At 44.2% G+C, this 72,089-nt stretch overlaps 1 protein-coding gene across 1 annotated transcript; it reads left to right on the forward strand.

The window, feature by feature from the left end:
• The first annotated feature begins 1,835 nt into the window (after positions 1 to 1,835).
• NPLOC4 (NPL4 homolog, ubiquitin recognition factor) lies at positions 1,836 to 52,451 on the forward strand. Its single transcript, XM_030188897.1, has 17 exons — positions 1,836 to 2,062; positions 8,390 to 8,470; positions 17,143 to 17,255; positions 19,479 to 19,661; positions 21,451 to 21,499; positions 25,290 to 25,384; positions 26,671 to 26,794; positions 27,439 to 27,618; positions 29,179 to 29,265; positions 35,146 to 35,217; positions 35,889 to 36,015; positions 40,383 to 40,543; positions 42,281 to 42,352; positions 43,003 to 43,098; positions 45,059 to 45,175; positions 48,628 to 48,730; positions 51,619 to 52,451. Exons 1-17 carry the CDS (start codon positions 2,048 to 2,050, stop codon positions 51,774 to 51,776), a joined length of 1,833 nt encoding a protein of 610 aa, XP_030044757.1. The 5' UTR covers positions 1,836 to 2,047; the 3' UTR covers positions 51,777 to 52,451.
• Positions 52,452 to 72,089: the final 19,638 nt, after the last annotated feature.

Consider the following 72,089-nt stretch of genomic DNA (forward strand, 5'->3'; position numbering starts at 1 on the left):
AAAGAAATGCTCTTTTCAATGCATCACACATGGGAATTCCAGAAAGTTCTAGCTTTTGAAATGAAGACATAAGATGCATAATGTGATCATTACATTTACTTTTATCCCTTAATTTGGTTTCATTCAACTCTGCCAACCAAATTGGTTGCTGCTTTGCATATGTAGTTGCATACATAGTTCTCAGTTTATATAAAATGTCCTTTGGTGTATCTTTTCCCTCCACTAATATGGCTTGTTTTCTCTGAGAGAGCTTCCAAAAGCATGCACTTCACATAATAGTTTGCATTGTCCCATTCAGCCATATTTTCAGCTGTTCTGTCTTGGTCTAAGCATATATTCAATCTTTTTGCTCGAAGGAGACATATGAATCTTAGTTCCCACTGCTGATAATTAAACTCAGTTAATTTAGGCACCTTGAGAGAATAGAACAATAGTGAATTTCTTCCCTCAGCCATTTTCTTAGCCTTCTGTCTGCTGTGTGGGGGAGAGAGAGACAGACTGAATCTTTCCTTTAAAACTTAAGAGAAAAATGTGGCCTTTTTTTCTGCCTGGTAATATTTCTCTTCTTTTTCAATTCCTGAGCCCTGGGCCCTTAACCCTTTTGTTGGATTATTTGTAGTAAATAATTAGCAGATTTTAGTACACACAGCTTCAGCTTTAGAAATGTTAATTTCTTTCTTCATCTCTCTCTCATTCACCCCTGAATAATTCACTGCTGAGTCACTTTAAAGTTGAAGTAACAAAACATCTGTTTACTCACAGTTTGTAGTTAGATTATAATCAGACAGGCTTTTATATACATATTACTATACATTTGTATTATCAGCTCCTTCCATGTGCTTAGATGGTAATGGATGCTCACACCACCATAGATCCTCTCAGGTTAGGAGAGATCATGAGCTCCATGTGCTCCATGTGCTGCATCTATCCCCCACAGGAAGTTACATAGCTGTGTGACCTCTCTAAGTAATTCACATCAGAGGTCACAGAGTAATCACAGAGAAATAATAGGTGACAGGCAATGCATGTAAAAATACAATTACATTCCAACAGAACCGACCACCTCTGGATTGTAAGACCGGTGCTCTAACCACTAGGCCACTCCACCCAGAAAAGACATCTTGATACTCTTTTGGGGGAGGGGGGGGGGTTGTACATGGAATGTTGCTACACTTTGAAATTCTGCATGGAATCTTGTTATAATTCTAGAATCTTTATTTTATTTATTTATGTAGATTTTACTCACACCTTTTTCATAGTAGCTCAAGGTGACTTACAGTCAGGTACTCTGGATATTTCTCTGTCCCAGGAGGGCTCACAATCTAAGTTTGTACCTGAGGCAATGGAGGGTTAAGTGACTTGCCCAAGGTCACAAGGAGCAGCAGTGGGATTTGAACCGGCCACCTCTGGATTGTAAGACCGGTGCTCTAACCACTAGGCCACTCTTTAAGTACAAAGAAGCAGGAGGTTCGATTGGGGGGAAAAAAACCAAAACCATCTATTAAACTACATTTTAGCATGCTTAATAAACGCCACAGAGAGAAATTTATTTGCATAGGAAAGGCAAAGGGCATGACATGTAGCTGCTTATGCTGTCATCTGGCAGAGGGTTTGTGCCTGTGACGTCAGCGATCAGCAGAACGCAGCGCTCATAGCATGCTCGTAGCCTGAGCAGCGGGCAAAGGCTATGACGTCAGACGGCGGGCAGGGCAAGTGCGGTTGTGACGTCAGATCGCAGCAGCGCCCTGGCCTCGCCTCGGCGCAGGCGCGGTGGCGGCAGCTCCAGGGAACGTCCCGCACGCGACAAGACGGAGGGCGGAACCTTGTGTGCGGCGGCGCTGACTGCTGCGTGGTTGCACGGAGCGGATAGACGGGAGCACACTCGCGCGCACGCACACGCCTGAGTCCTGACCCATTTTTCGGCAGTGGAGAAGACTTTAGTGGCCACAGAGAGCGGCGGGAGTGGCAGGGTGGGGGAGGACAGCGGCGCCGAGCGAAGGAGGAGGCGGGGGACAGAGAGACAGAGGGAGGGACAAGCGGTGGCGGCATGGCCGAGAGCATGGTGAGCAGCGCCGGGCCCGGTGGGTGGGGGGTGGGGATCATGAGACAGCACTTTTTTCACCGGTGACAGTTGGGCTCGCGCTGCTTCCGGCCCTGTCCCGGAGCAGAAGGGTGGGTGGGTGAAATTGGGGAGGGGGCGGCCTGAGAAGGGAATGCCGGCTCGCCCCACCCCATCCCGACAGGCAGATCCAGTCCCGGGCTTGGCCCGCTGCATGCTGGGATTTGTAGTTCCGTTTCTTTGGGGGAAGTGGAGGCAGTTAATTAACAGGTTGCATTTTCTGTCTGTTTGCATTCTTTTTTTTTCTTTCTTTATATTTCCTGTTTTAAATACATAGAACCAGAGCTACTAATTCAGGCATGTAGAGGGCCAAATTGAGGATTTTACTGGACCTTACTGGAGGGGCAAGATGGGACAGGGGAGGGGGGAGGAAACAAGTTTGAGAATTTCTTTCTTAAAAACGGTTATGGACATCTAGTATGCCCAGTTCTATTTATTTATTTATTTGTAGCGTTTGTATCCCACATTTTTCCACCAATTTGCAGGCTCAATGTGGCTTACATTTGCCATAGTGGCGATTGCCATTTCCGGGCCATAGAATTGTAAATGATGTTGACATCAGGTGCGTGCATACATGGTAGAAGAATACATCAGCATTATCTTATTGCATAGGTATTGATTTTAGGTTAGACGTGATTGTGTTTGTTCATTAAAAGCCATGGGTTAGTCGGTCATGTAATGAGAGATCGGTTCTGTCTTGTTCATGTTCAGTCTTATTGTTTAATAATTAGGATGGTTGTTTATGATATGCTTTCTTGAATAAATCGGTTTTCAGTAGCCTTTGGAAGATGGTTAGATCTTGTGTTGTTTTTATGGCCTTCGGAAGTGCGTTCCATAGTTGCGCACAGATGTAGGAGAAGCCATCAATGGTCTCCAGCTTCCACCTGTGCAATCAGGGAGCCTCTTGCTTTCCCTGAGCTTTCTGGAGGTGTCAGAGATTTAAAAAAAAAAAAAAAAACCTTACTCAATTGGGAGGTCATCCATTCATTTGCCACTTTTTCAGTGAGGAAATATTTTTAGCTAATACTGTGACATTTAGTTCCTCTAGCATTCTTTCTTCTGACCAAAGTTCTCCTTATATCTTGTATGTGTTTTTCTCTTATAGTTTTTGGTTGTATAGGTCGTATGTATTTAGATCCTTGAGTCTCATACCATGTGCTGTGGAGGAGTAGCCTAGTGGTTACCTGAGAACCAGGTTGAGTGGGTTCAGTTTCTAGTGCAGTGTCTTTTGACCCTGGGCAAGTCACAAAACCCTCCACTGCCCCAGATACAAAATAAGTACTTGTGTATTATGTGAACCGCTTTGATTGTAACCACAGAAAGGAGGTATATCAAAATCTCACTTTGTCATGTAGACCCTACACCATACAGTAGTCATTTTCAGGTCGGTTACTATGTACCTGTTTGAGGTGGGGGAAAGCCTCCTGTAAGTAGATTAAGGTTAAGTTGAAGAAAACTCATTTTTTTCTGGAAAGCATATGGGGCTGTACATCTGGATGCCAGTATACCATGACGGTGCCTGGTTTTGTGTGACTCTGTCCTTTAGATCGTATGTTTTTCCTGGCCTATAACTTAATGAAGTTCCTTTCATTATGATTTGATTTTTTTGGTAAACCACTTAGAACTTTTTTAAATGCGCAATATATCAAATTCTATTAAATTTAAACTTTTAAACAAGCATTTTGTCCAGGTGACTCCTAAAGTTACCTGAACAAAGTGCTTTGATATTGACCTTTATGAGATTATGAAACGCTGTTCCTCCCCCCCCCCCCCCCCTCTCCCATCTCTTGCATCATGGACATCAGTACCTATCCCCTAGTCTTGCATTTAGCTCACACCTTTTTCAGTAGTAGCTCAAGGTGAGTTACATTCAGTTATACTAGGTATTTCCCTTTCCCAAGAAACAGTCTAAGGGACTGATGCAGAAAATTACTGCAAGTAACAGCACACGTTTACCTGTTCCCAGGAAGGCCAATACTTGGCATTCTGTGAGCAGCAGTCACAGCCATTGTGCAACATCAATCTAGGTACATTGTTGTACCAAGCTGTGGATGGAACTGCAGTCCCTGCATCTCAGCCAGATAGTTATCACTGCAGTGGCTGTGAAATGGGAAAATCCTAAGCAGCTGTACAGAATGGCTTATGGCACAGCAACTTCTGTAAGTGCTAATAGTGGTTAAAATAGAGAGGGAAAAGTTACTGCTTAGTACCTCAGCAGTGCTGTTTGTAGACACAGTGGGGTCAGGCTGGTGCATCCACATTAATGTAGTTTCCTGTAGCTGTGGAACAGTTATGCTAGTTACGTAATTTTCCTGCAAGCCTGTCTGAGCTTGTGGGAGCAATTTAAAAAGCTGAGTCTTCAGTTCTGTAGTGTCATTATTTTTCCTTGCATCTAGTTGTTAGAGTGAAAGGGGCAAGCAGGAAGTAAGTCATATGTTTCAGGGCCACCACGTACCTCTGTGTGAGTTTGGTCCCTCATTGAAATTGTTGGAAAAGTGTAGAATTGGTTTGACTTTTTTGATTCGCTCTTATACAGTCAAAACAAAGGATGACCTATCTTCTGTGGAGTCCCTCAAGGCTCTCCACTATCCACGCTGCTTTTCGATATTTTTTTATGATCTTTGTTTCTTGTTACATAACAAATTGTTCACTGTATTTATGCAGATGACATCTCAGTTTTGATACCTTTTGATTCTATTTCTGTAATATATTCTAATCTAATTCAACAATGCATGTTATTAATAAACAGTTGGATGTTTGATCATAAGTTAAAATTGAACACTGAGAAAACAAAATTTATTTTTGACATGCATCCAGAAAATATTCCAAAATCCATCACTATTAACCAAGCTACTTTTGAATTTTCTACAGTCATTAAATTGTTAGGAGTATTTAATGATAGAAAAACAGGTCTCCTCATTGACAAAGAAATGTTGCTTCATGATGAAAAAATTGAGATGTGGGTGAAACTATTTCGAACAAGATTTTAGAATACTGGTTCAGTCTCTCTTACTTTCTCAGTTGGATTATTATAATCTGGTTTATTTAGGGTGTAATAAAAGTTTGATGAGCAGACTGCAAACGATACAAAATGCAGCAGTTTGAATGATTTTTGGATTGTCTAAATATGATAGGATTACTCCCAGTTATTCATTACACTGGTTACCTATTGAAGCTAGAATCTATTTAAATCAGCGTGTTTTCTCTTTAAACTTTTACATGGCTTGACACCAGACTATCAATATTCATTTATGCTTTGAGAACAAGACGTACTGGTACTGTAGGTTATTCTTTTCCATCATCAAAAGGTAAAAAGAGATGACATTTCTTTGAATTAGGGTTGGCATTTCAAGCAGCGAGATTCATCTATGTTTAAATCTTCTCAGTCCTATATTCTTTTTAGGAAAAGTTTGAAAACCCTTCTGTTTCAGAAATATGTATCCCACGCTAACTACTGATTTACAATTTATTCTTAATCACTAAATTTACTATTATGGCTCCTTTTAAATAGTTGTAACCCGCTTAGAACTGTGAGGTAATAGCGGGATAGAAATCTAATTTACCGTTACCATGAGTCTTGGCAAGTTCTCTGTAAGATCTAAATTTTGGCACTTGGAAGGCAGCACACTACTGAAATCGGAGTGCTGGTTTGAATGTGGATGATGGTCTGTTACCAGATCCAGTCGTGTTTCTTAGCATTTTATTGGGCCCTTCAGTGGTAACTGTCAGCTGCTTATTAATGTCCTAGTCCTATGAGGGATTTTGCATTTCATTGGTGTTCTATGAATTTTACAGTTATTTCTAGTTGTTTCTTGACATGCTTAGAACTTTGCCCATAGTCATGTGTTTTTACCAGCTTTTCTTATGTTTAATACTGTGTGTGTCTACCTCTATCTAATCTTTTCCTCTTCATCCTTCCTGCGCCTTACCCTCCCCTAATTCTTCTCCTTTACATATCTTTGTTTACCTCTCCATGTTCAATTTATATAGCTTTACCCTACTACTACTATGTTTGCTACAAATTGTAGTAATTTCCTTCAAGATTTTTTGTTATTCTATTTACTTTTTACTACGTAAGCCGCATTGAGCCTGCTCTGTGTGGGAAAGCACGGGGGTACAAATGTAATAAATAAATATATATTTAAATCTCTCTGTATATCACACACTCACACACACACAGGTAGTGGAGAGGCTTCATAGGCTGGCACAAAAGATTTGATTTTAAATGCACACACGTTTTCCCTCCCCCCCCCCCCATTTTTTAATGGTTAAATGCTGGATGTTAATTTATGATGAATTGGAATGACAGCATGCTGTGTTGCTAATTATCTGGGGTCTGCCAGCAGGTTGGCTTAATGCTAGCCACTTCTTTAGCGATGCCCAGGAAACATTTCTGGTTTTGCATAAATGTGTTCCAGGAAATAGATAAAGATATTCTGCGTAAGACATGCTTGACAAGAAAGTAATTAGGGAGTTTTTGTCTAAAGCCTCAGTGTGATAGAAGGTCTACATGGTGTAATGTTTTCTTCTGTGATTGTATAACTGTGGCATTCCCGGCTTATAGCTTTACATTATGAGGGCTTACAGGCATATTTATTTGGTAATGTTTTTAAAAAGATTTATTTTTATATTGTGTGCTATGTTTTTTTTAACTATAAGGATATTAGCTGTGTGACAGTAGGTGGCATAGAGGCATATTTTCAAAGCACTTTGGGAGGCTAAGTTCCATAGGTTTCTATGGAACTTTGGGAGGCTAAGTGCTTTGAAAATGAGCTTGATAGTACTATAGTTTTTTTTTTTGTTGTTGATTGAATTTTTAAATAACAGCAAAAGAAATACAACAAAACTCTCATGCATTGGAATACCCATATGAAAAAAAACAAATTCATGATCAGAAAAATAAGAAGCCAATTTGGCCCCAAAATTCTGACATGTGGTATTACTTATCCATTGCAACATTTTAATGTCTGTGGTAAAGACAGTATTCCACCATTGGTGCATATCCAAAATGGAGGTATCCTTCCAGTGAGCGAGGATTAACTTCACCACAACTGATGATAACAACAACAACAAAAAAAATCAATCTCTTGTCATCCTGAGCAATAGTTATCTGATCCCATGGAATTCTAAAACCATAGAAATTTGAGTGTCCATGGCATCCAGGTGGTCCTACGCCCCCCCCCCCCTCGGGCACTCCGTTCTGTAGATACATCTCTCTTGTCTGCCCCCTTCTCCACTACTGCTAATTCCAGACTCTGTTCCTTTTACCTCGCTGCACCTCACGCCTGGAATAGACTTCCCGAACATGTACGTCTAGCCCCATACTTGCCCATTTTCAAATCCAGGCTAAAAGCCCACCTCTTTAACGCTGCTTTTGACTCCTAATCACTGCTCACTTGCCTGTACCTTTTATCCCCACCTCTTTAATTCCCTTACCTCTTGGTATCCTATTTAGATTGTCAGCTCTCTGAGCAGGGACTGTCTTTTAATGTATGATGTACAGCGCTGCGTATGCCTTGTAGCGCTATAGAAGTGATAAGTAGTAGTAGTAGTCCTATTGGCTTTTTCTGATACCAGAGAAATTATCCCCACTGAAGATAGTGTCGGGGGAAAAGGCTTTAGTAAATCAGCCCTGAATAAGGATACCACTTGAATTGGGTGATCTAAAACAAAAGAAACTGTTAACACTGAATGTCTGGTGGTAAAGGGCCTGTTTCACCCTTGCAATGGTGTGTGTGTACGCCTGTCGGAAAAGTAACTCCGGATCATAAGGGACATTAATAACCTGTCTTACCTTTTTTTTTTATTTGTACCCCGCGCTTTCCCACTCATGGCAGGCTCAATGCGGCTTAGGTACTTATTTGTACCTGGGGCAATGGAGGGTTAAGTGACTTGCCCAGAGTCACAAGGAGCTGCCTGTGCCTGCAGTGGGAATCAAACCCAGTTCCCCAGGACCAAAGTCCACCACTCTAACCACTAGGCCACTCCTCCACTTACCTTGAAGTAAGCAGTGCTTCTCAGTCCAGTCCTCATGCATATTCATTGTGGATATCCTGAAAACGTGACTGGCTGGGTGTGCCCCAAGGACTGGGTTGAGACCACTGTATTAGAGGGAGAGATGTGAAGGTAAAGAGGAACAAGAATATTTGGGAGTGAAAATATACATCTTCAATGTTTTCTTTTAGGCATGCTACAATATTAGTATTTTTAGACCAACCTTTTGAGCTGTGTGTCCGTTTAAAGAGTGCTGCTTGCTTTGTCCCACGATAGATCATTCGAATCCAGTCACCGGAGGGTGTGAAGCGCGTTACAGCCAGTAAACGGGAGACAGCTGCAACGTTTCTTAAAAAGGTAAATCTCTACTTTCCTCCAATTTCATAAGGGAACTTTATCCCTCCTCATGCACAGCTAGTCCAGGACAGCAATTTTGTTACAGGGTAACATAGATGATGTCAGATAAAGACCTGCACAGTCCATTTAGTCTGCCCAACAAGCCTCACTCATTTTTAGTCCTCTATGCTACAATCTGAATGAATCACTTCACAGCGCTAAACAACTAACCTGCAATGTTGTTCAGCGCTGTGAATTGTTGTTCCTTAAAAGTATTGCCGGAGTATTACTCCCCCCCCCCCCCCCCTCACTTCAAAGTAATTGTAATCAGCACTACAAAGAGCTAATCCTGTTCTGTGTGATATTAATCCCAGTGACTGACTAGCAGGGGAATTTTCGAAAGAGATGGGTGTCCTCTCAGGGTCGCCCAAATCCTGTCCCAGGCATCCCAGAATAATGCCGGCGTATGTGCTACTGATTCTAGTCAAACCACGCTCCCTGAGATGAATGGGGGGATTTAAATCCACATCAGCCGGTCAATTTCTTTGTTCAGAGCCCTAGGGGTCACAGTTCCTTAAAAGTATTGCAGGTCCCTGGAGCAGTTTTTAGTGGGTGCAGTGCACTTCAGGCAGGCGGACCCAGGTCCATCCCCCCCCCCCCCCTTACCTGTTACACTTGTGTAAATGTGAGCCCTTCAAAACCCACCACAAACCCACTGTACCCATATGCAGGTGCCCCCCTTCACCCCTTAGGGTGTACAGTTGTGGGGAGTAGGTTTTGGGGGGGCTCTGCACCAAAGGTAAGGGAGCTATGCACCTGGGAGCAATTTGTGAAGTCCACTGCAATGCCCCCTAGGGTGCCCAGTTGGTGTCCTGACATGTGAGGGGGATCAGTGCAGTACGAATGCTGGCTTCTCCCACGACCAAATGCCTTGGATTTGGTTGTTTTGAGATGGGCATCCTCAGATTCCATTATGGCCGAAAACCAGGGACGACCATCTCTAAGGTCGACCTAAATGTTGAGATTTGGGCGTCCCCGACCATATTATCGAAACGAAAGATGGACACCCATCTTGTTTTGATAATACGAGTTTCCCCGCCCCTTCGCCGGGACGTCCTTAGAGATGGGCGCCCTTAGAGATGGTCGTCCCCGTTCAAAAATGCCCCTCCACTGGAGCTTCTGATTTATGAGTCTGTAAATTACTCAGATGCTCTGCATTTTGTATGCCCTGTGCACCGTTTACCACATGGACAATATACCATATACAACCTGAGAAGTATTACAGTCAGTATATGCTTTTAACTGGAACATCCACCCCGTAACTGGATTTATGACTTCTTTTGTAACCCGTGCATGTTTTCAATATACACAATTTCCGCATATGGTGTGCCTTCTATCTTGATCCTCTAAAATGTTTTAACAACATCTCTCCTACATTACTTGCTCTTGTGAAAGCAAACCGTGGAGCTGTATTAAATCCATGCAAAAGATAAAAGGGGCCAATGTTTATGTATGACATTCTTGATGTGTGTAGACTGCGGAGAATAAGGCAAAACGCAGGCTATTCTATCTTCTTGCTCCCCCCTCCCCGATGTATTGCTAAGAAACCAGTGCCAATGCGTATCGGCGGCCCTTTTGTATGCTACTTGAACTACTTTACTGGGGTAATCCCTTTGAATAATCCTTTCTTTGAGATCTGTAGAATGGAATTCGAAGCGGTCTCGTGTCCCACACAACGTTTTTATCCTTAGGAACTGTCCTATAGGTATGCCATTCTTCAAACCTTTCATGTTGAATCTCTTATAATGCATCACAGGTATTTAAATAACCAATAAATTGTTGTAATGTTTCCTCGTTACCCACCCATACTAGAAAAACATCGATGAACCGCTTCCATAAAAAATATGTGCTCTGAATCGTGAGCTAAGTACATATCTCTATATATAAAACGCACCTCCAACATTCTGAAGCCTCCACAAGTCCCAACGTTCTAAATGCATGGTGGTGAAACCAAGAATTCGCCTATGAGTGGTGGCCCCGCCCCCCACATCAGACGTCATGACGTCGAGGGCGGACCAATGACACTCAACCAATCGCATCGCGAACCCGTTACTAAGCGACGGAACGTGACATAAGACACGTCGCGGAACAATGAAAACCAGCAGCACACAGTTGCTACGCGACGTCAACAGCAACGCTAAAAGGACCATATAGATCTCTGCTCTCCACACAAACAACGGACACGGAGGGCATAGGAGGGAAGGAAAAAAACCAGCACATACACACACACACACTCTCACTCTTAACTGGCTATAATGAGCAACTGACCTGCCACTATCACAGGGACTGCTAGCACCTCTTTCTCTCTCTCACACACATACAGACGGGACACAGAGGGGATGGAAGACAAGGAACAAATTGTTGGGTATGGAGGGGGCGACAGGGGAGATAAGGCAAGAACTGCCTCAAATGTTTGTGCTGTGCTATGTACAATTATAATGCTGTCTCTTCATTTTGACCCTACCCTTTCACACTCACTTTCACACAGATGCACACACACACACTTACACTGTCTCTATCTCACACACACACGCACCCACACACATATACACACTCTCTCACACAGACACACACACGCCTCAAATGGTTCAGCTGTCCTATGTGAAATTTCACTGCTGTCTCTTCATTTTCACCCTACCTGTGCACACTCTTTTTCACACACACACACACACACACACTTTCTCTGTGTCACATACACACAGACACACATACATATACACACTCTCACTCTCTCTATAGCCTTGCTAGCGCCCGTTTCATTTGTTTACGAAACGGGCCTTTTTTACTAGTCTCTATATAATGGTCAATCTGCCTCCCTGGATGGCTGGCTGGCTGGGTTCATAACCGTATGCTAATGGACTTACGTCAACTTGTCTCCAGTGTTTCCTTCCTCTCTCAGAGTCCCGCCCTTGCAGAAAGACGAAATGATGTCAGAGGAGGGCGGGACACTGAGAGGGAAGGCAAGGGAAGGCTGGAGGTGATGAGCCGAGCCTGCTGCCGCTGCGACCCTAAGGTAACATGAAGAGGGCTGTTGTGGGAGACGACGGCGGGCAGGTGAGGGCTGGGGTTCAACTTGACCTTGGATGCTTAAAACAGAGGCAGATGGGGGCTGGGGCACCTCACTGGACATGGATTGGATGGGAGGGGAGGGGAGAATCGCTGGACATGGATGAGATGGGAAGGCAGGGCACAGGAGAATCGCTGGACATGGATGGGATGGGAGGGCAGAGGATGTGAGAATCGCTGGACATGGAGGGGAGGGCAGGGGAGAGAGGAGAAATCGGTTAGATGATAGCCTTGCTAGGGCCCGTTTCATTCTTCACGAAACGGGCTTTGTTGCTTGTTTATCTTAATGCTCTGCCATATATAAGGATGCCACTGTTGGTGCCACCGTGGCTCCCATGGCTGTGCCATGTGTTTGTTTTCAGTTTGAAGATAACATATTATTTACAATTTTGTGTAATGACCAATTTCACCATCTGATTCAAAAGATCTGCTTTCTCACTAGATATATGTAGATGTTGCAAATACATATCTATCAATCTTAATGCTTCATGTTGTGGAATCCTCGTGTACAGTGAGGCTACATCTAAAGTCACTAATGTGACTGGATTTTGTCCTATATCTGTCTCTTGTAACATATGAATCAAATGGCTTGAGTCCAAAACAAAAGAGGGAATAAGGGGCACCCTAGGTTGTAAACAGAGATCTAAATATTGAGACAAAGGCTCATTCAAGGAATTTTTTCCTGACACTATAGGTCTTCCGGGGGGGGGGGGGGGGATTTATTAAACTTTAGATACAAAATAGATGGAAGGAACTACTGGAAACTGTTTAGCCAAGTAATGGCTGTGTTGCTTCACGCAAAATACGTTTGACTTTCCCCTGAAAAACTGGCGTAGGATCCTGCTCTAAAGGAGTGTAGAAAACCCTATCATTCAATTGTTGTCTTGCTTCATTCCTGTATTGTTCCACATCCTTAATTACTCCACCCTCTCCCTTATCTGCTCTCTCTATAATAATTGTCATCTCTATGGCTTGTTGTTGTGCTCCGTTCAAATTGCTAGGTGTATTTTCAAGACGTGTTTCCATGTGCTCAATATCAATACTAGCTTCTGAAAGGTTTCTAATAATGTGTCGGGTGGACCCGGTGGCATCCAAACCGATGGCAATCATGTTTAGACATAAAGGACTGGGTACCCCCTTCCTCTGATGTCAAAGCAGCTTGACCAAAATATAATTTCAATTTTAGCTTCCTAAAAAAAACCCGATATGATTGTTGACGATTGGAGAAGGAATCCTACCATGTCATAGGGACAAAAGACAACCCCAATTCCAAAACTTCGTAATGATGCTGTGTTAAAATTTTAGAAGAGAGACTGTACACTCTTCTTTTTGACCACACTGCTGCTGTTGATTTCTGATTGGCCTGGACTGGAGTTGTGTCGGGGCTCCCTGCTGAGTATTGCCCGCTGTTAGTAAAAAAAAAACTGATGCTGTTGACGTCATGCTGGTAGAATTAGAAGAACCTATTTCCAGAGCTCCAGTTTCAACTTCTCTGATGTCCTCACCCGATGAATTGCTGGATGTATTCACAAAGCCTACCCTCTTCAATTTTCGATATCTTTTTTTAGATTTTCTATTGATGCCCTTCAACGGGTAAATGAACCCTTTGGTGTAATCAGCCTCATCCTTCTTATATTTAGCATTTGGACCATCACTGTAGTCCAGAGGAAAGTGGCTTGCTGGCTTCTCAGAAAATTATTGTGCCAACCAAGACTCAAGAATATTCATCTCAACAGCATTGGATATATTTCCTTTAGTAGGCAGCAAAAGATTACAGCCTTAAAGCTTGCAGAGAGGGTTCATAGAAATATAGAAAATGACGACAGATAAAGAACATATATATGGCCTATCTAGTCTGCCCATCCACACCATCTAGTATCTCGTCCTCTCAGGGATCTTATGTGCTTATCCCATGCTTTCTTGAATTCAAATACGTCTTTGTCTCCACCACCTCCACGGAAAGGCCATTCCAATCATCTACACCTTTTCCATATAGAACTGTTTTCTTAGGTGTCTCCTGAGTGTCCCATTTTACCTTTATCCTTTGTACCTTCATTCCAGAACTTGCTTTCAATCAAAATATTTATTTATTTATTTTAGTGCATTTGTATCCCACATTTTCCCACCTTTTTGCGGGCTCAGTGTGGCTTGCTTCCTGTGCATGTATGCCACAGAAGTATTTGAATGTCTCTTTCATATCTCCCCTCTCCTGCCTTTTATCCAAAGTATACATCTTCAGATCTTTAAGTCTGTCCCCATATGCTCTGTGACGAAGTCCTCTAACCATTTTAGTAGCCGCCCTCTGGACCGACTCCTTCCTGTTTATATCTTTTTCAAGGTACAGTCTAGAACTGTACGTAGTACTCTAAATAAAGTCTTGCTAGAGTTTTATATAGAGGCAGTATCACCTCCTTTTTCCTGTTGGCCATGTCCTCTCCTTGGGAACCTAAGAATTTTTCTGGCCTTTGCAGTCACTTTTTCGGCCTGTTTGGCCACCTTCACATATGATCACACCCAAGTCCAGTGAGTGCACAGAGCAGCGCTTCTTTCTCTTGCACCAGGAAAAGCAGAGGACATTCCATGTTTCGCATTATCCTTTCTAATGCACTGGCCCTGCCTGTACTACAGAGATGTTTCTTAGTAACAAACTCTACCCGGACAGCAGTGTGAGGGTGAGGACTCCATTTCTCCAGTTACAGTTCACATTGTCGCAGCCTGGCTTTGAAGGAAGTTGAGTTTCCAGGTTACCTTCTGAGTTTTTCATTTATCCTTACTCACTTTTTATTTGAGTCCTTTGGGGGGTTTTTGCTTGTTTGTTTTTTTAAATCTTGAAATGTTTAGGTTTCACGTTTCAGTCTGCTTTTATTTGATACTAGTAACGAAGGCCCGTTTCAAATCACAATGAAACGGGTGCTAGCAAGGCTCCCCTCCGTCCCTTTGTGTCTCCGTGTGTCGCCGGCCCCCCTGCAGCCTCCGTGCGAGAGCTACAGTGCAGTACAACGTTGGAGCTGAGAATGTGCTCCGCCCTCAACGTCATAACGTTTGATGCGAGGGCGGGGCTCACAGACTGTGATTTTGTGTGGCTTCAGAGCTTCGAACTTACGAACCTGGCTTTAGTGACGTCAGTGCAAATAGAACGTTGAGGGTGAGTTTTATATATATAGATACTGCTAAAGGAAAAATATAGCGATGTACAAAGTCAAAATAAGAGAAATGTAGGAAAAGAGCCACAATTATTGAACAGGAACTGGGGGGGGGGGGGGGGGGGGGGGTTATAAAACTGAAGCTGATTTGTTTACATTTGGGTTGGCTATTGCATAACCTTTCTTGAACATTTTGTTTGGGGGCGTGGCTTAAATTTAACCTGATATTCAGCTGCTGTCTGGTTATAAGAGTTCCTTTGTAAGTAGGATTGTAAATTGGTGCCATAAGCTAAATGGATAACTTATTCAGTATTTTCAGCAGGCCTAACTAGTACCAAAGCTGTAATTCCACTTATCTTTGTGCAGAGACCGGCCTTCTCAATGTCAGCCTCACCATATCTACCATTGCATCACAGTATCCATTTTAGCAGTGGCGTAAAGTGGTGCTGAAAATTTTTGGCTCCTCTTCTGGGTGGTGTTATTTTTATTGGGCCTGATATATTTGGCAGGCCAGGAGCCAGGTAGATAATCTGGCTGTTCAGTGTAGCTAACAGGCTAGACCAGTATGACAGCTGATAACTAAGTCAGAGCTGTATATCTGTGTTGTCTGGTTAAAAGCAGAACAGTCCAACAGCAAACTTCAGCTAATGGGGTACAGTTTGTCTAGCCAGCAAGCTGGCAGAAAAGAATTGATCAGGAGGTGAGAGGGAAGTTTTAGACTCAGATTTGGTTAACTCCTGAATTTACCTGGACAAATCTGTATTCTCACTGATATACCTATCACATGGACCAGCTGTGCATAGTGCGTTACAGAGACACAGTACAGTTCTGCTGGGGGGGGGGGGGGGGGGGTTTCTCCTAGCTTGCTGGGCATTTTTTTTTTAAGTAGTAGATATGAAAGAGATTTCTTTGTTTATTGTTTATCACAATATTTTCTACACTGCCAAATCTAACAGGTCAAGGCAGTTTACAATCAATAGGTGAAAAAGAGCTAGAAAAGAACTCCATAGTCCAGAGAGGAAAGTCAGACTACACGTACACACCTCAGAGGGCACACCCAGGACTATAATTCTTGGCAAAAATACATAAACATAATCAGGCAATACATTTTTTATTTATTTATTGCATTTGCATCCCACATTTTCCCACCTTTTTGCGGGTTCAGTGTGGCTTACAATAAGAAATGAATGATGGAAGTACAATTTGTTACAGATTGGTTATGGATTACATTGTGCAGAATTATGCGAGACAATCGAAGTGTCGTTAAGGAGTGCAACAATGGAACACAAACATTGAACATTAGAAGGAGACAATGGGAGCTTGAAGGGCAATATTAAGGCATAAAGACATATGGTATACATATTTCTGTGAGTAAAGGTATGAGTGATGTGGGATTACGGGGATGAGAGTTCAGAAGTGGATTTATAGTGCATTACTAAACAGTGAGTCTGGATTTTATGTGTTTTGGCTCTTTAATTACATCTGTAATTAAATATCTAGTACCATCTGCACTGTCTCAAGAGGAATCCACCACGGGACCAGTGACAAAATTGAGCCTTCTAGTGCACCCAAAATTTCTTTTGTTGTTACATTTGTACCCCGCTCTTTCCCACTCATGGCAGGCTCAATGCGGCTTACATGGGGCAATGGAGGGTTAAGTGACTTGCCCAGAGTCACAAGGAGCTGCCTGTGCCTGAAGTGGGAATCAAACTCAGTTCCTCAGTCCACCACCCTAACCACTAGGCCACTCCTCCACTGTTGCTACTATTTGAGATTCTACATGGAATGTTGCTATTCCACTAGCAACATTCCATGTAGAAGTCGGCCCTTGCAGATCAGCAATGTGGCCGCGCAGGCTTCTGCATCTGTGAGTCTGACGTTCTGCACGTACGTGCAGGACGTCAGACTCACAGAAACAGAAGCCTGCGCAGCCTTCTACATGGAATGTTGCTAGTAGAATAACATTCCATGTAGAATCTCCAATAGTAGCAACATTCCATGTAGAATCTCCAATAGTATCTATTTTATTTTTGTTACATTTGTACCCTGCGCTTTCCCACTCATGGCAGGCTCAATGCGGCTTACATGGGGCAATGGAGGGTTAAGTGACTTGCCCAGAGTCACAAGGAGCTGCCTGAAGTGGGAATCAAACTCAGTTCCCCAGGACCAAAGTCCACCACCCTAACCACTGGGCCACTCCACTCCCTTTTGTGGTAGTTCAGCCCTCAAAACCTTCAGTTTTCAGTATCCCCTGATGCAGAACTTGGTGCTGTTTGAGAATCTTCAGATTGATTTGCATGTAAGTTAGCTGGGAGCTTTTGCAGCCAGAAGCCCCCTCCATTCCCAGCACCACTGTCGCTGCTGCTGCTCTCAGCTGCTGTTGTCTGTGCTGTGTTATTTTCTTACGTTTCATCTTTGTTCTAGGTTGCCAAGGAGTTCGGCTTCCGCAACAATGGGTTTTCTGTCTATTTGAATAGGAACAAAACAGGAGAGATCACGGCCACGCAAAACAAGTCACTCAATGTACTGAAAATCAAGTAAGTAGTTAATCCTATTTTGCACAGAGTACTTCTCCTGTTACTTGTTGACCAACAAAAATATTCACAACCTGCATTTCGTACTGGAATTTCAATGTGTTGTTACGACCACTCGAACATTTTTCTGCCTGACAGGGCATTAATGACCTGTCTTTGGGGATGGATTTCAGAGGCAGTGACGAGGTAAAAGGGAGAAATATTCAGCAGTGACAATATGAAATCATTTTCATGTCTTCTGAGGTGCGTTTCTAACTTTACCTCGGTGTTTTAACATACCACACTCCAGCTAGCACTGTAAAGATAAGTGGGTTATAAATAAAATTAACTATTTAATACAACTTATTTCCCCCATCCATCATTTGGCTTCTGAGCAGATCACAAACCTAAATCTTTAGAACACCGTTCTGAGGTTTCATATTTGAATTGCCTGGTGTTGGTCCAGAAACTGCAGTAGCAGGATGCTTTTTGTGATCTCTGGGGGCTGGAGGAATTTTATTTGTTACATTTGTATCCCACATTTTCCCACCTATTTGCAGGCTCAATGTGACTTACATAGTACCGTAAAGGCATTCGCCAAGTCCGGTAGAGACCCTTCTGTAACACCTAATGTCTATGTTCTAATATATTTCTACCTTTCCATGATGTATTGTAAGCCACATTGAGGTGGAAAAATGTGGGATACAAATGCAATAAACAAATAAATAAAATACAAAGGTGATATTGTGGTCAAATAAAGGTACATGTATTTCAAGTATAGTGGGGGTTGAGGAGAGGAAAGGTTATGTAGTGTCCATTACCAGCTTTGGGTTTGCTGTGTTGCAGAGTGTAGGCATTTACGTTGGGTCGGTAGAGTATTCCTTTTTGAACAGGTTGGTTTTTAGTGGTCATAGGTCGTTTTCACAGCTTTTGGCAATACGTTCCATAGTTGGGGGCTGCATTCTCACAAAGCTTGTGTCTGTAGAACTTGAGCGGAGGAGTAGCCTAGTGGTTAGTGCAGCAGGCTTTGATCCTGGGGAACTGGGTTCAATTCCCACTACAGCTCCTTGTAAATCTGGGCAAGTCACTTAACCTTCCATTGCCCTAGGTACAAATAAGGACCTGTATATACTATGTAAACCCCACAGAAAGGCGGTATATCAAGTCCCATTCCCTTTCCCTATTTGAGATTCTACATGAAATGTTGCTATTCCACTAGCAACATTCCATGTAGAAGCCTGCCCTTGCAGATCAGCAACACGGCCGCACAGGCTTCTGTTTCTGTGAGTCTGATGTCCTGCATATACGTGCAGGACGTCAGTCTCACAGAAACAGAAGCCTGCGCGGCCGCATTGCTGATCTGCAAGGGCAGGCTTCTACATGGAATGTTGCTAGTGGAGGAGTAGCCTACTGGTTAGTGCAGTGGACTTTGATCCTGGGGAACTGATTCCCACTGCAGCTCCTTGTGACTCTGAGCAAGTCACTTAACCCTCCATTGCCCCAGGTACAAAATAAGTACCTGTATATACGTAAACCGCTTTGAATGTAGTTGCAAAAACCTCAGAAAGACGGCAGATCAAGTCCCATTTCCCTTCCCTTATGACATCACAATATCAGAAGAGAGCCAAGTATCGGCCAGTCAAGCCATTGTGACATCACTGATGAGGTTGGCTCTTATTGGTGGAATGAGAGGAGGAGTAGCCTAGTGGTTACTGCAGTGGACTTTGATCCTGAGGAATTGGGTTCAATTCCCACTACAGGTCCTTGTGACCCTGGGCAAGTTACTTAATCCTCCATTGCCCTAGGTACAAAATAAGTGCCTGTATATAATATGTAAACCACTTTGATTGTAACCACGGAAAGGCAGTATATCAAGTCTCATCCCCTTTCTTTCCATTTTTCCACCTTTTGGTTTGAAATTAGTTCAGTTTTCCTGGTGGTAGGCGTGGGGAGTTAGGACAAGTTCAAGTTCTGAATCCTTTCATTTTCTGTAGTAAGACTGGGGAGAAGGTTTTCGGAGCCAATATACTTACAACTTAGACTGAAAAGCCAAGAAGATAATTAAAACATATTTTCCTGTTTGACAGAACATTTATTTTCCAGTGTCCTAGGAATCATTTAGAAACGTGCATTGCAATTATTCCCTTCCACCCATTTGTCACCTCATATCACCGAGGTAACATCTCTCCCTGTCTCCTGTTTTATTCCTAGGAATAATTTGAATGTGCTTTTTTTTCTCCCCCACAGACATGGCGACATGTTGTTCTTGTTCCCCTCCAGTCCTGCTGGGTCATCTTCAGAGATCATGGACACCTCATCAGTGATCCAGGGGTTACGACCGTCAAGTGCCCCCCAAGTGGTGGAAGATGACATCGATCAATTCTTGATCAAGCAGGACGGGAAGATTTACCGTAGTCGTGATGCACAGTTGTGAGTTGGCTAATTCGTTTTTCAGAGATACAGAAATGAGTTGTTCAGATCTTTAGCAGGTTGGTTTAGGTGGGGAGAGAAGACTGTCAGTAATTTTGTTCTGCTAAATGTTAAAAAATATAAATTGTGGGGATTAGAAGAATCTGTCCAGATAAAGCAGACTGAGGGAGGAAGTGGGTTGGCTGTTGGTGGGGGCTGGGGGGGAGTGTGCTTGAGAGACCTTTTCAGTAGGTCTGTAGGAACTGTGGGAGAGTGAGTCCATCCATGGCTCCCTCGGGGGGGTGATACCCCGCGTGTGGCTGACTCATCCTGTTTGTCCACGGAGAACAAAGCTTGCTATCCGGAAGAAAAATGTGGGGCCTATCTGGATTACACATCATTTGATCAACCCATTGAGTGGTTACTGTGCAAATGTTAAATAAATGTTGACTTTTAAATAAAGTGAGATCAGATTCTCAGCTTTAATTGAGAACAAAGCAGGTATTAGTGTCCCCTTTCATTATCTTTTATTTATAAACTACAGTTTTACTTGTAAAGACCCATAGCAGTAGATAGATGCAGACTAAAAAAAACACAGTATAAAACCATATCAGCAGTAAGGGGTTAATTTTATGACAGGGTGACTAAAAGTGAGCAGGAAGACACCTATTGTGGTGTTTTTATAAAAACTCTTGGGTGCCTCTGTGACCTTATAAAATACTAGTATGGAAATTACACCTGCTGGAGAGTGGCTGTAAGTGTGTGTGTGTGTGTGTGTGTGTGTGTGTGTGTGTGTATGGAAATTACACCTGCTGGAGAGTGGCTGTAAGTGTGTGTGTGTGTGTGTGTGTGTGTGTGTGTGTGTGTGTGTTTGCTGCATTTGTATCCCACATTTTCCCACCCATTTGCAGGCTCAATGTGGCTTACAAAATGTTACAAGGACACTCACATTAATGGAATAAGAATTTCAGAATATAGGTACAGATAAGGTGCATAAGAATATCATGGCAATCATATTAACGGGGACAGGATGCTGGGCTTGATGGGCCTTTGGTCTTTTCCCAGTATGGCATTACTTATGTACTTACGTAATTTCAGAATTGTTACAAATAAAGGTGCATAAGAATATCATGTAGGTTTGGAAGTGGATAAATAGATAAAACATAACAATGATATCGGGACGAGATATAATATTCAGTAATGAGGATGTAATTAAAATAAATTAGAAGAGTTCCATAATAGTTGTATTTGGAGTAATTTAGGAGTCAGATCGTTATGTGGGTTATAAAATACTAGTACGGATATTATACCCTTATGACAGCGTCTGTAAATTTACATGTGTTTTTATAAATTGCGCATGTAAATTGTGGCTCTGCCTTTACTCCTCACCTGAGCACATGGCTTGCACTTGTAGACATGACCCAGAGTTATAAGAGCCCATTTACATCCGTAAAACAACATTTTTAGGGACAAAAATAGTTTATAAATTGACCCTCCAATGTTGCAAAGGGGCGTAAATTTATGCAAATAAAAAAAATATTTTAAAATATATAAATGAAATCATCTGAGCATGGAAGATGTCAGCCTCGGAACGCTGCACAGCCTTTCCTCACCTCTGCTGTCCCCGTACATCTTGTCACAGTAATGAAAAATGAAGGGACCCTTCCCAGAGTTAGCGTTTAATGACAGTCTTGATCGACGCGCCCGGAGTTGTGGGCGTGTGTCCGAGTTCCGTGTCGACATGTCCAAGCTCCTGACTGTTGTTAGCACAGCAACTCATGGCTGATTTGTTTTCCTGCGCTTTCCACAGGTGCCGCCATGGCCCGCTGGGGAAATGCGTGCATTGTGTGCCACTAGAGGTAAGAGTTAGAGCAGAAAGAAGATGCTTGTTAACGGGTCATTTTTCAGGATGATCTCCTTGCCTGATTTGCCTAATACATGTGATTCTAGTCTGTGGCTGCAGAAAGCTTGTTTATCATGTGCCTACTTGTCCACTGAGTCTGCTGTTCATTGGCTGAACTTTTACCTGTAGAAATGTTGAAATAATAGGACGGCTAAATGAGTACCCAGTTTCTCATTCCCATCAGCATCAGTGAGAGAATTGATACCCATTGGTCAAATAGTATCTACATCTAAGATTAGGTTTAAACATTTATGTATGTATTATAACACTTCACATTTTATGGTAGGCAGTATTTAAGTGGTTTCCATGGACACTGACACAATAAAGTCACCAACAAAACAGCATGAAAGTTTCTAAAATACACACAAATGTTAATATAGTCACGTAGAGGGTAATCAGGGCAGCTAGGTTAGTAGGCCAGGCATGTGCCTGTATTTATCAAGGAACAGATCAGCAGCAACGCCCAACATACAGTGTGGAAGTAGCCCCTCAAGACGTTATCTGTACAAAAGAACCCTGTAACAGTGGGTGAAAGCCTGTCTCGATGCTCCTTTTAGCTCATGTGTGGGATAGTAGTAATCCAGGAAAGTATTATTTCACAGAAAGAGTGGTGGAGTTGTGGAATGGCCTCCCGGTGGAGGTTGTGGAGTCGAGGACTGTGTCAGAAATTAAAAAGGCGTGGGATAAGCACGTGGGATCGCTTAGGAAAAGGAAGAGTTAGGGGGTTACAGAGGATGGGCAGACTGGATGGGTCATATGGTCTTTATCTGCCATCGTGTTTCTATAGTACCTTGTTTAAGGCTATTTAATAAAGACGCTTAGAGGGGCATTTTCGATATGACATCTAAATTGTATTTTGGATGTTTTGTTGAAGCTATCCAAAAGTCAAGAATTGAAAATGACCATTTTCAAACCAGAAAAACATTTGTCTTTTTTTTTCTTTGAAAATGACCCATTTCCTAGATGTGTTTTACGTTATCTTTTTGGACCATTAAAAACAAAACACAGAAAATCAAGCTATTGGGACGTAGGTGGAGCCAACTTTCCTAGTGGACTGGCCACACAGGCATCCCAGCAGAGCAGTGGGGCACCCTATGGGGCGCTGCAGTGGACTTCACATAAAAGGTCCCAGGTACTACACATCTCACCATTACCCCCTTTATATTGTAAGGTGAGCCTTCAAAACCCACAAAAAAAACCCTACTGTACCCAACTATACACCACTATAATACTCCTCATGGCTTGCATGCAGCCCCTCCTTACCTCTCTATCCTCATCTCCCCTTACGTTCCCACCTGTAACCTCCACTCTCAAGACAAATCCCTCCTTTCAGTACCCTTCTTCACCACCGCCAACTCCAGGCTCCGCCCTTTCTGCCTCGCCTCACCCCATGCCTGGAATAAATTCCCTGAGCCCATACGCCAGGCCCCCTCCCTGCCCATCTTCAAATCCTTGCTCAAAGCCCACCTCTTCAATGTCGCCTTCGGCACCTAACCATTATGCCTCTATTCATGAAATCTAGACTGCCCCAATTTGTCTGCACATTTTGTCCATTAGATTGTAAGCTCCTTTGAGCAGGGACTGTCCTTCTTTGTTAAACTGTACAGCGCTGCGTAACCCTAGTAGCGCTCTAGAAATGTTTAGTAGTAGTATGGCTGCAGGTGTTACATGTATGTAGGTATGGTAGGTTTTTGGGGTGCTGACAGTTTCACCACAAGTGTAATACATAAAGTGGGTTACGGGTCTGGGTCACCTTCTCTACAGTGGACTTCACCGACCACTAGGCTATTTCAGGAACCTGCTTCCTGCTCTACTAGGACTGGCCATAACATCTGAAGCTGTCATAGAGGCTGGTATGTACTGTTTCACTTGCATCTTTGCGGTGTGGGAGGAGGTCAACGACCACTGAAGGAGTTAATGGGTTGTCATTTAGGACACTTTTTTGTGGCTTATTCATTAATAAAATGGGTCTAGACCATAACGTCCAACTTATAGCCCTGGATGTTTTTATTTTGTTCCATTATGGCAGAAACAAGTCCAAGAGCTTACCCTTAACATGCCCCTGACACCCCCCCCCCCCCCCCCCCCCCCCCCACTTGTGATTTGAACACACTTCTGATGGACTTCATAGAAAAAATGTTTTTGTGAGAAAAACGTCCGAATGCAGATTTCTGCCACTTTTTGGACATTTTTCTCTTTTGAAAATGAGCCCCATAGACACTTATAATATGCCAGCACGGATCCTGCAGAAATGGTGTGTAGGTTGTCGGTGCTGACGTTACACCTGCATTAGTACACTTGTAAACCCTGACCACAGCTCCTGTAAAAGAACGCATGTGACTTAATTCTTTACTGGCTAACAGTGAAAGCTGTGGAAATAACACTGGTGAAGCAACCAGCAAGGGGGAGAGGAACAGGAGAACTGGGGAGAAATCAAACATTAGGAGTCAGACTTTCCAAGCAAGATACGACAGCTGTGTGCACAGTAATGGAGGAAATTATATGATGTGAAAATCTTTTCCGGAGATGGGAAGGCGGTAGAACGAGAGGACATGAAATGAGATTGAAGGGGGGCAGACTCAAAAAAGATGTCGGGAAGTATTTTTTCACGGAGAGGGTGGAATGCCCTCCCGCGGGAGGTGGTGGAGACGAAAACGGTAACGGAATTCAAACATGCGTGGGATATGCATAAAGGAATCCTGTGCAGAAGGAATGGATCCTCAGAAGCTTAGCTGAAATTGGGTGGCAGAGCAGGTGGGGGGGAAGAGGGGTTGGTGGTTGGGAGGGCAGGGCAGAGGTAGGGGAGGGCAGACTTATACGGTCTGTACCAGAGCAGGTGATGGGAGGCGGGAAATACTGCTGGGCAGACTTGTACGGTCTGTGCCCTGAAAAAGGCAGGTACAAATCAAGGTAAGGTATACACATACGAGTTTATCTTGTTGGGCAGACTGGATGGACCATGTAGGTCTTTTTCTGCCGTCATCTACTATGTTACTATGATACCCACCAGCGAGCCTTCTCAGGAGTAGCTCTGGAATTTACTCCCAGAGGAGGTACGTGTAACTCGAGACTACCTCTACTTTAGGAAGCAGGTGAAAGCCTGGCTCTTCTCTCAAACCTTAAGTACATAAGCTGACTATACACTCATTCTGCACCTGGACTAGCTTGCTACACACACTGTAACTTAGTTCAGTTCATCATCTCTTGCTTATCTGTACAAAGAACTTTCCTTGAGTTTAGCCACCCATCTATTTATCCCAACTGACTCTGTACCACACATCTTGTTCCCATCCTGTATCTGCTCTTGGTCCCTCAGCTATGAGGTAAACCGTATTATAGAAAATCTTTAGCATCATATCTAAGTTAGTTGAATGTGCTGATGCTTATTAGGTGTATCATTAGTGTTATGCTAACATTGTATTATATCTTTGGTATTTGAACTCCAGTGCTGTGAAATGTGTATATTTTTGAAACCGTTTCACAGTAGTTCTGTTATTAGTTTTCAGTTTACTTTTTTCAAGTTTACCTCATTTATTCTATTTATGTTTATTCTTGGTTATTTTACTATTGTTATGCTGTTAACAAAATTGTAAGTTTTATGTTAAACTGTACCTGCTGCACACCGCCTTGGGTGAATCTCTTCATAAAGGCGATTAATAAATCCCAATAAATTCTATGAATAATTGAGACCAGCTGGAATCTTAACATTTTACAGCTTTCTCACCCTTCTCTCTCACATGTGATAGCCTTTCGATGAGGATTACCTGAACCACCTGGAGCCACCTGTAAAGCACATGTCTTTCCACGCGTACATCAGGAAGCTGACCGGAGGGGCAGACAAGTAAGAGAGTGTGAGCTGAAAAAACAGTTTTTCCAGTGTTGGAGAAGAGCCTCTGGCTTCCTCACACACTCATTTCCAGGGCTGGCTCTGCAAAGTAACCAGCACTTCTGCAGAGGTCAGGATTTGATAACCTCTATCACAAGTCAGTTTTTGTTTTTCAGCCTAGCAAATCTTGAAAATGTGACAGGGTAAACACATTGTAGCATCTGCTTGGGAAGGAAGCCTGTGGAATTTAAGCTCTTGCAGGAGTTTCAGCTCGTTAGGGGCATAACCTCCAATTCTGACCAAGGCTACTAAAAGTTATTAGAGGGGCACAGAAATGGATTTTGATATGTACTATATTAGAAACTGAAGGATGGGTGGAGGAAGGGGCCTTAATTTAAAGCTGTATAGTTTTATTGTGAATCTGCTTGTCTTGATAAGGGCCAAAAAAACGTCAGGCTACACAAACTTTTTTAAATTAGACGATATTCCTGACTCCTCGATCCTCCTCTAGGAGTGACAATAATATAAGGGGCAGAATTTCCTTCACTTGCCTGAGTCTTCAAATTGTGTAATAGGTGAAGGTCTGCAGCAAGACTGAATGATAATCCCATCTTGTGTACGAGAGGCTCTGGCAGCGGCAAAGAGAAAACAAAGCACTTAAAGATCAAAACTTGCCACTTATCCTCCGAGTACTCTGTCAAACTCTTGGATTGAGGGAGAAAAGACTTATCCTTCTAGAGGCTTTATGGGTATTACTGCTGTTCTGTTGACATTGTCTTCTGTTTGTAATCGGGGTCTGCATCTCCTCACACATGCACACCCTGTTATGATGGATCATAAGACTCCAGCACTATGAATCATTCATAAGAATTGGACGCACTCCTTACTCTTATCCTGCCCCACCCCAGACATTGCAGTGGCCAGCTCTTTAACAGGGAAATTACAAGACATAAACCCCTTGCCAGCTCAGTGCTTTATATCCTCTCTGTCTGAGAGATCCAAAATGTATGTTTCTGTAGGCAAATGCATATTTTAAAACAAAACTACATTTAAATAATAAATTCTCCTTGCTGTAAAACACAAAGCAATTAGCAATGTTGCATCCAAAAGACAGATTTTACTTGAGGGTAAAATGTCAGCAGTCAACCTCCATTGATGCCAGCTTTGGGGTTTTCACAGCGTCTACCCCCTGTAAACCCCTGTGTGTACTTCCTGTGATCCTGACTAAGCCTTTCAATGTGTTCTGTATACTAAGTTTACCCTGCTGACTTGATCTCATATCTCCCCTTCCTTTCACTCAGGGGAAAGTTTGTAGCTCTGGAGAATATCAGCTGCAAGATTAAATCTGGGTGTGAGGGGCATCCTCCGTGGCCAGAGGGTATTTGCACCAAATGCCAGCCCAGCGCTATCACACTGAATAGACAGGTGAGACATCAGCAGACAGCAGCGTCAGATACAAACTGTCTGTGAGCCGACTAGGGGGCCTAACATGGAGAGAGGGGTATGTACTAAAACTCTGTTAAACATGTACCCTAGCAGCACAGGGAAAGGAAGAGGCTCCTGTTTAGAGAGATGTCACATTTTTATTTATTTAACAAATTTCTAGTGAAACAGACATAAACTAAAACAGACACGTCAAGGTCAAAATAGAATTATATTTAGTATATGCTATGTGTTTCCAATTTTGTTCATTCTGAGTACTAATGATGTGTAGTGTTGCAGTCATGGTAACATTGTAGATGATTTGATGACCAGCTCTCATCCGGGTGCATTCGCCGTTTTCAATCCCCCTTCACTTACCTGATCCTCAAAGTGTGTCGGGTGAATGCGGTGAGATCAGAGTGAGCTTGGCTGCTTCTGAGCTCAGGGTTTGTGTGGCAACAAGAGACAGTAGTATGTTCAATTTTATGAGGATTCATTTTGCATTTATAATCTATTTTGTTATATATCTGGATTGTTATTGTATTTGAAACATTTATGTACTGTGCTTTGTTTTTTGTTTTTTTGACTTGGGTTATAAACGTAAACACCAGGGCTGGTGAAACTGTTCTTGTGTTTCCGTCCTACAGAAATACAGGCATGTGGACAACATCATGTTTGAGAATCACACCATCGCAGATCGCTTCCTGGATTTCTGGCGGAAGACGGGGAACCAGCGCATGGGCTATTTGTATGGGCGGTATACGGAGCACAAGGACATCCCCCTGGGCATCCGGGCAGAAGTGGCAGCCATCTACGAGCCACCACAGGTAACACAGCGCTGCCAGAATCGCTGCTTAATTAGATGGCATGATCAAAAGCTAGGACATCGTTTCTTGCCTTGCAGTATTTAATCTCATCATACACTTCCCAGTGTGATGTGTCAGTGGTTAATGTATCCGGTCACTCCATTCTGTCCACGTTGCTAAAGACTCATCCCAACTGTCAGCCAGAGAGTAACCGCCTGCAAGGTTTCTCCTGATCTAGGACAGTTCATTTTTTTTATTTTTTATTTTATTTATAAGAATTTAATTTTAGAAGCACTAAATAACGTGCCAGAAATACAGACAAAATAATACAAGAATTATTTCAATCAGGTAATTATAAACTCTTCCTTAGACCACAAAATAGGGAGAGTGAAACAAGACAAGGAGATCAATTAAACAACAGTAAACAAAGAAAATGTGGTATTAACCTGATTATCCCCAGTTATTGTTTATCTGAATCATTATTCCACATTGATCGTCTGGTTGGCTTCTTCAACCCCCAAAACAGTGTATAGTCAATTCATTTCATTGGAAACATACTTATTGTCCAATATTACTGAAAATAATACAACTGATTTCATATTTTTTTCTCTTTTAAAACCAGAAATTATAAACATTTGAGTCTCTAATCCAATTCCCACTGATTAAGGTAATCCCAGTTTCACAGGCTTCACTCCTTTTGAATAAATATACTAAGAGGAATCATTTCAAAGGAAAAAACTTTAGGAGTCATACCCGGAACTCTGGGAAAACAACAATCTCGATATTAATCATCTGTAATAATATTCATTTTGTTCAAATTTTTCTGGTCTATTATCATCTTCAAAATCTTAACCATTTCCTATTCCTGTAGAACTTAATTTGCCGTATCAATTTTTCATTCTCAAAGGATTCAATTAGATTATCCATGTGGCTCACTAATAAGATTATATCGGAAGCAAACTTATTTACTACCACCGTTAGGTCCTGGAGCGCCTTCCAGATGCTATTCAATGTAACCTCCACGGGAGCCAAAAACTCCAAGCTGATAGCTCTTGCGGGTTTAGGAGTGGCACCGCCGACACGAGTTCAGCTGTAAACGACTTCCATTTCAGCATACACTCCTAACTCACTCCTCCACTCCTTTGGACATGGTGGTTAAATGATTCGGGAGCCGATGAAGTTGTTTCCAGGTCCAAGAGCGTCGACGCTCCTTCGCCAGCGCTAATCAAAGGACTCGCCAACCCAGTCATCTGTGGGCAGCTCGTCACGCAGCAGTCCCACACTTGCTGCACAGGGGGCAAAACGCTGGCCATCGGCGGCTGACCCCCGATTGACCCCTTCTGCTCAGTTAAGGTAACTGCAGTTGCAGAGAGGAAATTTCAATCCAGAGTTTAATTACACGTTGAGTGAAGAGACATTTTCTCCGATTCGTTTTAAATATACTACATTGCACCTTCATCGCCTGCCCCCTAGTCCTAGTATTTTTGGAAAGCGTAAACAGACGCTTCATGTTCGACTGTGCTAAAAATTGAGCCCAGTTCTTTACTGCCTCCTCAGTGTGTATTTTTCTTTCTCTGCTAGATTGGCACACAGAACAGCCTGGAGCTCCTGGATGACCCCAAAGCAGAAATAGTGGATGACGTTGCTGGAAAACTTGGGCTGAGGAAGGTAGAAGATCATATTCTATTGCTTAATGATCTGCACTGTGTACAGGAAGAGGGTCATTTTATATCAAACTGCCCGGATTAAGAGGACAGAGGCAGCTATTTTATTGCCCTTTACACAAAGGTGTTCATCAAACATATAAACAGCGAGTGACCGACTCACTCGCAAATGCGCAGTAGAGACTTCCCTCTCTGTCCCGCCCCCGCGTCAATACGTGATGACGAGGGCGGGACAGAGAGGGAAACTGCGCCGCCGAGGTTGATACCGCTCCCCCCCCACCCGCCCACCCGAGGTCGCCGCTACCGTTACCCTTCCCCCCCCCCCACACACACACACACCCGGCCCGGGCCCTCTCTCCGCTACTAAACTTACACATCCATTCGCCGGAACGCAGCACGCACATCAGCTGAGCTGCCGTCGGCCTTCCTTCCCTGCCTGTGTCCGGCCCTCGCTGACGTTACGTCACAGGAGGGCGGGACACAGGCAGAGAAGGAAGGGCCGACGGCAGCTCAGCTGATGTGCGTGCTACGTTCCGGCGAATGGATGTGTAAGTTTAGTAGCGGAGAGAGAGAGGGCCCGGGCCGGGTGGAGGGATGGCGGCGGTGACTCCGGGGAGGGGGGGGAACGGTAGCGGTGGCGACCTCACGGGGGGGGAGGGAGGGGGAAGGAAGGAAAACCCCAATACCAGCCCGTTTTTACGGGCTCAACGGCTAGCGTGTCTATAAAATACTAGCACAAATCTACAGAAATGACAGGTAAAACAAACCTGTGTGAGTGCAGGTGTGAATGTACGTACATTTTTTAAGTGTGTGTAAACTGCAGCCGCACCCGAACTCCACCCCCCCCCCCCCCCCCCCCCAGAAAATGCCTACAAGTACACGTGATCTTGCCATTGCGCATACTTTCATGTGAGGCGCTATGTATCTTTAGTGCTAAGTCACTTAGACTACTGCGATGCACTTTACGCACATTACTGTTTTAATTGTTATTTCATTATCAATCTTGTTATACCTAATGTTTTATTCCACTATGGGGCTCATTTTCAGAGCACTTAGCCTTCCAAAGTTCCAACCTATGGAACTTTGGAAGGCTAAGTGCTTTGAAAATATGCCTCTACGTTACTCATATTCTTGTGTTATTATTAATTATATTTCTATTCTGCCATGGCAATAGCCAGGGCAGAGCAATGTAAGCCACATTGAGCCTGCAAATAGGTGGGAAAATGTGGGATACAAATGCAATAAATAAATAAATAACTATGCAGAAAAACAACAAAAAAAAATAACACCCAGGGTTGATCTGACGCTTCTCTGGGATTCATCATCCCATGGCTATTCTGGGTTTGCATTGAGTGGATGATGATTGGGGTTTTTATTCTGGGTTTCATGACTCAAATAATTAGAGAACCCTATGGGTGAAAGATTGCAAAGCCAATATGTTTATCGCCTGTGCCAAAAGCATTATGTGAGCTCCGAGCTGCCACGGGTTACTGTATTAGTCATCACCATTCCCTTCATGTTCATGTGATTGCACTGTGGAGGCTTCTCATGCAGTTTAAGAACAGAGACTGGAATTGACCCATAGCCTTGAGGGCACCATAAGAAAGTTTGGTGGTGATCAGGCATTGGTGAACTCTCTACACCTCTGTAAAGGACTTATTTCTCTGGCCCAAATGGAACAGATTTATAGAGTGAACTAGTCACATGTCTTTGTGTTCTCTAGCAGGGGTTCTAGGACCTATGTCCCACTGACTGGAGAGCAGAGCATGTCCTGGGAGTCTGACACTAATTTGGGAGTGGTGCGAGGGCTTCTTGGGCTGATGCGCAGTGTAGAGTTGTACAAGGAAATACCAGAGCATCAGATGTGACATCGATAGCTATAATATTAATATCAACTATTCAGTGCAAAAAATGCTGCTGTTTACTGATCTAAGAAACATTTAATAGAAAGCTATGAAACAGATCTTCAGAACTTCCACTAAAGCGTTGGGCTTTGAACAACTTGGAAGCAGGTGCATCACCTTAATTCTTCATCAATCCAAATTATTTTTTTTTCTCTTTTTACTTTGTCATCTACTATAATAAAACTCACCCTCAACGTTCTGAGGACACTGACGTCAGTGAAGCCAAGCCCTGACTTCCTTCAAAAAGGTTCGAAGGTTCGTGGTGGTGAAGCCACCAAAATCGCTCCGGGCCCCGCCCTCGAGGGCGGAGCAATGGCAGAACAACGAAGGGGTTGGCAGGGAGGGAGGCGGGGGGGTGGGAAATCTCTCTGGGCCCCGCCCTCGAGGGCGGAACAATGGCAGAACAACGAAGGGGTTGGCAGGGAGGGAGGCTGGGGGTGGGTGGGAAATCGCTCCGGGCCCCGCCCTCGCGTCAAACGTCATGACGTTGGAGGCGGAGCAATGCCAGAACAACGAAGGGGTTGCCCAGGGAGGGAGGGGGGTGTTGGCGACGAAAACCTTGCTAGCGCCCGTTTCATTTGCTCTGAAACGGGCTTCTTTTACTAGTATTATTATAATGTTCATGCTCACAATCAACTGTATATTTTTCATAAGCGTTATAGAGGTCACTTATCTGAATTGCATTAATGGGGGTAAATGTGCCGACACGTGTTTCACCAAAAGCTTTCTCGAGGCTGTCCGCTATGTAAGAAAAATATACAGACATTTGTTTGTGAGCATGAACATTATAATAATATGACAAAGCAAAAAGAGAAAAAAAGAATTTGGATTGATGAAGAATTAAAGTGATACACCTGCTGCCAAGTTGTTGAAAGCCCGAGGCTTTAGTGGAAGTTCTGAAGATCCGTTTCATAGCTTTCTATTAAATGTTTCTTAGATCAGTAAATGGCAGCATTTTTTGCATTGAATAGTTGGCTTTAATAATTATAGCATTAAAGCAGACATCTGACTCAAATGGGACAGAGACGTGATTAATAATATTGCAAAGGTGGGACTGAGATGTTGCTAAGCGTCTTTAATTTACCGGGTGTGGATTGGAGTAGCCCATCTGCAAATCTGGAAAGAGGGTTTACTTAGACAAATGGTGAGGAAGCCTTCAAATAGGGAGTAATGTTCTGGGTAGTAGTGATCACTGCACGGTATGGTTTGCTAGAAGTCCTAAAGTGGAGTCCACTCACACCTGGATTTCAAACACGGAACAGCAAAATGGAGAAGTACTTGAAGAAGAAGCTGGCAGGGTTGGAGGGAGATGAAGGAAGTGGAAGGACAGTGGGCTAAACTGAAAGGGGGTTATAAAAAGGGGTAATAACGGAAAGTAAGGAAAAGCAAGATAAGAAGGAAGCCAGTAGGGCTCTCCGAAGAGGTAGCTGCAAAAAATAAAGAAAAATGGTTATCGTTCCTAAAATACAGATCCACAAAAAGAGGAATGCAAAAAAGAATATTGCATGAAGCTGATAGGGATCTTTTATCATTTATTCATTTTACTATACCGTTTCAAATTGTGATTACAAAACAAAAACGGTTTACATAGAGGCTCATTTTCAAAGCACTTAGCCTCCCAAAGTTCCATAGAAACCTATGGAACTTAGCCTCCCAAAGTGCTTTGAAAATATGCCTCAGTGTAACATAGTAGATGACGGCAGAAAAAGACCTTCACGGTCCATCCAGTCTGCCCAATAAGACAACTCATATTTGCTACTTTTTGTGTATACCCTACTTTGATTTGTACCTATGCTCTTCAGGGCACAGACCGTATAAGTCTGCCCAGCACTATCCCCGCCTCCCAACCACCAGTCCCGCTTCCCACCACCGGCTCTGGCACAGACTGTATAAGTCTGCCCCGCCTCCTGAGGATCCATTCCTTTACATGTTAAAATAGAATGATAAAACAAACATAAAGAACTCCATCGAATAGATAGGAAAGCAAAACTAAAACAACCATTCTTAAAAGATAAAAACCAATCCTTACTGAACAGCCATTCATAAACAAGTACATAAATGACATATAATTGTTCTGCATATTTAATACAACCTGCCAACTAATGCCTTTTATCGCAGATTATCTTCAAACATATCCTGAAATAAGTATGGTTTCAATAATTTTCGAAATTGAATGTAGGACTCCTCCAGTCTAAGGTGTTTTGGAAGACAATTCCAAAGAGAAGGGGCTAGAAAAAAGAAAGCTGAATTTCTAGTAGACTCCCATCTGGCCTTCTGTGGCGATGGGATAATCAATCTATTATCTGTGAGTGAACGATGAAGAAAGAAATCAGGATAGCAGAAGAAAAAGTGGCAAAAGGTATAAAATGAGATGACTACTTTTTTCATGTATGCTGGTGAAAGGGAGGAGGTCGGAGGTGGAATTGCAAGACTCAAGATATTGAGGGTGAATGTGTAGGTAGGTAGTGACGTGACGAGGAAAAAAAATGGAATTGCTCAACAGTTCTTCAGTGTTTATGGAAGAAAAACTCATTGAAGGTCTGCAGAGGATTGACAAAGTACTGATGGAGCTTAGACAGGTTTTAGTGATCCCTCTAAAGGATGCGTTCACAGAGAAGTGTTACAGGATTGGGGAAAGGCAGATGTGGGAAACTACAGACCAGCGTGAACCTTACTGTGGTGGTGGGAAAGGTAATGGAGAAAAGTGACCAAAATGGTCTGGAGTTTGCACCAGAACACACGTGAGAAGAGATTTGAAGACTTGATGTCTCCCTGAAAGGAGGTATGATGCAGACATTTAAATACTAGGACCTTAAATGAAGTTGCAAAGAGGAAAACTTAAAAGCGACATCGGGGAATACTTATTCCAGGTGTCCACCACCCACTCCGAGAAAAAGTATTTCCTGATGTTGGGTAAAAAACAGTTCAAAAAAAATCCGCAATCAAGCGGAGAACTCGAACGCCCCACAGGAAAACACAGATGTAGGTAAAAAGTGGGATGTTTGACCACGGAAATACAAATCCTGGAGACAATATCATAAAAACTTCTTTATTGAAGAAAAGACTCGACACAACTGTTGTGTTTCGGCCTACAGGCCTACATCAGGAGTCTACCGCTATGACGTAGCATATATGAATCTGAAATGCCTGAAACACGATTTGGTCCGTGTGACGAACCAAACGTAAAGTGATTGGCTATATTACAAAAGTGGTCTTGAAAAAGACCTTTCATGGTAAGCTTGTCCGTAGCGGGTCACTAGGAGCGCAGCATGGAACAAGCTTACCACGAAAGGTCTTTTTCAAGACCACTTTTGTAATATAGCCAATCACTTTACGTTTGGTTCGTCACACGGACCAAATCGTGTTTCAGGCATTTCAGATTGTGTCGAGTCTTTTCTTCAATAAAGAAGTTTTTATGATATTGTCTCCAGGATTTGTATTTCCGTGGTCAAACATCCCACTTTTTACCTATATCTGGGTCAAAAAACAGTGCCAGAAAAAAAAAAAAGGTGTTGGATAAACAGAGGTTCCCTAGAATTTACAAAGATGGAAGCAAAGTACAGAGCATTTCCACTCACAATAAAACAACTTTTCATGCTTTAAAGAATTAAAAAAAAGTGGTCAGATATCACTGGGTGTCAGGTACAGCCCTAAAGACAAAGGGGTGAGGAGGGGTAACTCGCATGGAGTCAGTTGTGACCCTGACCACCTTTTCTGGGCAGACTGGATGGGTCATGCTGGTCTTTCTTTGCCATCACTTACCATGTTACTATATAAGAAATCCAGATACCAGCGATAACAGTGCCCTCTGCTTGATCCTTACTGGCCTCAGCTGTGCTGTGTCTGTTGAAGCTGACTATGGGACAAGCCCCTGTTTTGGTGGGAGTGGGGCAAGGAACAAACCCTTGTGTACATTAGGGGTCTGTTGTGCTGATAGTATCGAGTATGACAAACGTAGAAAATTGTTTTTGTTTGTGAAGGTTGGCTGGATATTTACTGATCTAATCTCAGAAGACACCAGAAGAGGCACCGTGAAGTACAGCAGAAATAAGGTAAGTTAGGAAGGAGTTTGGTGGAAGTGGGGTGCATTACCCGTGGGTTTGGTTAAAGGCTATACTTCCTCTTGGGTTTCCATAAGGAGAGCTGGCACAAGGGACTTAGGTGCCCTAACGAATCTTCAGCCTTTTGTGTCTCTCTCCCACACCCTCGGTAACTTCTAGGCCTCTAGATTCCCCTTGAGATATTAATGTATGATGATCAGGTCGCTTAATCTGAAAACTGCCTACTCTCTCAGCTGGCAAAAGGACCCCCTGTTGCAGTGGTCGTCACTTTCACTCCAGGTCCACCAACAGGTCAGGTTATAAAGTTATTCCTCATGAATATGCATGAGATGTATATGTATGTCTGCTTGTCCCATTGTTTGCAAATCTCTCATGCATCTTCATGAAAACATGACCTATTGGCAGCCCTTGAAGGCCAAGGCCCTGTTGATTTTTTGGGTTATGAGATGGCAGCCCTTGAAGGCCAAGGCCCTGTTAATTTTTTGGGTTATGAGACTGGACCTATTGGCATCCCGACCCTTCTAGAAGTCTGCCTGATGATTAATCCAGCCCTTTCCATATGACTGACATCTTGAAATCGAGTACAGCACGTTTTACTGTGGGACTGGGTATGGCAGGTATCTCATGTGTTTTATCTCATTCTTTGTTTACCCTTTCCGCAGGACTCCTATTTTCTCAGCTCGGAGGAATGCATCACAGCCGGCTATTTTCAGAACCAGCATCCAAACATGTGCCGCCTGTCTCCAGATGGCCACTTTGGATCCAAGTTTGTTTCTGTTGTGGCCACAGGTAGACAATAAATGCCGACTTGGGTCGGGTGATGTACTGACTGTCTGTCTGACAAAGAAGGTGCACTGTTGAGTGTGTGCAAGAAACCCACAAGTTGTGTGATAGATTGTGTGGCTCTATGTGTGTTTTGAATGTGCATAAGTGCATAAGTAATGCCACACTGGGAAAAGACCAAGAGTCCCATCGAGCCCAGCATCCTGTCCACGACAGCGGCCAATCCAGGCCAAGGGCACCTGGTGAGCTTCCCAAACGTACAAACATTCTATACATGTTATTCCTGGAATTGTGGATTTTTCCCAAGTCCATTTAGTAGCGGTTTATGGACTTGTCCTTTAGGAAATCGTCTAACCCTTTTTTAAACTCTGTCAAGCTAACCGCCTTCACCACATTCTCTGGCAGCGAATTCCAGAGTTTAATTATGCGTTGGGTGAAGAAAGTTTTTCTCCAATTTGTTTAAAATTTACTACACTGTAGTTTCATCGCATGCCCCCTAGTCCTAGTATTTTTGGAAAGCGTGAACAGACTTTTCACAGCCACCTGTTCCACGCCACCTCTATCATGTCTCCCCTCAGCCGTCTCTTCTCCAAGCTGAAAAGCCCTAGCCTCCTTAGTCGTTCTTCATAGAGAAGTCGTCCCGTTCCCGCTATCATTTTTGTCGCCCTTCGCTGCACCTTTTCCAGTTCTGCTATATCTATCTTGAGATGCAGCGACCAGAATTGAACACACTACTCAAGTTCCGGTCGCACTATGAAGCGATATAATGGCATTATGACATCCTCATACCTTTCCTAATAATATCCAACATCCTATTCACTTTCCTAGCCGCAGCACACTGAGCAGAAGGTTTCAGTGTGTTATCGACGACGACACCCAGATCCCTTTCTTGGTCCGTAACTCCTAACGTGGAACCTTGCATGACGTAGCTATAATGCGGCGACCAGAATTGAACACAATACTCAAGGTGCGGTCGCACCATGGAACGATACAATGGCATTATAACATCCTCACACCTGTTTTCCATACCTTTCCTAATAATACCCAACATCCTATTCGCTTTCCTAGCCGCAGCAGCACACTGAGCAGAAGGTTTCAGTGTATTATCAACGACGACACCCAAATGGATGGCTAAATTGAAGCTCTGGAGCTGTTTGAGGCTTTTTCCTTCCACTGTCTCCTTCACTGTATAGTGCCCTTGATGTCACCTGTTTTGCATCTTTTAGATGCTTTCTTTAGCTCGTGTGGACAGATTTGTTTCTATCTTTTGATTGATTTTTTTTTCCTTTACACCCCACCTTGAGATTTTGTAGTAAGTTCTGTTAAACACATGATCCCTGCATACATAAATCTCTTGTATTCTCAAGGTACAGATATAAAACCTTTGAAATGCCAGTCTACCACCATACGGTTTACATTGATTAGAGAAGGCTTTTTCCAGATTCTGCCACTGTTTATTGAAAACAGGTGTTTTTTTTTGTTTTTTTTTGGCAATTGTGAAAAGTTTGAAAGCAAGATCTCTTCGTGGGCTTCCCACTAGGATCATCTCAGACCCTGAGTTAAATTGGCTTTCCTGGCATCTTTTAGAAACCCAGCCCTTCGAAGAGTAATAATTCTGTCAAAGGGACTGTCTGAAGCAAAGCGACATTTGTCAAATCCATTCATCTTCCCGTACAAGTTATTTTTACAGAATTGTTGAAACGCCATGTTGGTTTTTTTTTAATTTATAGTTTTTATTTAACAACCATGGTAACAGCATTCCGGAGCAATAAGCTCCCATAACATTCAAAAATACATTTGAATAAACATGTTTCCAAAATCCTTTTTTCATTTTTCCTCTCTCCCCCCCCCCCCCCCCCCCCCCCGACAAACGCCATGTTTTATTGAGGAAGTGGTATTTACATTCTGCCAGTTCCACTTTCTCCCCTCCATGTGTAGCTGTAGTTTTGTTCCGAGGATTGTTGGCCTTCAATGGATGCCTTAATTTCACAGGACAGAATCTGGGCTGTGGACCTAGAAATAAGTTTTCCTTGTCAGGCAGTTCATCTGTCTTTTTTTTTTGTGAGGTGCTGTTTTTCAGCTGAGCTCTCAACTCACATTTAAACATTCAAAAGAGTGTTAGTTGTAATTCCAAACCACTTTCAACGAGCCGTCAGTGGCAGCTTGTTTCACATGAGTAACAACTCGTGACTTGTCTTTCTCTTCATCGGGTCCTATTTTGCCTGAATCACTTTTTTTTTTTTTTAAACGTAAATTATCAAACTAAGATCTCAATTTGTAATTTTATAATTTTTAAAAAATAATTTTCAATCTTTTATATAAAATCAATAGAGTCTAAATATATTAGGCACTTATCTGAATTTATGCAGACCATTGACATGGACCATGTTTCATCTCTGCATCAGGGTAGGTCCTGCAAATATAACAAAATTGCCATCAATTTCACTATCAAACATGTATAAAAATACTACGGAAATGCCTAACCATCCTATATAATAATACCTCCAACATTCTATGAGTCTGGCTGCCTGTGTCTGTAACTTTGGGCTCCGAAGCCCCAGCTGACGTCACTGGACGCATTACGCCGAAAACCCAGGGGACATGATCAAGTTGGAATCTGTGTGCGTACGTCAGACGCACAAGCACAAACTGATTCAAACTTGATCACGTCATTCGTCCACACCGCGCGGCCGAGAAGAGGAGACTTCGGCTGATGGGGGTTGGGGTCCCCCGCCAGCACAGGTACGCGACGGCAGCAGGGAAGGTTTGGCGGCGGGAAGGGGGGCTCTAGAGGATCGCAACAGGGGGGTCCAGGGGTCAGGAACTCCGAGGGGGGTCTGGAAATCGGAGGGAGGGAGGCAAGGAGGTGGGGTCTAGAACTCGGAGAGCGGGAGGGAGGGGTCTGGAACGGGGGAGGGACAGGGGTCTTGAATTCGGAGGAGGGGACGAGAGGGGAGGAGGGGTGGAATGCACCACCTGTACAAAAACTAAAAAAAAAAAAAAAAAAATGGGGGGACTACTGTGGAACTCGGAGGGTGGGGGGGGGGGACAATGACCCTGGAACACGGAGGAAGGGGGGACACTGGAACTGGGTGGGAGGGAGGGACCCCAGGCGCAAACATTCTCTCTCACAGACACATACTCGAACACAGTCTCACCGACTCTGTCACACACACACTTGCAAATTCATTCTCTCTCTCTCACACAGTCACTTTCACACATACTCTCTCAAATATACACACTCCAAGGAAAACCTTGCTAGCGCCCGTTTCATTTGTGCCTGAAATGGACCTTTTCTAGTAGTTAAATAACTAAAGACTCACGTCGTCATATATTGTTTTCCCTTCATAGCGTCTTCTCTATCATTAAATATGGTGCCGACATGAGGGACAATATCTTATCTGAAACAGCTGACCATCTAAACCAATCAGAACGCTGAATGCTACTTGTGTCACAGTAGGGGGAAGCCCAGTCAAGTTCTAAATGTTGGCAACATGGTTTGGAGTGTAAAGATCCATCGTTGCTCCTTGTAATTCAAAATTTCAGTCAAGTGTGATAGTCCCCCCACTTGAGATCCTGTCCGATTGAATATAAGGTGATTTTGCAGGTGAGAGCATTTGATCTGCAAGTGTGTGGCTGCTCTGGTTTGTGCTTGTTTAGAAATATCTCTTTGGTCGTATTCCTGTACTGGTTTCGCAATGAAAAGGACAAACACTCCGCTCTGTTACCAATCGGTCTGTTTCCCCTGCACATTATCAGACCAGACATATAATTTGCCGTATCATGAATTTTCGTCGCCACAGCAATAGTAACTGAAATGAGATTGTAGTGGAAATAAATTAATTAGAATATTTTTAGCTCACACACTAGGAGGAGCTTCATTTGGCTGCGGGACACTGGCACGGTGCCACCTGGAAGCTGTAGGCTGTAAATGTTGTAATTTCTCTTTAACCTCCGGGACTTAGAAACTGCTACTACTACTATTTAACATTTCTAAAGCGCTACCAGGGTTACGCAGCGCTGTACAATCTAACAAAGAAGGACAGTCCCTGCTCAAAGGAAACCCTGTCTCCTTTTGCTACCCTTTGTGTGATCACAGTAAAGAAACTTCATCATTATTATAGTATTGGTGTTTTGTGTGGAAGAATCTGTCAAGTCCTTCCAGGTAAGCTGGATACATCATATTTGCCAGTTAACACTAGAGACCATAGAGAGGAGAAGAGCTAAGTTGTCAGTGTGGGAATTTGTGCTTTAAAACGAAACATCCCCACAGATAATACAACCCTAGAAAAGCAGGAAGCCGGGTACTTGTGGACATGGGCGCTAGTGACTGAAAGAGATAGGAGTCCACTTACAAAGTCTGTCTGTTCTAGGGGGTCCGGACAACCAGGTTCACTTTGAGGGCTACCAGGTCTCCAATCAGTGTATGGCACTGGTACGAGATGAATGTTTACTTCCGTGCCGTGATGCACCAGAGCTGGGATATGCTAAGGAGTCCAGCAGTGAGCAATATGTACCCGATGTGTTCTATAAGGTAAGACACAAGATTTCTGGGTTATGGTAGAATTGGTTGGTAGAGAAGGATGCAAAAGGATTTCTCTTGGATTTTGAGACTAATGTTCAGACTGCCACTCCGCACCTTCGTGCCGCACGAGGAGGCTTGAATTAATAGTATTGATGATGGGTGGATGGACCTCGGACAGCAGTGGCATAGTTACGTGAAGCCACTGGGGCCTGGGGCCCCCCCCCCAAAAAAAAATGTCTTCTGGGACCCTGGTTTTGCTGGCGGGGGGCCCCCTCCCGCTGCCGTGCCGCTCCCCGCCACCTCAATTTAATACCTTGGGTGTCAGGGGTCCCCAACCCCCACCAGCTGAAGCCTTCATCCAGCGCTGCGCCACCATATTGCCTTCCGTGCTCACTCTTCCCCTCACGTCCAACACGCTCCTTTTAGTGAAACTGAGCATGCAGGATGTGAGGGGAAGAGTGAGCACGGCAGGCAACGTAGCAGCGCCAAGACCAGCGCTGGATGAAGGCTTCAGCTGGTGAGGGTTGGGGACACCCAAGGTATTAAATTGAGGTGGTGGGGAGCGGCACGGCAGCTGGAGGGGGCAGTGGCAGACCAACATGTTCCCCCCCCCCCCCCCCCCCACCTCTGGCTCTGGCCCCCTCTCGTCGCAAGGTCTGGTTACATCCAATTGGAGTGGAGGAGTGGCCTAGTGGTTAGGGTGGTGGACTTTGGTCCTGGGGAACTGAGGAACTGAGTTCGATTCCCGGCACAGGCAGCTCCTTGTGACTCTGGGCAAGTCACTTAACCCTCCATTGTCCCATGTAAGCCGCATTGAGCCTGCCATGAGTGGGAAAGCGCGGGGTACAAATGTAACAACAACAACCCCTGTCAGGAAGGTGCGGTGCAGCAAAATCTTTTCTGGACACAGGAGGAGCAGCTTTGCTCAGTCTGACTTCCACCAACACCAGTGTTACATGACAGGTCAAATCTTTGAGATTCAGCAGAGATGAGAGGATGAGTTAAAGGCTGTGTGACCAAAAAAAAAGAGAGCACCAGGCAGAGTGTCAGTAACTGACGAGCACACTGGAGTGTGACTGCGGTCGGGGTTTAGTGTGAGAACATGAGCGAGTTCTGCAGCTAATTACTGGAAAGCAGCACATGGCTTGAATGATTTGTGGAACTTTCCTCTAGACGTAAATCAGATTTAATCGTCTTTATGATGGATAAACAGAAGCTGAATGTTTTCTCATTAAATTTTATAGTTGGCCTCTGACAGCTTTGGAGAAAGTTTAGACTTAAAATATTTCCCTTTTCCTCCCAACTCTCCGCAATTTTAGGATTGGCACGGGGGTGGGGGGGAGAGAACTATTCTCTGTGCTGAGTACTTTCAAACAATGTTTAAATCGCATCAAAGAAAGGAAGGGGGGGGGAAAGATTTAAGTCTCTCTGTATCATTTGCTAAGTTTGTCGGTTGCTGTGTCAGTCGCGCTGTTGCAGAGTCGCAGCCCGACACTCGTAGGCCTGATGTGAAAGGGGCTGCAGGACAGCTTGTAACGCCCCTGATTCCAGCCGCCTCACCCACCCCAAACCCAACAAACAAAATTAGAATTTAGCCTAATCATAACCAAATGTGCATAACCAATAGAAAAGCTCCAAAGAATTGGGCCCTCTTCTTTTTCTGGCAGGATTTTTACTGGTGCCTTCTTAACCCGTACGGTGCTCTTTCACATTCTCGGTGCTGATCATCATTTCTTCTCATTTCAGGACATAGATAAGTTTGGCAATGAGATCACACAGCTGGCTCGTCCACTGCCTGTGGAATATCTAATCATAGATGTAAGTATGCAGCCAGTGGCACCCTCAGTCATAACTGTAGAAGGATGAAGATTCAGAGCCAGGGTCCAGGAAGTTAATACACTGTCTGGCTAGCTCAGATCATTGGGGTAAGAGGCTTGGGAAGCTGAGCAGGGTGATCACCTCTTCCTCCCTAAGACTACCAGCTAATGTAAGCACATGGTTTATGGCTTACTTCATTTGATATATGTATTAGAAATCTGTGCAGGAAGGGACTGTACTGCGTTGTGCAGTGCACGAGGGACGCTGGGAAATAAAGTGTAATGGTCTTGCACGGAAGCTTTAGTGAGGTGAATGCAGAGGAAAGAGTTGGCCTCGAGCTTCAGGTTCCAGTGCCTGGGGGAAAAGGTACAGTCGTTACTGAAAGAATTATTTAGATTACTGGCTCTATTGATTGCTGTACTACAAATAACTGCAAAATAGGACCTTGTTTTCGCTGAAGAATTTAGTATTGATCAAGCACAAATGGAAACCTCTCTGACTATAGTAGTCTCCGCTGACAGGAGAAGGGTCTGGGCTGAGCTAACTTGTGCATGTCTTTTGTTTTCCTTCAACCCATTCCCCCGGAGTGTCTGAATTGCTATTAGAACTGCCTTTTATACTACCCCACATTAGTTTTCTTTGAATTTTAGATTACCACGACTTTCCCTAAGGATCCGGTTTACACGTTTTCCATTTCTGCAAATCCATTCCCCATAGAGAATCACGATGTCCTGGGAGAGACTCAGGTAAAGCCGGATGCATGTTTTCATACTGGAGCACCGAGGGCTGCCTTGAATTTCTGTTGTATTCGTGATTGGCTGTTCCGATGGTGCTGATACCTCTTTGTGCAAGGAGGGCAGCGTGATCCGGGGGCTTCTCTGGCATCAAATTGTGTCTGTCTGGGACCGTGGCCCTGGTAGATACAGATGTAAGCAGTGCACGTTGGATTTCACTGAAGGAAGCAAACATCTGACTGTCTAACAGTGGCTGACCAAATGTTTTTGGCACCAAAACTTGGGTTCGGTCATGTTTCAGTTTCGGGCAAAAATGCAAATGCTGTTTCAGCCAAACCCATGATCGTTCTCTGCCTACCCACTGCACAGCCAGAACGAGTCCTCCTGAGCTGGGTACCGCAATCTCTCCCCCATCCCCAAGTAGAGTCCTCCTGGGCTGGCTACCGCAAAATCCTCTCCCCCAAGAAGAGTGGATTCTGCTGTGCCGACCCCCCCCCCCCCCCCCCCCCATTTTGACTGGGAATCGCTTTTGCTCAAGAGAGACCACTTGGGTATTTAAAGATAGGCCCGAGGAGGGTCTTTCGGGTGGTTGGTGGAGGGGTCGGAAGGCTGGCTGGCCCAGGAGGACCCACTATCCGCCACAGAAGAGGTGCCATTTTGGTTTTGTTTTCAGCCAAAATCAAATAGCAGATTTTGGCTGCTGATTCAGTTTCAGTCAAAACTGAGAGCCCCTCTACTGTCTCCTGGAAAATAAACCTCCGTATAGGTCTAGCTGGCACAAGCTTACAAAGCTGATACTGGGTTACAAACAAGGATTTAGATGTTAAGCACAGTGTGAGTGAATCAGAGAAGGATGAAAGGTTTCCAGCACTTTACAAACCAAGGGCTTTCTGTTTATTCTGCCTGCAGACACAACCTTGTGCTGTAAATTGTTTTCTGCAGGTGTCAAAAGTCCTTTTTGCTGCTGTTTCAATTGCACAGATTGGAAGAGACAGATGTTTCCTATAAACAGAGAGGCAAGGCCTCTTCTGGTCTGAGTAGACAACTGCAGTTCCTTAGCCATGCTGGAACCTGAAAGTTCAGCATCGGTTTCCTTCATGAGGGAAAAGCGATGAGCCTTGTACCTAGATCATCTTGCTTAACCGTTCCTCAGAAATTAAACAGAGGGGAGGGCCCCAAGGGGTTTCCTGCAAGTGTTCAGCCCTTTTCTATGTTCTGCACTGGGAGTAGGGTTACTATTTTTTGTCCTCATAAAAAGGACACTTGCCCCGCCCCTTTCACGCACTCTCCCCGCCCCTGACACATATTCCCCTCCCCCGGTCACCCCCTCCTCCCCCATCACCTCCCCTCCCCTTACTCTACTATCCCTGGTGGTCTAGCGGTACCTCTTCGGGGCAGGAAAGAGCCCCCTCTTTCCTGCCCGGAGCGCTGCTGCTAGCTGCCCTGCATCCTGTGAGTCCGGCTCTCGGCGTTTCAAAATGGCCGCCGAGAGTTGAAGTCTCGCAAGGCTGCTTCAACTCTCGGCAGTCTTTTTGAAACGCCGAGAGCCGGACTCACAGTATGCAGGGCAGCTAGCAGCAGCGCTCTGGGCAAGGAAAGAGGGGGCTCTTTCCTGCCCCGAAGACGAAGAGGTACCTCTAGACCACCAGGGATAGTAGAGAAGGGGAGAAGAGTCCCGTGCTCGCTAGCCAGAAATACGGACAAACGAGCAGGCCGGACGCCCAGACATGTCCTCAAAAAGAGGACATGTCCGGGTAAATCCGGACGTATGGTAACCCTAACTGGGAGGAATATGAGGGGTAAAAAGAGAATCTAACGGGCTGTGGAGCCAAGTCATCCATCTCTAGGGAGCTCAGTTTTAATATAGCTGGAAAAGTGAGTTTGGTTTCTGCCCAGTAATTCTGGAATGAAAAAAAGCTATGTTCAACAAAAGCAAAGCTCGGTGATTTTGTTTTTTCTTTTTCCTCTGCAGGACTTTCACAGTTTGGCCACATACCTGTCTCAGAACTCATCCTCTGTTTTTCTTCACCTCATCTCTGATTTCCACTTGCTTCTCTTTCTGGTCACCAATGAGGTGATGCCTCTCCAGGTATGTAGTGATGGCAACCCTGGGCTTCACCCAGACTGGTAATTCTTGGGCTTTTCTGAGTCCAGTGTCCAAGAGAGTCCGCTGGCGTGGAGAACTCAAAGTTCCCAGGAAAAAAACACAAATGGATAAAAGAAAGGGGTGGGAGATAGACCACAGATGCCAGAAACTGGAAAGGCTCAATCTTTGGTCCCTCAGGGATCTGTGCTGGGACCTCTGCTTTTTAACATATTCATAAATGACCTAGAGATGCGGGTAACTAGTGAGGTAATCAAATTTGCCGATGACACAAAGTTATTCAAAGTCGTCAAATTGCGGGAAGTTTGTGAAAAACTACAAGAGGACCTTACGAGACTGGGTGTCTAAATGGCAGATGACGTTAATGTGAACAACTGCAAAGTGATGCATGTGGGAAAGAGGAACCCAAACTATAACTACGTCATGCAAGGTTCAGCGTTGGGAGTTACGGACCGAGGGATCTAGGTGTCATCGTTGATGATACGTTGAAAACTTCTGCTCAATGTGTTGCTGCGGCTAGGAAAGCAAATAGAATGTTGGGTATCATTAGGAAAGGGATTGAAAACAAAAGTAAGGATATTATTCTGCCGTTGTATTGCTCCATGGTGCGACCGCACCTCGAGTATTGTGTTCAATTCTGGTTGCCGCACCTCAAAAAAGATATAGTGGAATTAGAAAAGGTGCAGAGAAGGGTGATAAAGATGATACAGGGGATGGGACGACTTCCCTATGAGGAAAGGCTGAAGAGGCTGGGGCTCTTCAGCTTAGAGAAAAGGCGGCTGAGGGGAGATATGATAGAGGTCTGTAAGATAATGAGTGGAATGGAACGGGTAGATGTGGAGCATCTGTTTACACTTTCCAAAAACATTAGGACAAGGGGGCATGCGATGAAGCTGCAGTGTGGTAAATTTAAAACGCATCGGAGAAAAGTTTTCTTCACTCAACGCGTAGTTAAACTTTGGAATTCGCTGCTGGCGGTTAACTTAGCGAACTTCAAAAAAAAGATTGGACGGCTTCCTGGAGGAAAAAGCCATAGAATGTTATTGAATGGACGAGGGAATAATCCACTATTTCTAGGATGGGCAGGACAAATCGCTTGTTCTTTTGGCCGCTGTCGGTGACAGGGTGCTGGGCTCGATGGACCCTTGATCTGTCCCAGCATGGCGATGCTTATGTACTTGGCTCAAAATGTTCATTGGTAAAGGACTCGATACAATGTTGTGTTTCGGCCGTTGGGCCTGCATCAAGGAGTCTGTATGAAACGGAGAACAAATGAGCATCTAGTGTCCTGATTTAGATGAAATGCAGAATGGTCTTGAAAAAGACCTTTTTATGGTGAACACACGTGTCAGTTGAAATTGAAGTAAGCAAAATGCTAAAAGTTGTGTCAAGTTGAACCAAGAATGAGTCTTTCCAGTTTTTGGCATCGGTGGTCCATCTCCCACCTCTTTCTTTTATCCATTTGGCTGTTCTGAGTCCACCAGTAGAAGCAAGCTAACTAATGAATTATTGTTTAGTGCTATTTCATTGGGGGGGGGGGGGGGGGGGCTGCTAATGTTTCATGTTCAGATGGCACTATTCTCTGCTTAATGAATTTTGGAAGCCCAGTTGGGGGCAGTAGATAGTGCAACATGCATTTTGCTTTGCTCTGCAGTTGAGAGCGGAGCTTCGACTGCTGGAATCAGAAATTTTTCTTGTAACAATAATAAGATCAGAAGTATAAAAAATGCCAAGAACTGTTTTCTGCCTGAACTTGGCAAGGCATTACATTGGCACGGTGCCAGGTTCTGGTGTAACAGCTGCACAGTTGGCATGAAAGAAAGCCCAAAAGAAATGAAGGGGAGAAAAAGAACCTTAGACACATGTTTTGCAGGCGCTCTGAGAATCTGCACGGACTGAGCATGCTTAGCGTGGCTGGGCTGCCAGTGACCAACCGGAGATCAGGACCAATCAGAAGATTTTGCTGCTCCTGCCTTGTTAAGTTGGGTTGTACCTTTTTTGTTTCCTGGTCTCTTATGATGAACCCTTGAGCCTTGTGTTCTGGGGGAAGGGGGGAAGCATGGTAAGAAAGCACAGAGTGGAGGAGTGGCCTAGTGGTTAGGGTGGTGGACTTTGGTCCTGGGGAACCGAGGAACTGAGTTCGATTCCCGGCACAGGCAGCTCCTTGTGACTCTGGGCAAGTCACTTAACCCTCCATTGCCCCATGTAAGCCGCATTGAGCCTGCCATGAGTGGGAAAGCGCAGGGTACAAATGTAACAAAAATAAAATAGATACTATTGGAGATTCTACATGGAATGTTGCTACTATTGGAGATTCTACATGGAATGTTGCTATTCCACTAGCAACATTCCATGTAGAAGCCTGCGCGGCCACATAGGTGATCTGCAAGGGCCGACTTCTACATGGAATGTTGCTAGTGGAATAGCAACATTCCATGTAGAATCTCAAATAGTAGCAACAGTGGAGGAGTAGCCTAGTGGTTAGGGTGGTGGACTTTGGTCTTGGGGAACTGAGGAGGATTCCCACTTCAGGCACAGGCAGCTCCTTGTGACTCTGGGCAAGTCACTTAACCCTCCATTGCCCCATGTAAGCCGCATTGAGCCTGCCATGAGTGGGAAAGCGCAGGGTACAAATGTAACAAAAATAAAATAGATACTATTGGAGATTCTACATGGAATGTTGCTACTATTGGAGATTCTACATGGAATGTTGCTATTCCACTAGCAACATTCCATGTAGAAGCCTGCGCGGCCACATAGGTGATCTGCAAGGGCCGACTTCTACATGGAATGTTGCTAGTGGAATAGCAACATTCCATGTAGAATCTCAAATAGTAGCAACAGTGGAGGAGTGGCCTAGTGGTTAGGGGTGGTGGACTTTGGACCTGGGGAACTGAGGAACTGAGTTTGATTCCCACTTCAGGCACAGGCAGCTCCTTGTGACTCTGGGCAAGTCACTTAACCCTCCATTGCCCCATGTAAGCCGCATTGAGCCTGCCATGAGTGGGAAAGCGCGGGGTACAAATGTAACAAAAATAAATAAAAATAAAATAAATGGATGCAGCATGTTGATATTCAAATCAGTGGATGTTTTGGGAGGGATTGAAATAAGCATGGAGGGGGAAGGTAAAGCCATGAAAAGCAAAGGCAGCTTGTCTAGTGAGCTCACAAAGCCAGATCTGTAAAGCCTTCTGTTAAAAAAACCCCCCCAAAACTTCATGTGTTCTGCTAGTGGGCTGCAGAAAAGGATCCACAGTATGTCTTGTACGAAATGCTTCATAGCTTTACTTGAGCTCATCGACTTACAGCAGACTCTGAATCTTCCTGATACTAAAGTTCTGGAGACAGGTTTTGGATAGCGCATGGGCACGCGTCTTTCACAGACTGGAATGCTGTGTCTTTATCGAAATAGTGGTTGGTGTGTTCTCTCTCTGCAGGACAGCATCAGTTTATTGTTAGACGCTGTTCGCACTAGGAATGAGGAACTTGCCCAGACCTGGAAAAAAACAGAACAGTGGGCCACCGTCGAGCAGCTGTGCAGTAAGTTCAAGCTTCTCTTACTCACCTACAAATGCACTCGATCTGCGGCCCCCCCGTACCTCTCTACCCTCATCTCCCCTTACGTCCCTACCCGTAATCTCCGCTCTCAAGACAAATCCCTCCTTTCAGTACCCTTCTCCACCACCTCCAACTCCAGGCTCCGTCCCTTCTGTCTCGCCTCACCCCACGCCTGGAACAAACTGCCTGAGCCCATACGCCGTGCCCCCTCCCTACCCATCTTCAAATCAATGCTCAAAGCCCACCTCTTCAATATCGCCTTCGGCACCTAACCACTTCACCTCTTCTCAGGAATACTTACCTACCCCAACTTGACATTTCGTCCTTTAGATTGTAAGCTCTTCCGAGCAGGGACCGTCCTTAATTGTTAATTTGTACAGCGCTGCGTAACCCTAGTAGCGCTCTAGAAATGTTAAGTAGTAGTAGTAGTAGTAGTAGTAAGTGCCCCTCCCTTGCTAATGGCACGCCTTGTAGGGTAAATCCCACCCTAAGCTAGACAAATCTAACTGAAATTAGCTCCAAATGCAGCTAATCACATGCACACGATATAAAGCCATGAAGAGTGAGAGCAGCCAACTGAAAGGATGTGACATAAGTATGGGGGGAAAAAAACCTTTAAAAAGCTGCTAAAAATATCTCTGTTTTGGAGATGTCATGCATGACTTGTTCCAGGTTTTTTTTTCCCATTGCTCTGAAGTGTATTCAAATGTGTTTTCTTAGCCTGAGACCGAGGCTGTATATTCTCTCTCTCCCTCTCTCTGACCCGTGTTTTGTTGAAACCACATTGCGTTATAGACTAATGCTTGTTAAGAAACCAGCCAGCCATCTAATGTGTCAGAAGGGTGTGGCAGCCCTCGTGCCCTCTCATGTAATAGGGTTGCTGGGAAATGCACTTCACGTGTTGCAACTGCAGCATGCCTGAGTGAAACTTTTTAGGTTGTGCAACCTGGGATCAAGGGCATGAGGTAGATAGAGCCTGAGCTTTTCTGGATGTTAGAAGGAAGATGGAAACGGATTTGCAGCCTGTACGTCAAGCTCCATCTCTGGCCATCTTCAAATCTAAGCTAAAAGCCCACCTTTTTGATGCTGCTTTTAACTCCTAACCCTTGTTCACTTCTTCAGAACCCTTATTTTATCATCCTCACTTTAATATTCCCTTATCTCTTGTTTGTTCTGTTTGGCTGTCCTAATTAGATTGTAAGCTCTGTTGAGCAGGGACTGTCTCTTCATGTTCAAGTGTACAGCGCTGCGTACGTCTAGTAGCGTTTTAGAAATGATAAGTAGTAGTAGTAGAATTGCTTCCTGGCCACACCACTGACGTAGTGGGGCCCAGTTAAATAACAGAGATAATGTTGTAAGATAATGATGTTCAAATCTTGCACCCTGTAATACATCTTGTGGGCTCCATGTATTCCTCTGTTCCCCTATTTTCCTGCGTGCACAGGTTCTGTTACAGATTTTTAAGCATTTCTAATACAGCGTGAAAGCCGTATGTATAAATTGTGGCCATCTCTTTTTCTGCGGTTTCATATCGCAGTTTTTTTTAGCATGGTGTGCTGATTTCGTACCAGTCCAGAGTTAGAAGACCACCACTCTTTCAGCTGTGTGTTCTCAGCAGAAGGTCATCTTTTATTATTTCTGCAGGAGACACACAGCCTGCATTGAAGGGGCTCATTACAAGAGAATCCCCTCCCACACACATGCACACAGACTGCTCTGACGGCAGGAGCTGATGGCAGAGTTCTCTCAGGCCCAGATGATCAAAAGCCCTGCGCTGTTCCAAACAGCGCCCTAAAAATAGCGCCGGGACAGCGCAGGGCTTTTCTGCATCGATGATCAAAGATAATGCATGCAAATCTAAGCAGCGCTATTATCTTTGATTATCATTTTAAAGTGCAGGAGAATTGTGCCGAGCATGCGCTCAGCACAATCCTCCCGCACTTGTTTGACAGGTCTGGGCAAACCGTCTCCCACCCTCCCGCCCAGCGACGGGGAGGGGGGGGGGGGGGGCTGGAGGTCCGGTGGGTCTCCAGCATCCCCCCCCCCCCCCCCCCCCCCGAACCCAATCCTTAAGTGGCCGCCTCCCGAAAAACGCTGTCCTACCCTCCCACCCACCGACGGGGGGGGGGGGGGGGGGGGGGCTGGAGGATCGGTGGGATGCACTGGGCGGTGCTGGGCGCCGCCATTTTGGGCGTCGACTGACTGGAAAAGGAGGCAGGCAGGCAGGCTGCGTCCCTCCTCCAACAAAAGGTAGGGGGGCCAGGAGGGGGGGTGTCACGACACCACAGCACACCACGGACCACCAGGGAATCTAAGGACAACGCTGGGGGGAGGATTTGGGGTGGTGGACCTCCAGCCCCCCCCCCCCACCACCACCACCATCACCATCGATGGATCACAGTGGGAGATCCTTTGGCCGGAGGCGGCCAATCAACGATTTCTGGGGGTTTCTGGGGCTGGAGACCCACTGATCCTCGGAGCTGGCGTTGATTTTGCTGCAGCCAGCGACCCAATCTTTGGCGCGCTGGTCGCTGATCATTGGGGATGAATGCGTTAAGCGCCAATTAGCATGCATTTGCAAGCTAATTGCGCTAGAAGCCCTGTTTAGCATGCATTTGCATGCTACTTGTGCTGAGAGCCCTCGAGTGCGCTGTTTCAGGCGCTCGAGGGCTCTGATCATGGGTCGCCTGCAAACTCTGGTGCTATAGTATGGCGTTAACAGCCTCTAGCGCCAGAGTTTGCATTTGATCACGAGGGCCTCAGCTCTTGACACAGCCTGGCTGATGGAGGTTGGCCTTAAGCCGCAGGTAGTGTTTCAGCTGCTGTCTTGGGTGCAGATTCATCTTCCCTCTTTTCCCTTCCCTCTGCAGGTACAGTTGGAGTTCAGCCGTCGGGGATTCCGGACTACAGCAGCGTTGGCAGTTCCACTCATGCTCCATCCTCAGCCCTCTGGTCATGCCAACACTGCACCTTCATGAACCAGGCAGGCACAGACCAGTGTGAGATGTGCAGACTTCCCAGGACCTAAATTCTGTGATCCCTCCAGCAAGCTGGTCTTAGGGCCAGAGTAGTACTGACCATATAAAACATCTGAAAGATCCGTTCTCCTGCTTTTTGCCCTGTTGTTGTTTATAGCCAGAGATCAGAAACGGAGAACAAATGGTGACTGTGTGTCTCTGTCTGTCTGCCGTAGACTCCTGCGGGGCACCGGCTCAGGAACCAATAAAATTTCCTTTCTGCCGTGTGTGGCCTCAAAACCAGAAACCCCCCCCCCAATGAGACCGGGATCTTTCTAAAAGCCTTGTTTGTTTTGTCTGATGTGACTCAGACATTTTGGTACTGTCTGTAGTCCTTCAGGCTGCCATCCTTGCATTCTTGTGCTGCCTGCCACGGGGTTATAGAGCCTTAACTGTGACTGACTTCCCACGCACAGCGGTATGATCAGCCAGCTCACTTGTACCCCTTCTCTTAGGCTCAGCAGCAGCAGGGCAAGCTGTGGCTCACATAAATAGAATTATTTAAAATAAAGAGAATTTGTTGTGTTTCAGAAGTTGGAAGGTAAAAGTGTCTGACCCTCGCTCAAAGAGCTGAAAAATTTACATAGTTTTACTTAGCTATTCCCAGAAAATTCATTTAATATGAAAAACATATATATATTTTCTCCCTTGCTTTGTTTTTGTTAAATAAATCTGTTCCTAGGATATTTTGCTGCTTAAAAACTTTTTAATGAGTTCTTCCCATCGTGTGATGATAACATTTGCTCGTTATGATTTTTTTTTTTTTTTTGCTTAAGTGCTTTGTGCATCTGTCTTTGTCATACGCACTGGCTCAGCTTGGTTTATGCCCTGCATGTGATGACTGTTGATTGAGGTGTTGCTTAAAGTTACAGTACTTGTTTTGATGTCCAGTTCTTCAGTGAGCAATAACTGAGAAGTGTTGACACATCACGTGAGAACTGGCTAAGTAGTTTGTTTTAAATTGTTACTGTTATAGAAAATATGGGAGTTGGGAAGAAGGAAAAACAGTAGCCACTGCAGGTCAGAATGATGATGAGGCTGTGTGTGTCCTGCAAATGGCATTCTGCAATGTGCTTGAATGAGACGAATGTTATGGCCGCTGCCTTTAGGATAAGGGCCTTCCCCAGCTGGGTTTATATAAAACAAAACAGCAGCTGTCCCAGTACCAAGAAAAGCTGCTTTTGTTACCTGCATCTGCTGCAACTGCCATGTACCCCCCCCCCCCCCCCCCCCCTCAAAGCCTGCTGCATGTCCTGTTCCATGCGGGCTTGAACTTTGGCTGAGGCTGTAGGATCATGAAAACCCTGTAAGGAAGGATCTTTCTCCCCTCTCGCTCTGTTGTCTGTGGACTTGGTCGGCAGGGTCTAGATTCTGCAAGAACAGTGCAGCCATGTGCACAAGTTGCCTGATTCAGTGACATTGTCACCGTCACTCTTCCAGTAGTTGGTGTTTGGAGTGGCCCTAACTTGAGATAACTACATTCATAGTGGTGGGAGTAGGGGGCAGCTATTGCTTAGTGCTTTGCTCCCCATCGTGCTCCCAGTCATGCGGACAGCTCTGCCGGTTACACGTTTGTTTCCATACAATAGCCAAAGCTGTTTCGTTTTTAATAGCAGGTCGGCTTTGAAGTGTGGGCTGAATGTTTTTCTTGCATGAGCCATTTGTTTTGGAAGTGCAGCCTGCTGTGAAAGTGAACCACAAAGTACATCTTTAGGCAGTCGGGAAGTGCTGCTGTAGCATGAGGGCCGCGAGCGTTGCTTCTGCATTAACCCCCAGCTTGGGCCAGCCCCACCGTTAGAATCTGGGTCTCCAGCATGGCAGCTTCTGGCACTAGCTCTGAGCCTTTGGACAAGATAATCTTGGGTCTTAGAATGTCCTGTAGTCTAAAACCTATCCCAGGAGCAGTAAGGTTTGCTGAAAACAAAAACCCAAATCCTCTCTTGCTGCCTGCCACTGGTTCTTTGCAATAACACATTATTATTCAAGGACTGGACAGAATAATCTCCTTGCCTTTCTACTGCGTATTTGAAGCACACTTCAATAATATGCAAATGTCTGTTGCAGTAGGTTTAGTAAATATCAGAATAATGGCTCTGTTCTATGTACTTCATCTTTCTATATTTTCTTCAATTAGATATTAATTAAAAACCAAAAAAAGAAACAAACCTCCACAGCACTTAAGTGAGATAATGTACCTTGATCAGTGCGGTTACCCAAGGAAGGGAGACTGAGAAGGAATGCTTGTCTGTGTAAGAAAACATCTCCTACTGTGTGATAAGAGAACATTTTTCTCTTTAAGAACCACTCTGGGTCACTAGGAAAAGTGTGCCCTCGTGGTCCGGACTCTAGAGTTACACACTTGCAGTAGGGAGTCACCACTGAGGCCTGAGTGTGCCACAGAAGTGCTGGTTTCAGGGAGGTAAGAAAGGGGGGGATCACTGGAGGTTGCAGTCCTCCAGCCCTCAGGTTCGTGAGCATCCCTGAGACACAGGGGAACAATTGAAACGGTGGGGGGGGGGTGGGGGTTGAACACACTCTCTGCATCAGCTCCTCTGGAATTGTTACTACAAAATATTTATATAGCATTGATTGAAAAAGCCTTTGTTATAATAAAAATGTAAATCAAGATACAAACAGCCCAAAAAAAGATAAAGTGGGGGAAAAGTTCAGTAAGTGGAGAGGGAACCAGAAGGCGTTAATTTTTCTAGAAGCTGGCATGGTATCGTATACTGCAGAGGCCAATCATACACTGTGAGAAAAAAAGAAATACCTTGGTTTTCGTTGACCGGTTAATATTTTTTTCCATGAAAGATTTGTGTCTGATTTCGTCAGCATGCCCACATGTGTCCTCGCTGCTAATTTTGCGAAAACAAAGGGCAACCCACGCGTTCTCCTGCTCAGTGTGGCGTTGTTTCTCGTTGTGTGAGCATCACCCCGTTCGTCTAGCCAAACCATTCCATGTTAAATGTTCATTAGATTTACATTGATTCATATAGAAATAATTGCCTTGGTTTTTGTCGGGTTCTGATTTCGCCGATTGTTTTCGGGCGGATTATCAACAAAAACCAAGGTATCACTGTATTTGCCAATGCAGCAGCTTGTAGGGCAACTGTAAAGCTACTAAAAAAAAAAAAAAATTAAAAAATGCACCCCGTACTTGCTGCAGGAATTCTCTCAGCAAGAAGAAAGCCAGAGCCCAATGAAATGACCAGTGCTTTTGTAGGTTCTGGTTTCTAACTCCTCACAGACCTCTATGGTCTGTGCCCCAATCGTGGCTGGATTGGGCTTCAATGACAGCTTCAGCAGTTGGAGAATAAGGCTAGGGTCAGGCAGACTTCTATGGTCTGTGCCCTTGAAAGATCAAGTATTCATATGTAGTATCACCTCATACCTTATGCTAAGGGTTTATCTTGGGCAGATTGGATAGACCGTAAGGTCATCTACTATGTTACTCTATATTACTGTGTTTGGAGGTCTAGCTACTGTCCAGTGCTTTTGTGGTCCAGGTATGTTTTGTTCAGCAATAAGGGAGAGCAGCCGTAAAAGGTGAGGGAACCCAACGACTGTAGTGGAATCAGAATCAACCAAAGAGTAGGGCAAGGATGGCACTTCCAAGAAGCACGGGGAAGACACTGGAGATACTTGTAGATGATCTTTATTAGGAATATACCAGAGGGACTCAACACAGCGGCCGTGGTTCAGCACCTGCTTTAGGAGTCTGACCAATATGGTATTATGTATAAACAAGCAAAACGTGAACAACTATATTTGCAAACATATCTCTCCCAAGTATAGAAGTTCACGTTTTGCTCATTTATACAAAAACCCTTGTAACACCAGTGGAGGAGTGACCTAGTGGTTAGAGCACCGGTCTTGAAATCCAGAGGTGGCCAGTTCAAATCCCACTACTGCTCCTTGTGATCTTGGGCAAGTCACTTAACCCTCCATTGCCTCAGGTACAAACTTAGATTGGATATTTCTTTGTCCCAGGAGGGCTCACAGAGTACCTGAATGTAACACCTTGAGCTACTGTGAACAAAATCTAAATAAAGATTCTTGAATTCTAAAGATTAACAAGATTCCATGCAGAATTTCAAAGTGTATCAACATTCCATGTAGAACCCTGAAGTGTAACAAGATTCTTTGGGATGGAGGAGTGGCCTAGTGGTTAGAGCACCAGTCTTGCAATCCAGAGGAGGCCAGTTCAAATCCTACTGCTGCTCCTTGTGATCTTGGGCAAGTCACTTGACCCTCCATTGCCTCAGGTACAAACTTAGATTGTGAGCCCTCCTGGGACAGAGAAATATCCAGAGTACCTGAATGTAACTCACCTTGAGCTACTACTGAAAAAGGGGTGAGCAGATTCTAAATAAATAAAGATTCTAGAATTCTAAAGATTAACAAGATTCCATGCAGAATTTCAAAGTGTATCAACATTCCATGTAGAACCCTGAAGCGTAACAAGATTCTTTGGGGTGGAGGAGTGGCCTAGTAGTTAGAGCACCAGTCTTGCAGAGGTGGCCAGTTCAAATCCCACTGCTGCGCCTTGTGGTCTTGGGTGAGTCACTTAATCCTCCATTGCCTCAGGTACAAACTTAGATTGTGAGCCCTCCTTGGGACAGAAAAATATCCAGTGTACCTGAATGTAACTCACCTTGAGCTACTGAAAAAGGTGTGAGCAAAATCTAACTAAATAAATATTGGTCAGTTTCCTGAAGCAGGCGCTGAACTACGGCCTCTGGGTCTAATCCTTCTGCTGTATTCCTAATATCATCTTCAACTATCTCCAGTGTTCTTGGAACCTTGTGGTTCTTGGAAGTGCCGTCTTCGTATTCTTTGGTTGATTCTGTTCAGCAATAGCAGCGATGCAACCTGCGTACTGAAGCCTACATCTTTAGGGTCCCTTTTCCAAAGGTGCACTAGTGTTTTTAGCACGCACTAACCATGTAGATGCCCAGAGGAATATTATGGGCGTCTACACAGCACGCGCTAAAAATGCTTACACACTTTTGTAAAAGACAACGTTTAAATTATTTTTTCTTCTGTTCAGCACAAAGTAGTAAATTTAATACAAATCGGAGAAAATGTTTCTTCGCTCAATGTGTAATTAAACTCGAATTTGTTGCCAGAGAAGGTGGTAAAGGTGGTTACCTTAGCGGGGTTTTAAAAAGGTCTGGATGTCTTCTTAGAGGAAAAGTCCATAGATCTTTAATTAATTGACAGGGAAAATCCACTGCTTAGTTCTGGGATAAGCAGCATAACATGTATTGAACTTTTTCTGGATCTTGCCAGGTATTTGTGACCTGGCTTGGCCACTGTTAGAAACAGGATGCTGGGCTTCATGGGCCTTTGGTCTGGCCCAGTGTAGCAGTACTTAGTGTACTTATGCACTTTCCCATACATCAGAAGATGCACTTTCTAAATGGGGCTGGTGCTGAGCGAGTCTGTGGAATGTAGAGTCCTGTACAGGTCATGGGGCAGCACTGCTGGGATTTCTGTTCACCTGTTTCCACCACAGAAAGTAAAACAGAGAAACATCTGTTTTAAAGAAGAGAAGCCAAAAGCATTATTCCAGTTTGTTGCTGGTCTGCCCTTCCTGTATTTGAAATAAGGACTGTGTGAGGAAAAAAACCATATCTATAGTCCATATGCTGCTGCTTGTTCAGCCTTGAAAAAGTGCTCCACAGAGCTCCCCTACTTATGATTTACCATGTGGCACCCTCACTCCTTAGCCTTGAGATCAATTTTCAGGGACATTGCTGCTTTCCTTTGCCATTTGATTCCAGATACAGACAGTACCTTGTGGATTACAGGGTTTATTGTGTCTTTTATATGGTTATCAATGGCACCCTATCATTTCTCTCTTTTTTTTTTTTTACGTGAAGATCTGTTGCATTGATTTTGGAGGCTTCCTAATTCCAATTCTGTAAGAAACATCAATAAAAACAGCTGAAATATGACAGTCTCCATACATGGGGTGTGTAGTTGAGCCTATAGCTACATGATGCAAGGTTCCACGTTGGGAGTCACCAACCAGAAAAAGGATTTAGGTGTCATTGTTGATGACAGGTTGAAACCCTCTGCTAAGTCAGCAGCAGCAGCTAAGAAAGCAAATAGAATGTTAGGTATTATTAGGAAAGGAATGGAAAACAAAAATGAGGATGTTATAATGCCTTTGTATCTCCATGGTGCGACCGCACCTCGAATATTGTGTTCAATTCTGGTCGCCGCATCTCAAAAAGGATATAGTGGAATTGGAAAAGGTACAGAAAAGGGTGACAAAAATGATAAAGGGGATGGGATGACTTCCCGATGAGGAAAGGCTAAAGCGGCTAGGTCTCTTTAGCTTGGAGAAAAGACAGCTGAGGGGAGATATGATAGAAGTCTATAAAATAATGAGTGGAGTGAAATGGGTAGATGATAATTGCTTGTTTACTGTGTCCAAAAATACTAGGACTAGGGGGCACGCAATGAAGCTACAAAACAGTAAATTTAAAACAAATTGGAGAAAATATTTCTTCACTCGACGAGTAATTACACTCTGGACTTTGTTGCCAGAGAATGTGGTAAAAGTGATTAGCTTAGTAGGGTTTGAAAAAGGTTTGGATATCTTGGGAAAATCCACTGCTTATTTCTGGGATAAGCAGCATAAAATGTACTGTTTTGGGATCTTGCCAGGTACTTGTGACCTGGAGTGGCCATTGTTGGATTGGATTGGCCTCCGCTGCATGCAGATCTTTCTCATGAATATTCATTGTGGATATCCTGAAAACCTGACTGGCTGGGGTACCTCCAGGACCAGTTTTGGGGAACCACTGTCGTAGGTTCTCCCACCCCTGCCCAGATAATTTTTCTAAGTAAACTCAACAATTACCCCAGTATCAACCCTCCCAGAATAATATTGTAAAAAAATGAATATTCATCATACATTTAAATGTTAAATAGATAAGAAAAACCAGACCAGTTCAGGCTGCAGTACCTGGCAAGCCCCCCCCCCCCCCAAATTAGATTTGTTTCCCATAGTTAATTTCTAGGGATGAGCAATGGATATCGGTCCATCTGGCTAATACGTTTTACAGATTTAATCCTCCAGGACCTTGTTCAATCTTCTTTTGAATCCCACTATGTTGGATGCTTTGATCACATCTTCTGGCAACGGACCCCGTAGTTATGTGCTGTGTTAAAAAAAAGAAAAACTAACCCCCTGTTTACTAAGCTGTGTGGCAATGCTGATACAGCCCGTTCAAAGTGAATGATCTGTGTCGGCATTAGCACACAGCAGCCACTAGCGTGGCTTAGTAAACGGGGTAAACTTTCTACAGTTATTGTTTTTAGATAACAAATTTTAATTTTATTGTGATTTATTAACCACCGTTATAGAGAGATTCACCTAAGGCAGTGTACAGCAGGTACAGCTTGACGTCAAACTTAACATTTTGTTAGCAGCATAACGATAGTAATTGACCAAATATAAGCATAAATACAATTAATGAGGTAAACTTGGAGATTTATTTTTTTATATTTATTTTATTGGATTTCACTGCAGCCAGGTCCTGTGCCGGTGATGACTTCACCACTGCCACTGTTCCTTCCCCCAGGACACACACAAGCCTTTCATGACCTCTTTATTTTTTTGTATCTAGTTATTATTTTTGTTTACAGTAACTTTATAATTGAATACTGCTTGCAGGGGGATCATTGCAGCAGAGTTAGAGGTTACTAGATTTGTGGTGGGTGAATCTGTAACACTTGTTATTCCCCGTGTGTGAGGGGGGGGGGGGGGGGAATGGCCTGCTCCCATGACAAATTATACTTATCTACTCGCAAAATGCAAAAATAAAACATTCTTTACATTTTGTTAGTACAAAAATATGTCATTGTACAAGAGCCTTCCTGCTGGTGTGTGGGTCCTGCGTATAAGAGAATTAAGCAGAAAAAGTCAACTCCAATGAACAGAATCCAGGAATGCAAATATTTACAACGTGTAACTTTTATGTGGGAGGTGCATTCAGGTCACAAAGTAATTTTACTATCCTCCCCTCCTTCCCCTTCTTGAATACTTTAATATTAAAATTGTAGAGCTAATACAAATGGGAGAAGGTGAATGAGCTTGGCTTTCTCCTAAGGTGGCTCAGTAGATCATAGGAGCAAGCATTTCAAAATGATTGTGGACGCTAAACCAACAGCAATTACCCCACGTGTACACACAATTGAGGATTAGTCCGCTTTCCGAAGAAATAGTCCCTTGGGTTTGTTCTTTTTGTGAATTGTGTGTTAAGTTCTGGCTCTTTTCAGCCACTTTTGGGAGCTACCATTTTAACACTAGACCCTGAGGGCTCTGATTTGACAAAAGTGACTAATTTTAGGTTGATCACATATGCACACAAACCAGGACTAATAGCCACCAACTCAATAAAAGTGCTTATAACAGTTCGCCAACACACACAGAAGGTGCTCTCTCCACAGAAGAACAACGAAGCAAAGGAAACAGTGGATACAAAAAAATCCTCTCTCAAGTGGTGTCTTCTTAAACAAGTTCTTTATTGCAAAACAATTAAAACAACGACCCGACACGAATCGTGTTTCGGCCGTATAGGCCTGCGTCAGGGGTCTATTCACTTCCAATCAAGAAAGAAAACATGTAGATAAAATTAACAACTAGTCAACTTTCTGCAAATTGAAATACTATGTAAGACCAACAAAGGCCGCTGTTTCAAAGTTACTGCTGGCTTCCTCAAGAGTACAAAATCCATGTGTTTCTAAAATATGCTCCAGCTAATCTCTCTTTTTTCTTTCATTTAAGATCTTATGCGCTCTGCAACATTGGTTACCATTGGATTTTGTACTCCTGAGGAAGCCAGCAGTAACTTTGAAACAGCGGCCTTTGTCGGTCTTACATAATATTTCAATTTGCAGAAAGTTGACTAGTTGTTAATTTTATCTACATGTTCTCTTTCTCGATTGGAAGTGAATAGACCCCTGACGCAGGCCTATACGGCCGAAACACGATTCGTGTCGGGTCGTTGTTTTAATTGTTTTGCAATAAAGAACTTGTTTAAGAAGACACCACTTGAGAGAGGATTTTTTTTTTATAACAGTTCGCACCAGTATAATATAAAGAAAAGTTTTTTATATGTAGAGTACCCTCAGATATTTACCACTATTACTGCAGTCAATAATGCTGCTACAAGGTGGCACAGCACTTCTTTCATCGGGTAACTCTAACAAATTTTTTAGGGAGCAACACGTGCTCTTTTTTATGCTTCCCAATCACCTCAGTGCTATAAAATCACTTGTTACTTAAAAAATATATACTTGGTGAAAACTGTGCACTTTATCTTGCCTCGTTGAAAAATTCATCCCTCGCCTTCCCCTGAAACCGCCCGACTCCGCGGGTTTCAATCACTTTCCTCAGGGACAAGAGTTAAAAAATTTTGTTAGAGTTACCCAATGAAAGAAGTTCTATGCCACTTTTGACTGCAGTTATAGTGGAAAATATCTGAGGGTACTCTACATATAAAAATATTTTCTTTATATTATACTGGTGCAAACTGTTATAAGCACTTTTATTGAGTTGGTGGCTATTAGTCCTGGTTTGTATGCATATGTGATTAGATGTTACCAGAGACATTGATATTGTGGAATCGTTTTCTAATAATTTTAGGTTGATAACATTCCTTTTGTCACTGACGGCCTGATGCTCAAAAGTGGCAATTAAATACCACGTCTGTCTATAGCTGCAGTTGAACTCATGAAACAGCGATTGCTGCTCAGAGGAAATTGGATGCAATTGAGATGCGCAGAAATTCTGCAAGCGGCTCAGTAGGCATAGCACAGGCGTAGAACAGTGTCACGGTAGGCCTCAATGTTATAAGGATGCCCAGGGAAAAAGGCGACAACCACTTCATAGGGTTCCATGACGGTAGCAGCATTGTTATGGGTGGACACACCCACACATAGCACATTTCACACGTGCATATTCTATGAACACGTTCCACGACAACTTTTTCACACTATTGTGTGTGGAACACACAGATACACGCACATGGCACATTTAACACACACACGTGCAAATACTATTAAACAATGCAAGCGGACTGCTCCACCAAGAAGTTGCCCTCACGCAACGACAGCTGCAGACCTGCTGAAACCTTTTGAACAATAAAGGTAGGCTCTCCTTTCTGTGCATTTCATGGAATGCTCATTTTAATATTAATGAGCTCATATTACCTTTGAATAAGATTATCAGTAGCTGCTACTGCAAATGGTAATAGTAATACAACCCCTTTGTGCCTTACACATTGAATAACTTGTGCGCTAGACTGGCTACAACCAGTCTAAAATGCTGCAAGCATGGTAAGCTTTGAGTATCGGGGCCTGAATTGTCTCTAGTTGGTACGCAATTATCTAAATATTTGGATAATTTTGCTAGCTTACATCCTTTGCAGTTGGAATTTCGGAGCTTACACAGTACAGAGGTTCTTCTGAGGCAAAAATTAGAACTTAGTCAAGGTAATTAGGTAGCACTTCTGGAGTTCAACATTTCGGCTGCCTTTGACCACAGTTGACAATTTCCTATTATAGGACAACTTGAATGAACTAGGACTTTCGGGGGTGGTACTTGATTGGTTCAAAAAAATTTCTGACCAACAGAACACACCGTGTTATTAAAAAAATGGTCACCAATCTTTTATCTGGTAGCCACCTTACGGAGTCCCTCAAGGCTCCAACTTTCACCAGTATCGTTTAATATCTTTATCAGCTTCTTGGGCTCTAGTTTCCTGGAGAATGGTGAGAGTCTTTAGTCATATTCTGACATTTTTATTAATTCCAGCGCTCTTGGATGTAAATCAGACATATGTGAGGATAATGAATTGCACTGACAGGATTAAAAGCTGGGCATTTTTCTCATTTGCTAAAGTTGATTGCAAACAAAACTGAAGTATTAAGGCTGGGGGGGGGGGGGGGGGGCTCATGAACTTGTTACTACTTCTATTCCTTTGAGTCGGGGTGAGCTATTACCAGTGGAATAGATCTCTAGGGTTTGAGTATAATATTGGATGCTTTGTTATAAATGAAACCCAAATAAAAAAAAAATTATTTAAGAAAGGCTTTTTTTTTAAGCTTAAGCAATTTAGGGCCCCTTTTACTAAGCTGCGGCAAAAGGCCTGTGCTGGCATCAGCGCGTGTTTTTGACGCGTGACAAGGCCCACTTTTACTATAGCAGGTAAAAAGGTAGGTCTTTCTTTTTTTTAAGAAATAGCCATGCGGCCATTTCAGGGGGGGGAGCCCTTACCACCACCCATTGAGGTGGCAGTAAAGGCTCCCGTGCTAACCCAGCGGTAACCGGGCAGCTCACGGCACTGCCTGATTACTGCCAGGTACACACCGGTGCTACAAAAAATAAATATATTTTTGTAGTGTCAGATATGATGGCACGCTGGGGGTGGGAAGTACTGCCGGGCTGCTGCGGTAGGACGGCGGTACTTCCTTTTTAGCGAGTGCTAAGCCCGCGTTGGGCTTACCACCAGTGGCGTTCCTAGGGGGGGTGCGGTCCGCCCCGGGTGCACACCGCTGGGGGGTGCCGCGCGCCTGTCTGCTCCACTCGTTCCGTGCTCCCTCTGCCCCGGACCAGGTTACTTCCTGTTCCAGGGCAGAGGGAGCATGGAACGAACGAAGCCGACAGGCGCGCGGCACCCCCCCCCCCCCCCAGCAGGTAAAAATGCACCCGGGGGTGTGTGTCATTTCACCGGGGAGAGAGAGGTGTCGTTTCACCGGGGGGGGGGGGGCGCATCGGTGATCCGCCCCGGGTGTCAGCCGCCCTAGGAACGCCACTGCTTACTGCCACTTTGTAAAAGTGCAGACCTTGATTTTATCACAGGTAGATTATTACAACTGATTTATTTAAGTTATGGAAGAAGCTTCAATTTTTTTCATATTAGAGATATGATAGTCATTCTGCTACAGCTTCTGGTGGAGGTGGGTATTATATTTAAGCTAGCTTGTCCAATTTTTTGTTTTAAAACACAACATGGCTTAGTTCATATGTGCTTGACATTGAAAATTCTAGATTGTAAGCTCTTTGAGCAGGGACTGTCTTTCTTCTATGTTTGTGCAGCGCTACATACGCCTTGTAGCTCTACAGAAATGCTAAATAGTAGTAGTAGTAGTAGTATAGCATTCCTTCAGACCAGATCTGCAGTTATGGACTGCTGCCAGTAGATGGAGACTGAGAACACTAGCCGCATAGTGAGCCTATCATTATTTTGTGCAGCTCCCCAACCATCAGCATTCTTAGTCTCCAGCAAGATGGTACCTATGCACCGTTCCATACTCTTAACTGTTTTTTGAGACAAATTTACAGAATTGAGAGTAAGCTTGTACCTGACAAGATCCCAGAACAGTAAAATAGATTTCATGCTGCTTATAAATAAGCAGTGGATTTTCCCAAGACCATCTTAATGATGGCTTATGGACTTTGCTTTTAGGAAATTATCCAAACTTTTTTTAAACCCTGCTAAGCTAACTGCTTTTACCAAGTTCTCTAGTAATGAATGCTAGAGTTTAATTACATCTTGAGTGAAGAAATATGTTCTCCAGTTTGTTTTAACTTTACTACTTACTTTTCCTACTCTTAAATTTATTGTTTTTGTCTATTTTTTTCATCTTTCTCAATAAGTTTAATTCACAGGGGTTAGTATTGGCTAATATTTAATGAACTGCTTTGGGCTTATTGCAGGGATAAATGAGTTATAAATGCTTAAAATTATATTTTACATAAGCACAAGCGCTTCAGTTGTTTGAGCACCCCCATACTGTCCAGTAGGTGGCAAAGACACCAATTAAGCTGGACAACCAACATCATTAAGTGCATGTAGCCCTTGGCAGTAGTGGTTTATCTTTAAAGACTCCCAGCCTGATCCAGGGAAGTGAGTGAACAGGGTGCACATAGGGCTGGTGTTAGACAATCAGGGGTCCAGAGCAGAGACCAGGGCGAGGGTCCTAAAGGCTGGCCTTCAGCCTATGCCTCTTTTAGCTTGAGGTAGGTTTGGGGACCCCTATGGAATTGCCCTGGGTCCACATCTGTGGAAGTCCCATTTGAGAAGGATGGCCCTGAGCAATATTTTAACCGGGGAAGGGAATGCACTTCAGGGATGGAAGATCAAAGACTGATCCACTGGAAACCTGTATTGAATCCATAGTACATCTTGAATGAATTATTTGGTAGCAACTTGCAGATGCCAGAAAGTACTTCTTAAGTAGCCTTTTTTTTCCCCCTAACCTACACTAACTTAACTCCCAGCTTTGATCCACACTAGCTCTCACTGCATTTGCAGTTATTGTTGACTCGATGTATATTAAAACTAAAACTGAACCAGTGACTTTTGGCTATACCGAAACAACACCTGTATTTTAGATGGCATAGAAACATGATTTGCTGGGCTGGTTTTCACCTTCATTACTTCCCTTGCACCCAGGTCTGTGGTGCTGTTGTGTTTCATGGACCCTGGAATGAACAGAAATCATCAGCTTTATTTTGTGAGAACAAGCAGCAGCAATGACCGAGTGAATTCTGCATCCAGTAACTTTATCTGTATACAAGAGAGATACAAACTGTCCTTTCTAGTGAAAATCACAACAAACACTAAATCCACTATTAGATCATGAATTCTGCTTAAAGCCATTGGTGATACTGTGTTTCCACATAGTTTAGTACTAATCATTTTGAAGACATGCACAACTATTGAAAAACAAATTCAATTCCAAGGGGCATGCACAGGGCCAGTTCAACCTATGGATGAGGTGTACACTATAGCTCAGGGCACTGGGTGACAAATGGGCTCATTTTCGAAAGAGAAGGACGTCCATCTTTCGACATAAAATGGAAGATGGATGTCCTCACAGAGATGTCCAAATCGGTATAATCGAAACTACTACTACTTATCATTTCTATAGCGCTACAAGGCATGCGCAGCGCTGTACACCATACACAAAAAGACAGTCCCTGCTCAAAGAGCTTACAATCTAGATAAGACAGGTAAACAGAACAATAAGGGTAAAGGAATAAGGCGAGAGGTGCAGCAAGATAAAAGGGACGGAATCTGGAATTAGCAGTAGAGGAGAAGGGGACAGATAAGAGAGATTTATCTACAGAACGGAGTATCCGCCAAAAGATAGTTGTTATTAGCGGTTATTAAGATAACTTGAAAACCAAATGAGAACTTTGTCATTGATGCCAATTGATGGGAGATGGTGAAGAAGGAGAGAATGATCAACAAGGTTGAATGCTGAGGATAGGTCAAAGGACATATGGATCACGGGGCAACATTGGTCAAGAGAAATGTGGATGAAGTTGTGAGGGGCAAGAAAGGTCTCTGTACTACAATTATGGCGAAAGCCAGATTGGTACTAATGAACGACATTACATTTCTCAACATGTTGGACAAGTTGGAGAACCTAGTTTTTCAGGAAGCTTAGACATAAATGGGAAATTGGAAACGGGGTGGAAACTTGTAGGACGAGAAGAGTCAAGATGGGGTTTTTTTGAAGAGAGGATGGACAAGTGCACCCGATTTAGGACATCTCCAACTGCACTCCAAACTTCAAGGGAGTGTGTCGGAGGCATAGCGAAGGCAGGACTTGGGCGTGCCTAACGCTTGGATGTCTTTGACCCATAATCGAAAAAAACAAGGACGTCCCTGATGAACACTTGGACGCTTTCACCCGGACTATCATCTCACTCCTCTCCTTGCCATCCTCACTTTATCTTCTTCCGCATGGTTTTACCATTCCCAGCAACTTCCTTCCTCTCTCTTCCTCCACCCTTGTAACCCCGCATCTCCTCCTTCTCCCCCTCCCCACACTCATAGACTGACATCTCTTGTCCACTCCAATTCATCCCTCAGCATCTTCATGTCCCTCATCTTTTTTTTCCCTCCTATCCCCCCAGTCCAACATCTCTCTCCCTCCCCCCAAACAAACATGGTCCAGCATATTTCACTTTCTTCCCTTTCTGCCTCCTGTTGTCTGGCATACCTCTCATCCCACTCCCCCCCCCCAACCTTGGGTCCAACATCTCTCATTCTCCCTCCCACTATCCCCCATCTATCTTTCTCTTAACCCTCTGTTCCCAGATCCAGCATCAGCCCCCTTCAAAGATCTCTCCCTCCCATTGTGACACATCTCTCTCTCTTCCTCCCTCCCTCCCTTTCCTCCTCCCCCCCCCCCACCACAGTCCAGCATTTATTTATCCCTCCATTCTCCCATCCCCTGTGGTCCAGCATCTCTTCCTCTGTCCTCAGTCTACTTTAACTTGTCTTCATTATAAGGGGTCACCACCAGCAGCACTTCAATCCCAAAGCCTTTCCTCTGATGTGTTCTGCCTATGTAGAAACAGAAGTTGTGTCAGAGGGGGGTGGGACACAGAGTGGAGGCTGAATGACTGAATTGCTGCCAGTGACCACTATATGGAAGATATGCATTACGGTAGACTTGGGGGGGGGGGGGGAGTACAAGAGAGGGAGGGATACCAGATGTGGGAGATGAGTGGAAGGAGGGAGGGAAATGTTGCAACACAGGACCAACATTGGCTTGATAAAGGTGCACTGCTGCAGACTGGGCCAGAGCAAAAAGTGGTTATACCATTGAACCCGGTCCTTTAAGGTCTGTCTGGTCGATCTCAAAATATTTCATCATTTTAACTTCAAAGGTCTCATAGTCATAAGTACGTAAGCATTGCCATGTTGAGACAGACCAAGGGTCCATCAAACCCAGCACCCTGTCACTTTCAGCGGCCAAAAGAACAAGCAATTTGTCCCGCCCATCCTAGAAATACTGTATTATTCCCTCGTCCATTCAATAACATTCTATGGCTCTTTCCTCCAGGAAGCCGTCCAACCTTTTTTTTGAAGTTCGCTAAGTTAACCACCTTAACCACTTTTTCCAGCAGCAAATTCCAGAGTTTAACTACGCGTTGAGTGAAGAAAACTTTCCTCCGATGCGTTTTAAATTTACCACACTGCAGCTTCATCGCATGCCCCCTTGTCCTAGTGTTTTTGGAAAGTGTAAACAGATGCTCCACATCTACCCTTTCCATTCCACTCATTATTTTATAGACCTCCATCATATCTCCCCTCAGCCGCCTTTTCTCCAAGCTGAAGAGCCCCAGCCTCTTCAGCCTTTCCTCATAGGGAAGTCGTCCCATCCCCTGTATCATCTTAGTTGACCTTCTCTGCACCTTTTCCAATGCCACTATGTCTTTTTTGAGGTGCGGCGACCAGAATTGTACACAATACTCGAGGTACAGTTGCACCATGAAGCGATACAACGGCAGAAATATCCTTATTTTTGTTTTCCATTCCTTTCCTAATGATACCCAACGTTCTATTTGCTTTCCTAGCCGCAGCAGCACATTGAGCAGAAGTTTTCAACGTATCATCAACGACGATACCTAGATCCCTTTCTCGGTCCATGACTCCCAACGCTGAACCTTGCATGACGTAGTTATAGTTTGGGTTCCTCTTTCCCACATGCATCAATTTACACTTGTTCACATTAAACGTCATCTGCCATTTAGACGTCCAGTCTCCCAGTCCTGGATTGTTTTAAAGTTACCTCTTAATATTCTGACCATAAAGTCATTGATGCAGTGTGAAAAGTTTGTTGAAGCTTAAGTTAGTCATATATAAAAAGGTATCACCTTACTTTTCCTTTTGTTTTATTTCTGTTTCAAAAGCTAGAGCACATGAATTTGAGAGTTTTGTGCAGGGCTTAGGTTTAAAAATGAGCTTCCAAAAGTCCTCTGCATTTTGTAGTCATTAATTTAATTATAAGGTCACCAGATTCCAGAATATGATCACTATATAAGACATGCAGAAAAAGACTTGGAAGTGAATCTGATCAGCCCACTGTGTTCATCACAAAACTATGCAAATATTTTATGGAGCACATCTCAAAAGACTTTTCAGCGGCAAACAAAACAAAAAGATAAAATATGTGAAGACGGGGCAGGGTTGCTTTTGATGATCATAGCGTGATTGTAGTTCTTGAACACTTTCAGATGGTCTCTGTGTTTCCCATAATCATTGCATGCTGTACCGAAAGCATGGCCTGGGTGTGACCCAGCCAGTCCTCATATGGTGCATTACAGAGCTGAGGGCTTCAGAGAAGAACAGCAGTGCTAAACCTGAGCTTCTGGCCAAGTTCACCTTCTTCTGGTGCTATGGCTTTCACAGTAGTTGCGACTGTGCTCTAACGGTTGTATGTTTAGTGGCTGCAAACCATTTTGAGCCCCTGTATAAATATTTCTCTCCCACTGAGTGACTCCCAGTAAGATAAAAAAAAGATAAATGGACCAGTAAATGCATGAAGATCACTTGTATGCTATACTAAAGTCAGTATCATAGCAGAGGCGTAGCCAGACTCGGTATTTTGGATGGGCCCTTCCATGCGCACGTGCCCTCTGCTCCCCAACCACACACCACAAATATCTTCCCGGAGCTATTTTTAAGAACATAAGGGGTTTTTTTTTCCACCTACTCCACATCTTCTCTCTCTCCTCTGTGGCGTCTCGGCATCTGTGCTCCTGTCTCTGAACTCCGTCCCTCCCCGATGTCAGTACAGGCGCCCTTGGCACCTGCAGTGATTCATTCTCGCTGCTTGTGCCGGCCCTGCAGGCCTCCATCTGCCAGGTCCCGCCCTCGCTGATGTTATTGCCCGTTTTCTGTCTCATGGAACGCAGCAGATGGAAGCCTGTGGGGTCAGCGCAAGCAGCGAGAATGAATCGCTGCAGGTGTCGAGGAGGGACACCTGGGAGGGAAGGGGTTCAGAGACCAGAGGGCAGATGCCAGGATGCTGTGGAGGAGGGGTGGGGAGAGAGCAGTGTGGCGCTGCAGCTGGTTGGGCCTGAGCCAAGATTGGGTGGGCCTGTGCCCACCCAGGCCCACCCGTAGCTACGCCACTGTATCATAGCTCTTCTCCTTCATTAGAAATGGCCAATCCTGCCTTTCCTTGCTTTGTAGAATTGAAGAATACGAGAAGCAGTGAAGGTAACGAATGATGCTAAACACAATGCCAAGGTGTAAAAGCGGACTTTAAGCGGCCCTTTTACTAAGCCGCGTAAACATCTATGCCTGCCCAATGTGCGCCAAAATGGAGTTACCACTCGGCTACTGCGTGGCTCTTGCGGTAATTTCATTTTTGGTGCGCATCTGATACGCTACCGCAGGCCATTTTTCAGCACGCCTTAGTAAAAGGACCCCTAATTGATTGGCAGACTCAAGATTCTACACGGATCGTGTTTCGGTCATAAGGCCTTCCTCAGGGGTCTCTATGAAACCGCCGCAGCATCGGGCACTTCAAATAACCTCCGAGAAAACAAATGCCAGCAAAATGCAGCAATATCTCACCAAAAGTACGATTCGGTGAAAACAGCTGAAGCGCTTTTGCTGTGTTCCATTCTCTCCAGGGATTCCTACTCCTTGGCACAAGGTCTCATTCAGTCACAGAAAGAAACCCCATGTTTGGTGGGTTCCTTTCATGCTCAGTTCTATGTAGAATTTGCTGCCTGTGACATTTGAGCATGTTCTAGCTGTAGGCTGCAGTTATATTATACTATGCCACTAAGGTTTTCCTTTCTCTGTCATTGCTGGGGAGAAATGCATTTGAGGTTTTCGTAGCCTCATGTAGCCACTTTCTCATGGATCTAAGGATGCTCATGTGCAGATCATTGTTAGGGCTGGTCCTTGGAGTGTTTCCTAAGCCACCCAAAGGCTAAACAAATTATATAGTAACATAGTAGATGACGGCAGAAAAAGACCCGCACGGTCCATCCAGTCTGCCCCACAAGATAAACTCATGTGTATACCTTACCTTGATTTGTACCTGTCTTTTTCAGGGCACAGACCGTAAAAGTCTGGCCAGCACTATCCCCTCCTCCCAACCACCAGCCCCGCCTCCCACCACCGGCTCTGGCACAGACCGTATAAGTCTGCCCAGCACTATTCCCCGCCTCCCAACCACCAGTCCCGCCTCCCACCACCGGATCTGGCGCAGACCGTATAAGTCTGCCCACCACTATCTTCGCCTCCCCACCACCAACCCCTCTTCCCCCCACCGGCTCCACCACCCAATTTCAGCTAAGCTTCTGAGGATCCATCCCTTTTTGGTCCGTGACTCCTAACGTGGAACCTTGCATGACGTAGCTATAATTCGGGTTCCTCTTTCCCACATGCATCACTTTGAACTTGCTCACATTAAACGTCTTCTGCCATTTAGACACTCAGTCTCGTAAGGTCTTCTTGTAATTTTTCACAATCCTCCCACGATTTAACAACTTTGAATAACTTTGTGTAATCGGCAAATTTAATTACCTCACTTTTTCTGCCGTCATCTACTATGTTAGTTACTCCCATCTCTAGGTTATTTATAAATATGTTAAAAAGCAGTGATTATGAGCAACAGCAAGTAATCTGGAGAAGGAGACTTTTTAAAGCAAGGGCCTTAAGAGCCCCCCCCCTTCCAACAGCCCCCTGACTCATATAACATTTTTATTATGGTTTTATCAGTTTTGAAAACTTGAATTCTAGAACTCCACTCTATACTTTCTGTGATTGAGAACCAGGAGTATAAGCACTGAATCAACCCACTGACACACACGCCAAATTCCTCCTTCCATTGCAGGCTAAATTATCAATATCTGATCAGGCATCCCCAAAATGGGCTTTGGTTACTCTATTAAAAGGCCCAGTTTGTGAGATTGTGAGGGTTGCTGTTCTGTTTATACTGCCTGTTTAAAAACAACAACAAACAAACAAACAAAAAACATACACAAGAGCTTTTGAGAAGAGACCTTAAGTTGGAATACAAAACCAGAGAGGATTAGACATAGGAGCCAACTTTTCAAAATTATTGGGGGTGCTAAGCCCAGTGGAAATAACCCCTCCCTGGACACATACAAGGAATTTTCTCAAGCACCCACAGAGCCGGCTTCTATTAGAGCCCCCCTTCCCCCAACCAGGCGAGCTGTCTTATTCTGATTCATAAATACGTAAGCATTGCCATACTGGGACAGACCAAAGGTCCATCAAGCCCAGAATCCTGTTTCCAACAGTGGCCAATCCAGATCACAAGTACCTGGCAGAAACCCAAATACTACCAACATTTCATGTAGAACCCCAAAGAGTAGCAAGATTCTACAATTCTAAAGAATAACAAGATTCCATGCAAATTTCAAACTATAGCAACATTCCATGTAGAACCTCCAAAAGTAGCAAGATTCCATTCAGAATCCCAAGGACATAAGTGTTGCCACACTGGGACAGACC

The sequence above is a fragment of the Microcaecilia unicolor genome, unplaced genomic scaffold (genome assembly GCF_901765095.1).
Source record: "Microcaecilia unicolor unplaced genomic scaffold, aMicUni1.1, whole genome shotgun sequence".
NCBI classification, from domain to species: domain Eukaryota; kingdom Metazoa; phylum Chordata; class Amphibia; order Gymnophiona; family Siphonopidae; genus Microcaecilia; species Microcaecilia unicolor.

What these genes read in the sequence shown, in the direction of transcription:
- NPLOC4 (XM_030188897.1), top strand. An exon ending in GAAAACTTGGGCTGAGGAAG is followed by an intron (nt 29,266 to 35,145) that starts GTAGAAGATCAT and finishes TTGTTTGTGAAG; the next exon opens with GTTGGCTGGATATTTACTGA. An exon ending in TACCCGATGTGTTCTATAAG is followed by an intron (nt 40,544 to 42,280) that starts GTAAGACACAAG and finishes TTCTCATTTCAG; the next exon opens with GACATAGATAAGTTTGGCAA.